The sequence below is a fragment of the Salmo salar genome, chromosome ssa03 (assembly GCF_905237065.1).
Source record: "Salmo salar chromosome ssa03, Ssal_v3.1, whole genome shotgun sequence".
Taxonomy (NCBI): Eukaryota; Metazoa; Chordata; class Actinopteri; order Salmoniformes; family Salmonidae; genus Salmo; species Salmo salar.
Genome location: NC_059444.1, coordinates 334,226 through 395,173, shown reverse-complemented (window position 1 = coordinate 395,173; position 60,948 = coordinate 334,226). Strand labels below are relative to the sequence as shown.

At 42.8% G+C, this 60,948-nt stretch overlaps 1 protein-coding gene across 1 annotated transcript; it reads right to left on the bottom strand.

Moving 5' to 3' along the window:
* Positions 1-508: 508 nt before the first annotated feature.
* Positions 509-25,480, bottom strand: LOC123741579 (V-set and immunoglobulin domain-containing protein 10-like 2). The gene is made up of 6 exons (XM_045714328.1): positions 25,338-25,480; positions 19,811-19,891; positions 19,556-19,729; positions 17,307-17,582; positions 1,351-1,495; positions 509-512 (listed from the first exon to the last, which is right to left on the bottom strand). Exons 1-6 carry the CDS (start codon positions 25,381-25,383, stop codon positions 509-511), a joined length of 726 nt encoding a protein of 241 aa, XP_045570284.1. The 5' UTR covers positions 25,384-25,480.
* Between the last annotated feature and the right edge of the window lie 35,468 nt (positions 25,481-60,948).

Here is a 60,948-nt window from a genome sequence, read left to right as displayed (position 1 = left end):
ATGAGGTAGGAAAATATGTGGATATATTGAAGCAACATCTCAAGACATCAGTCAGGAAGTTAAAGCTTGGTCGCAAATGGGTCTGCCAAATGAACAATGACCCCAAGCATACTTCCAAATTTGTGGCAAAATGGTTTAAGGACAACAAAGTCAAGGTATTGGAGTGCCATCACAAAGCCCTGACCTCACCCCTATAGAAAATGTGTGGGCAGAACTGAAAAAGCGTGTGCGAACAAGGAGGCCTACAAACCTGACTCAGTTACACCAGCTCTGTCAGGAGGAATGGGCCAAAATTCATTCAACTTATTGTGGGAAGCTTGTGGAAGGCTACCCAAAACGTTTGACCCAAGTTAAACAATTTAAAGGCTATGCTACCAAATACTAATTGAGTGTATGTAAACTTCTGACCCACTGGGAATGTGATGAAAGAAATAAAAGCTGAAATAAATCATTCTCTCTACTATTATTATGACATTTCAAATTTTTTAAATGAAGTGCTGATCCTAACTTACCTAAAACAGGGAATTTTTACTAGGATTAAATGTCAGGAATTGTGAAAAACTGAGTTTAAATGTATTTGGCTAAGGTGTATGTAAACTTCCGACTTCAACTGTACTTAAAGTCCCCAGGACATTTACAGTATTAGGCAAGACTGCCTTCTCGTCTTCTGCACCAGAGGCATGGAATAGTCTACAATCTAGATATATTAGTGCCAGTGAATTAATTTAAAATGTTGAATGCTTGTTTTATGCTGGATCATGTTGTTGTATTGTATTGTTGTATGTTTTAATTCTGTAATGTATTGATTGTTGCTGCCTTCTTGGCCAGGTCTCCCTTGAAAAAGAGACTCCGGGTCTCAATGGGCTTTTCCTGGTTAAATAAAGGTTAAATAAAATACAAATAACCAAATATAAGTGATTTTGTCCAAATACTTTTGGTCCCCTAAAAAGGTGGGGGACTATAAACAGTTCAAACTATTGGCATGAAAATACATTATTAAAGCTGACAGTTAAAGCTGCACTTTAACCGCATAGTTGTTGTAACATTTGAAATACAAAACAACAAAAAGTGTGTCACTGTCCAAATACTTTTGAACCTCACTGTAAAACGCTGATGCTCCAGTGCAGTGACATCTCTGACATCAGGTGGCGGCTATTGTGGTGGAACTGAATTGACTCTAGCCAAAAATGTGCAAGTGAAACGTGCATTTTGAAAACCAAACAAACATATAATTATAAAATATAATGATTAAGGATGAGTGAGTGTGTGAGTGTGTGAGTGTGTGTGTGTGTGTGTGTGTGTGTGTGTGTGTGTGTGTGTGTGTGTGTGTGTGTATATGTTAAGGCATACCTGTTGTTGTAGAACCAGACATATTGACTGGGAGGGTTGGACTGGGCCTGGCAGAGCAGAGAGACCGCCTGTCTCTCCTGAGCAGAGTATCCTCTGTCTGTTACACTGTAGGGGGTCACGTCGATCTGGGGAATATCAGGACCGACTGGGGAGAGGACACACACACACTATATTAAACACACAAACACACAACATTACACACACACTATGTTACATAGAAACACAATATGTAACACAAGCACTACTTTATACACAAACACATTATGCACACACTACATGTTACACACACACTATGTTATGCACACACACTACGTTGCACACACACACTACGTTAATGTTAGGTTCATTGTTCATTGAGTAGGCCGTCATTGTAAATAAGAATTTGTTCATAACTGACTTGCCTAGCTAAATAAAGGCAAAAAAATGTATAATAATAATAAGAAGAAATATCTAATTGTTAAGGTATTTGGTATTTTGGTATTTTTTTAGGATCCTCATTAGATGTTGCAAAAGCAGCAGCTACTCTTCTTGGGGTCCACACAGAACATGAATCATAATACAGAATGACATAATACAGAACATCAACAGACAAGAACAGCTCAAGGACAGAACTACATACATTTTTTTTCAAAAGGCACACGTAGCCTACATATTAATGCATACACACAAACTTTTTAGGTCAAATAGGGGAGAGGCGTTGTGTAGTGTGAATGCTAACAGATGATGAAGAACTATGGGATTATAATGATGACACGCAAGTTTGTAATTTGAATTTAGTGGTCGTACATTGAGATTTGTGGTTGCAAGTACGGTTCTCAAATGTGTAATTTAATATGACAAGCTTGTATCATGATTGCGTGAAAGATTTAACAGTCGCAAAGTGGAACTTGAAGTGAAATTCTCACGCTCCAAAGAGAAAACAAGAACCTCACAGCCAAGGTAAAAATCCACGATTCCAACTTGGGTTGTCTACTCAGGGAAACCAGGGTGATGAAGGAGTCACTACCAGACATACAAAGTCGTAGCATGCGTGAAAATCCATTTTTTTTCTGGGATTCCTGAGGACGCATCCAATAATCCAGAGGGCGCGATCAGAGAATTCATGCAATCCGCCTTGAAACTTCCTATAGAGACTAAACAAGGTGGCTTTCCACCGAGTACACAGACTTGGAGCTCGGAGCGACAAGACCAAGGGTCCCCGACCGATCATCACAACATTTGAACACTACCAACAAAAGGAGCTGATCAAAAGCAGAGGAAGGAGCTTAAAGGGACCAAATACAGGCTCAATGACCAATTTCCAAGGGAGATAAACAAACGTCGTAAGAGACTGTATCCTGTACAGAGGCAACAGAGGGAGAGGGGTAAGCGTGCCTTTCTCATTGTGGACAAACTCTTTATAGATGGACAGCTATTCCGAGACAGCTCCATAACACTGTGGCTGTACTAAATTCTACAGGGACTTCAGGTTACGGAAAAAAAGAAGGTATGGGAACTGTAAAAATATCTGAACACTATGAAGTGGATATGAACACACACGTACTCAATTACATGCTTCCTTACACATACGGACTAATACATACACACCTGATCTCGCTCTCTTATCTCACTCTCTCTTTCTCTCATCTCTTCTCTCCCTCTCTCTCTATTGTCGAGAACTGTTTTATAATTTAATGTGTTTCTTGTTTGTCTATCTTTTTTATGTATTTGTCTACATGTTTATATATGTTTACAACAAGCAAGGGGAAGATATCAGAATAGGGGCATTGGGGAATAATAACATATTGTATGGAATACATTTGTACTGTAGTGAAGCCGTCTCTAGAGTAATGCAAGGTCTCTTTCATGATCATGTGAAACGTCGATTGCTATGGAAATGCTGGGATGTGTTGTTCAATGATGTTAAAGGTAATTATGATGCAACTACGATGGTGATACGATATAGATTACAATTATGAATATTAAGGCTATACGCACTACATGTTACACACAGAGACACTCAACCATGCAAATTGGCAGAGTTATTATTTATTTGGACATCACACATTATAGTCTTACTCTTATACAGACATCGTACACACTCTCACTATACCACATCCAATATCATACACATCAACCTACTCAGATTTGTTACACATAATATCTTGTCTCAATCTTCTAACATCTGTGGCATTGGCTCACAGGCAAACAGGCAAGGGAATAAAACAAATATTACTAGAACCTATTTCTTGAATTCTAAATATCAGACATTTGAAAGCTCTAGTTTTGACCTTCATAATACCTCTGATGGCAGTAACTTAACAAGCACTAACTATGGTCAATTTAGACTGAGAATAGTATCTAGTTATGGTCAATTTAGACTGAGAATAGTATCTAGTTATGGTAAGGGGTGAAATAAGTATAGCCAGTTATAATTGTAACGGTTTAGCAGGTTATAAAAAAAGATCAGTCTTTACATGGCTAAAAGAAAAGGAATATAACACATACTGTTTACAGGAAACTCACTCTACATCCTTAGATGAAGTTGCGTGGAAAAGGGAATGGTGTAGTGAAATAATTTTCTGTCATGGTGAAAGGAACTCAAAGGGTGTGATGATATTAATTAACAAAAATTTCGATCTGAATGTGCCAATAGTCAGGAATGATTCGCAAGGAAGGTGGATCCTTTTGAATATGAAAGTGGACGAAAAGAGATTTGACTCATTAATCTATATGGTCCAAATCAGGATGATCCACACTTCTTCAATGATCTAATCATTATGGTAGGAGACTATAACACAGTGTTAAGTACCTCAATGGACCGTAAAGGTAATCACTCTACAAACTATCATCACCATGCCCTTAAGGAAATCACAAATATTATGGACACATTAGAAATGGTGGATATTTGGAGACTAAAAAACCCCGACCTAGTGAGATATACATGGAGGAGACTTAATCAAGCTGGTCGTCTTGACTACTTTCTTGTCTCTTTCTCTCTTGCATCAAAGGTTAAACAAGTTTTAATAGGAGACAGAATGCGATCGGATCATCATCTAATTGGCATTCTCATAACACTTATAGATTTTCCACGTGGACGGGGATATTGGAAATTTAATCAAAGTTTACTGGAAGACAACTTATTTTTAACTAAGACAAAATAATTTATAACTGAATTTTTCCAGTATAATATAGGTTCAGCAAATCCCCTTATTGTTTGGGATACCTTTAAATGTACCTTCAGGGTTCATTCAATTCAATATTAATCAATAATAAAAAAGAAGTTTCTGGCTAAAGAGACAAGACTAACAAGGGAAATCCATGAACTAATAGTACAGGTAGACGGCAATAAAAACGATACTACAGCGATACAAAATAAGTTAGAGGAGAAACAAAAAAAACTTGAGGAACTTATTCTAGAACCATCTAATGTAATCTATTACAAAAATAAAGCAAACTGGATGGAATATGGAGAAAAATACAAAAAATTCTTCCTGAATCGCCAATACAGATGTCAAGGCTGTGGGTAACTGGTGAAAGGAGTCAGGCGCAGGAGAGCTGAGATGCGTGGACAAGGTATTTAATACAAGATAACACCAGTATACACACAATACTATGGTGCGGGAAAAATATCGGTACCACGAAATAAACAGGCATAATCACAAAACCCGGTAACAATATACCAGCCGTCAGATACAGCCTTCACAATAAAACAAACATGCACAAACATGGGGGAAACCAGAGGGTTAAATAATGAACATGTAATGATGGAATTGAAACCAGATGTGTAGAAAACAAAGACAAAACAAATGGAAAATTAAAAGTGGATCGGTGATGGCTAGAAGGGCGGTGACGTCGACCGCCGAACGCCGCTCGAACAAGGAGCGGGACCAACTCCAGCGGAAGTCGTGACAACAGGAACGCTAACAAAAATAATTTGCAGAAACTCGTTACTCAGTGGGTTTTGTCCAACATGTCTCCGGACCTACTCACTGCCACAGTAATACTCTGGACCTAGTTTTGTCCCGTGGAATAAATGTTGTGGATCTTAATGTTTTTCCTCATAATCCTGGACTATCGGACCACCATTTTATTACGTTTGCAATCGCAACAAATAATCTGCTCAGACCCCAACCAAGGAGCATTAAAAGTCGTGCTATAAATTCTCAGACAACCCAGAGATTCCTTGATGCCCTTCCAGACTCCCTCTGCCTACCCAAGGACGTCAGAGGACAAAAATCAGTTAACCACCTAACCGAGGAACTCAATTTAACCTTGCGCAATACCCTAGATGCAGTTGCACCCCTAAAAACTAAAAACATCTGTCATAAGAAACTAGCTCCCTGGTATACAGAAAATACACGAGCTCTGAAGCAAGCTTCCAGAAAATTGGAACGGAAATGGCGCCACACCAAACTGGAAGTCTTCCGACTAGCTTGGAAAGACAGTACCGTGCAGTATCGAAGAGCCCTCACTGCTGCTCGATCATCCTATTTTTCCAACTTAATTGAGGAAAATAAGAACAATCCGAAATTTATTTTTGATACTGTCGCAAATCTAACTAAAAAGCAGCCTTCGCAAATGGAGGATGGCTTTCACTTCAGCAGTAATACATTTATGAACTTCTTTGAGGAAAAGATCATGATCATTAGAAAGCAAATTACAGACTCCTCTTTAAATCTGGGTATTCCTCCAAAGCTCCATTGTCCTGAGTCTACACAACTCTGCCAGGACCTAGGATCAAGGGAGATACTAAAGTGTTTTAGGACTATATCTCTTGACACAATGATGAAAATAATCATGGCCTCCAAACCCTCAAGCTGCATACTGGACCCTATTCCAACTAAACTACTGAAAGAGCTGCTTCCTGTGCTTGGCCCTCCTATGTTGAACATAATAAACGGCTCTCTATCCACCGGATGTGTACCAAGCTCACTAAAAGTGGCAGTAATAAAGCCTCTCTTGAAAAAGCCGAATCTTGATCCAGAAATTATAAAAAACTATCGGCCTATATCGAATCTTACATTCCTCTCAAAAATTTTAGAAACAGCTGTTGCACAGCAACTCACTGCCTTCCTGAAGACAAACAATGTATACGAAACGCTTCAGTCTGGTTTTAGACCCCATCATAGCACTGAGACTGCACTTGTGAAGGTGGTAAATGACCTTTTAATGACGTCAGACCGAGGCTCTGCATCTGTCCTCGTGCTCCTAGATCTTAGTGCCGCTTTTGATACCATCGATCACCACATTCTTTTGGAGAAATTGGAAACCCAAATTGGTCTACATGGACAAGTTCTGGCCTGGTTTAGATCTTATCTGTCGGAAAGATATCAGTTTGTCTCTGTGAATGGTTTGTCCTCTGACAAATCAATTGTAAATTTCGGTGTTCCTCAAGGTTCCGTTTTAGGACCACTATTGTTTTCACTATATATTTTACCTCTTGGGGATGTCATTCGAAAACATAATGTTTAATTTCACTGCTATGCGGACGACACACAGCTGTACATTTCAAAGAAACATGGTGAAGCCCCAAAATTGCCCTCGCTAGAAGCCTGTGTTTCAGACATAAAGAAGTGGATGGCTGCAAACTTTCTACTTTTAAACTCGGACAAAACAGAGATGCTTGTTCTAGGTCCCAAGAAACAAAGAGATCTTCTGTTGAATCTGACAATTAATCTGGATGGTTGTACAGTCGTCTCAAATAAAACTGTGAAGGACCTCGGCGTTACTCTGGACCCTGATCTCTCTTTTTAAGAACATATCAAGACTGTTTCAAGGACAGCTTTTTTCCATCTACGTAACATAGCAAAAATCAGAAACTTTCTGTCCAAAAATGACGCAGAAAAATTAATCCATGCTTTTGTTACTTCTAGGCTGGACTACTGCAATGCTCTACTTTCCGGCTACCCGGATAAAGCACTAAACAAACTTCAGTTAGTGCTAAATACGGCTGCTAGAATCCTGACTAGAACCAAAAAATTTGATCATATTACTCCCGTGCTAGCCTCCCTACACTGGCTTCCTGTTAAGGCAAGGGCTGATTTCAAGGTTTTACTGCTAACCTACAAAGCATTACATGGGCTTGCTCCTACCTATCTTTCCGATTTGGTCCTGCCGTACATACCTACACGTACGCTACGGTCACAAGACGCAGGCCTCCTAATTGTCCCTAGAATTTCTAAGCAAACGGCTGGAGGTAGGGCTTTCTCCTATAGAGCTCCATTTTTATGGAATGGTCTGCCTACCAATGTGAGAGACGCAGACTCAGTCTCAACCTTTAAGTCTTTACTGAAGACTTATCTCTTCAGTAGGTCCTATGATTAAGTATAGTCTGGCCCAGGAGTGTGAAGGTGAATGGAAAGGCTGGAGCAACGAACCGCCCTTGCTGTCTCTGCCTTGCCGGTTCCCCTCTTTCCACTGGGATTCTCTGCCTCTAACCCTTTTACAGGGGCTGAGTCACTGGCTTACTGGTGTTCTTCCAGGCCGTCCATGGGAGGGGTGCGTCACTATAGTGGGTTGAGTCACTGACGTGGTCTTCCTGTCTGGGTTGGCGCCCCCCCCTTGGGTTGTGCCATGGCGGAGATCGTTGTGGGCTATACTCGGCCTTGTCTTAGGACGGTAAGTTGGTGGTTGGAGACATCCCTCTAGTGGTGTGGGGGCTGTGCTTTGGCAAAGTGGGTGGGGTTATATCCTGCCTGTTTGGCCCTGTCCGGGGGTATCATCGGATGGGGCCACAGTGTCTTCTGATCCCTCCTGTCTCAGCCTCCAGTATTTATGCTGCAGTAGTTTATGTGTTGGGGGGCTAGGGTCAGTCTGTTACATCTGGAGTATTTCTCTTGTCTTATCCGGTGTCCTGTGTGAATTTAAATATGCTCTCTCTAATTCTCTCTTTCTCTCTTTCTGTCTTTCTCTCGGAGGACCTGAGCCCTAGGACCATGCCTCAGGACTACCTGGTATGATGACTCCTTGCTGTCCCCAGTCCACCTGGCCGTGCTGCTGCTCCAGTTTCAGCTGTTCTGCCTGCGGCTATGGAACCCTGACCTGTTCACCGGACGTGCTTGTTGCACCCTCGACAACTACTATGATTATTATTATTTGACCATGCTGGTCATTTATGAACATTTTAACATCTTGACCATGTTCTGTTATGATATATACCCTGCACAGCCAGAAGAGGACTGGCCACCCCTCATAGCCTGGTTCCTCTCTAGGTTTCTTCCTAGGTTTTTGGCCTTTCTAGGGAGTTTTTCCTAGGGAGTTTTTCCTAGCCACCGTGCTTCTTTCACATGCATTGCTTGCTGTTTGGGGTTTTAGGCTGGGTTTCTGTACAGCACTTTGAGATATCAGCTGATGTACGAAGGGCTATATAAATAAATTTGATTTGATTTGATTTGAAGACGGAGTCATCTATGATTCTCCGGATGATATTTTAAAAGAAGAAGCTAATTATTTTAGGCAGATGTTCTCGTTTCCGTCTCATCCTCTCCCACTGAATGAAGATTATGGTAAGGAATTCTTTCCAAATTATACAAAAAAATAAAAATTAACAAATGTACAGAAAGATCAGCGCGAAGGCCAAATTACAGAGGAAGAACTTTTTGAGGCTATGAAATCCTTTCAGTCTGGAAAAACCCCAGGGCTTGATGGCATACCGGTAGAGGTATATCAAGTATTTTTTGATATACTATAAACTCCATTGTTAGATTGTTTTAACTACTCCGATAGAAATGGTAGACTGTCAGGTACTCAGCAGGAAGGTCTGATTTCTCTATTATTAAAACAAGACCCAGATGGCAAATATAAAGACCCAGTCTATCTAAAAAACTGGAGGCCCCTTACACTTCAATGTTGTGATGCAAAAATACTAGCAAAATGCATAGCACTCAGAATTAAAAGGGTTTTACCAGGTATTGTTCATCCTGATCAGACAGGTTTTTTACATGGACGATACATTGGAGATAATATACGACAACTACTAGAAATAATAGAACATCATGAAACATATAAGAAGTCAGGAATGGTATTTATAGCGGAGTTTGAAAAGGCATTTGATAAAGTAAGACTGGATTTTATTTATAAATGCCTGGATTTTTTCAATTTTGGTAATTCTCTAATAAAATGGGTAAAAATAATGGATAGCAACCCCAGGTGTAAAATAGTAAATAGCGGCTACTTCTCAGAGATTTGAATTGTTAAGAGGAGTTAAACAAGGGTGTTCGCTGTCACCATATCTATTCGTTATGGCCATCGAAATGTGAGCTATTAAAATCAGATCCAATAACAACATTAGAGGATTAGAAATCCAAGGCTGAAAAACAAAGGTGTCCATGTATGCCGATGACTCAAGTTTTATATTAGGTCCGCAAGCTAGATCCCTGCAATGTCTCATTAAAGATCTAGATAACTTTTCTGGACTCTCTGGACTAAAACCTAATTATGATAAGTGTACAATTTTACGTATTGGATCCTTAAAAAATAAATTACATTACCCTGCAGTTAACCTATAAAATGGGCTTATGGTGAAGTAGATATACTCGGTATTCATATCACAAAATCAGCGGAATCTGATTCTGGGTCGGTACCTAGATGAAACTTGACCCCCTGCGTTGTGTTTTCTCATGTTTTCTACGTGGAAAGTATTGGTGTGGATCACAGTAACGGACTTGTGACCTGTTGTGAAGATGTTCTATATGTTTTAGTGGGAAAGAAAGTGTAAATAAGCTCTCCACAATGAATTTCATTAGAAAACTTGTAACAATAGACAAGATCCTGCAACCATGGAGAGGTAAATACCTGTCTATCTATGGAAAAATTGCCCTGATTAACTCCTTAGTCATATCTCAGTTTACTCACTTACTTATGGTGCTGCCTACTCCTGATGATTCGTTTTTCAAATCATATGAGCAAAAAATATTTTGCTTTATTTGGGATGCTAAACCAGCCAAAATAAAACGTGCCTATATATACAATGAATATGAATTGGGTGGGTTGAGATTATTAAATATAAAAGCACTAAACCTCTCTCTAAAAGCTTCACTCATTCAAAAGTTGTATTTGAACCCTAAATGGTTCAAGTAGATTACTAAGAAAAGCTCATCCATTGTTTAAAAATGTCCGTTTTGCCTTTGTGCAGATTGCCATGTCTCATTTTTGATTAATTGAAAATAATACTTTTTTCAAAGTATCTCTCTTTTTCAAACAAGCATTGCATGGCTACAATTTCAATTTAATCCCCCTGAAAAGATAGAACAAATATTATGGCTGAACTCAAATGTGCTGGTTGATAACATACCTGTATTTATGGGAAAGATATTTGAAAAGGGTATTTTGCTTGTTGCACCCTCGACAACTACTATGATTATTATTATTTGACCATGCTGGTCATTTATGAACATTTTAACATTTTAACATCTTGACCATGTTCTGTTATAATATCCACCCTGCACAGCCAGAAGAGGACTGGCCACCCCTCATAGCCTGGTTCCTCTCTAGGTTTCTTCCTAGGTTTTTGGCCTTTCTAGGGAGTTTTTCCTAGCCACCGTGCTTCTTTCACATGCTTTGCTTGCTGTTTGGGGTTTTAGGCTGGGTTTCTGTACAGCACTTTGAGATATCAGCTGATGTACGAAGGGCTATATAAAAATAAATTTGATTTGATTATTTTGTTCTTAAATGATATTGTCAATTGAAATAGTAGAGATATGTCCTTCATGGACTTATCAGAATTGTACGGAAAGGTCTGCTCAATCCAAGAGTACAACCAATTGATTACAGCATTACCCCCAAAATGGAGGAGGCGGGTGGCAGCAGGAGGAGGTAGGGAACTGGTCTGTCTGCCCAATATAAAGGATCAAAACTGGCAGAGGAATAAAAATAGCATAAATAGGAAAGTATACCAGTTTCATTTGAGGACCAGGATGTTGACAACTGTGCCATACAGATTGCAAAATAGTTGGGAAGAGATTTTTAATGTACCGATTCTATGGTACAGGGTGTAGGAGTTGATATATAAAACAACGCAAGATTCAAGACTTCGTGCTTTCAGCTAAAATTATTATATAGAATTCTTGCCACCAACAAACTGAATATTTGGGGCATAAAATCATCGAAGCTCTGCAGATTTTGTTGTGAGGATGCAGAATCAATAGACCATTTATTTTGGTATAGCCCTCAGGTAGCCTGTTTCTGGTCTCAGGTTCAGGAATGGCTGAAAATGCATAGCATTGATCTAAAATTGACCCTAGAAATAGTACTGTTAGGAGATCTGGAGACACCGGGTCAGTCAATTACTAATATACTAATACTCGTAGTAAAAGTATTTATCTTCAACACGCAATCTGTGGATTCTATTCGATTAGATAGATTGAAATTGTACATTAAACATCACAGCATAGTTGAAAGATATGTGTTCCGTAGAAACACGAAGGGGTGGCCAGCAGAGTTAGATGGGATGGGCTGAGGGAAGCTGAGGGTTGGGATGGGTTGAAACAGGAAGTGGGTGGCCAGCAGAGATAGATGGGATGGGCTGATGGAAGCTGAGGGTTGGTATGTGGAATTGGAGACAAGTGGGAGTGGAGTTGCTGTGTGAGAGATAGAATGATGGTCAAATATAAAAGTAAAACTTTTTATTTTTTAAGTCAAAATAAATCATAATAAAAAGTACATTTGAATGACACTAAGTGACAGTGTTTTTACAACTAATGGCGGTTTGCCTGAGGCTATTGCCGTGCAGGTGTTTGTACACATGCATATACACACACTCTCATTCAAATAAACACATACAAGAACACACACATACATGGAACTTGTAATAGTGCCAGACATGCACACAAACATATACAGTTGGCATTGCTGTTATGATTTTAGTTGTTTTAAATGTATTATTATTTTGTTTTATTTTTTATGTGTTGTTGTTTGCTGTTTTCTTCTGTCTTTTCCTTTTTTCTCTTTAGTTCATTCTCTTGGTTTTTGGTGCGTTGGGGGGTTCGTGGAGGAATGGAATTTATTTTTTATTTGATTTTTTCTTCCTAGGAGGAATGTGGGAGGGGTCTCGAATGGTTGAGGGACAGCTATTGGGGAACTGTGGGGGGGGGGGTCTTGGAGGGTTCGGGTTCACGTTTTTTGTCCTGGTGGTAGATCGGTCAACATGCCCTTGAGCAGGGAATTGACCCTGTATGCTTCTGTGTGTTGCTCTGAATGGGAATCTGTTGGATGACTGGTATGATGTAGTTATTGAGCGGCTTCACTGCAAGTATATTGTATGTTGTGAATTATTACAAGTCAATTCATGAGTATGACTATTCTGCAGTGAATCAAAAAACACTTGCAGATTTTGAATCTGTGGGCGTACAGAGCTCTGTCACTGTTGTCACTTTACCAAGAGATTCGTAAACTTGTCTAAAGTTTTGTGAGTTTGTAGAAAGAGATTTGCAAGTAAAAAAAAATATTTGAACAGCTAAGGGCACAGGACAGTTTACTTCTGACTAAGCCTCAGCCGCCTAACCATTGGCTGGATTGTTCCGTCAATCAAATCTCAGGAAGTAGCTACCCACATGAGCAAGAGTGGATGAGGTAAATTAAAAGAAAAAATGATCTACTTGAAGGTAATCGTCTCATTTATCTATGTACATTTCAGATGAACTCCAGACCAGCTATTGCACTGACAACTCATGAGAGTTTCATCATAGCACTTGATGGTTTTTGCGACTGCACTTGAAGAAACTTTCAAAGTTCTTGAAATGTTCTGTATTGACTGACCTTAACTTCTCTAGGGCCAGTGGGACGATTTCGTCCCACCTACGTAACAGCCAGTGGAATCCCGTGGCGCGTTATTCAAATACCTTAGAAATGCTATTACTTCAATTTCTCAAACATATGACTATTTTACACCATTTTAAAGACAAGACTCTCGTTAATCTAACCACACTGTCCGATTTCAAAAAGGCTTTACAACGAAAGCAAAACATTAGATTATGTCAGTAGAGTACCCAGCCAGAAATAATCAGACACCCATTTTTCAAGCTAGCATAGAATGTGACATAAACCCAAATCACAGCTAAATGCAGCACTAACCTTTGATGATCTTCATCAGATGACAATCTTAGGACATTATGTTATACAATACATGCATGTTTTGTTCAATCAAGTTCATATTTATATCAAAAACCAGCTTTTTACATTAGCATGTGACGTTCATAACTAGCATACCCCCCGCAAACTTCCGGTGAATTTACTAAATTACTCACGATAAACGTTCACAAAAAACATAACAATTATTTTAAGAATTATAGATACAGAACTCCTCTATGCACTCGCTATGTCCGATTTTAAAATAGCTTTTCGGTGAAAGCACATTTTGCAATATTCTAAGTAGATAGCCCGGCATCACAGGGCTAGCTATTTAGACACCCAGCAAGTTTAGCCCTCACCAAAGTCAGATTTACTATAAGAAAAATGTTATTACCTTTGCTGTTCTTCGTCAGAATGCACTCCCAGGACTTCTACTTCAATAACAAATGTTGGTTTGGTTCAAAATAATCCATAGTTATATCCAAATAGCGGCGTTTTGTTTGTGCGTTCAAGACACTATCCGAAAGGGTAAATAAGGGTTACGCGCCCGACGCGTTTCGTGACAAAAAAATTCTAAATATTCCATTACCGTACTTCGAAGCATGTCAACCGCTGTTTAAAATCAATTTTTATGGCATTTTTCTCGTAAAAAAGCAATAATATTCCGACCAGGAATCTGTGTTTTAGTACAAAGAGAGAGAAAATAAAAACATGGTGTCGCCCCGTGCACGCGCCTCAGCTTATTGTCCTCTGATAGACCACTTAACCAAAGGCGCTAAAGTTTTTCAGCCAGCGGCTGGAATTACATCATTCAGCTTTTTCCCGGGTTCTGAGAGCCTATGGGAGCTGTAGGAAGTGTCACGTTACAGCAAAGATCCTACATTTTCAATAAACAGAGCCAAGAAGCCCAAGGAATGGTCAGAGAGGGTACTTCCTGTACAGAATCTTCTCAGGTTTTTGCCTGCCATATGAGTTCTGTTATACTCACAGACACCATTCAAACAGTTTTAGAAACTTTAGGGTGTTTTCTATCCAAAGCCAATAATTATATGCATATTCTAGTTTCTGGGCAGTAGTAATAACCAGATTAAATCGGGTACGTTTTTTAATCCGGCCGTGTAAATACTGCCCCCTAGCCCTAACAGGTTAATGTCTTAAAGTAATGATGGACTGTCACTTCTCTTTGCTTTTTTGAGCTGTTCTTGACAAAATATGAACTTGATCTTTTACCAAATAGGTCTATCTTCTGTATACCACCCCTACCTTGTCACAACACAACTGATTGGCTCAAACACATTAAGAAGGAAAGAAATTCCCAAAATTAACTTTTAAGAAGGCACGCCTGTTAATTGAAATACACTCCAGGTGACAACCTCATGAAGCTGGTTGAGAGAATGCCAAGAGTGTGCAAAGCTGTCATCAAGGCAAAGGGTGTCTATTTGAAGAATCTCAAATATATTTTGATTTGTTTAACACTTTTCTGGTTACTACATGATTCCATATGTGTTATTTCATCATTTGGATGTCTTCACTATTATTCTACAATGTAGAAAATAGTAAAAAATAAAGAAAAACCCTTGAATGAGTAGGTGTTCTAAAACTTTTGACCGGTAGTGTACATGTACATAAACGTCCCTTTTTCAGGACCCTGTCTTTGAAAAATAATTCATAAAAATCCAAATAACTTCACAGATCTTCATAGTAAAAGGTTTAAACACAGTTTCCCATGCTTGTTCAATGAACCATAAACAATTTGTGAACATGCACCTGTGGAACGGTCATTAAGACACTAACAGCTTACAGACGGTAGGCAATTAAGGTCACAGTTATGAAAACTTAGGACACTAAAGAGGCCTTTCTACTAACTCTGAAAAACAACAAAAGAAAGATGCCCTGGGTCCCTGCTCATCTGCGTGAACGTGCCTTAGGCATGCTGCAAGGAGGCATGAGGACTGCAGATGTGGCCAGGGCAATAAATTGCAATGTCCGTACTGTGAGACGCCTAAGACAGCCCTACAGGGAGACAGGACGGACAGCTGATCGTCCTCGCAGTGGCAGGCCACGTGTAACAACACCTGCACAGGGTCGGTACATCCGAACATCACACCTGTGGGACAGGAACAGGACAGAAACAACAACTGCCCGAGTTACACCAGGAACGCACAATCCCTCCATCAGTGCTCAGACTGTCCGCAATAGGCTGAGAGAGGCTGGAGTGAGGGCTTGTAGGCCTGTTGTAAGGCAGGTCCTCACCAGACATCACCGGCACATATGGGCACAAACCCACGGTCTCTGGACCAGACAGGACTGACAAAAAGTTATCTTCACTGATGAGTCAAAGTTTTGTCTCATCAGGGGTGATGGTCAAATTCGCGTTTATCGTCGAAGGAATGAGCATTATCCTGAGGCCTGTACTCTGGAGCGGGATCGATTTGGAGGTGGAGGGTCAGTCATGGTCTGGGGCGGTGTGTCACAGCATCATCGGACTGAGCTTGTTATTATTGCAGGTAATCTCAACGCTGTGTGTTACAGGGAAGACATCCTCCTCCCCCCTGTGGTACCCTTCCTGCAGGCTCATCCTGACATGACCCTCCATCATGACAATGCCACCAGCCATACTGCTCGTTCTGTGCGTGATTTCCTGCAAGACAGGAATGTCAGTGTTCTGCCATGGTCAGGGAAAAGCCCGGATCTCAATCCCATTAAGCCCGTCTGGGACCTGTTGGATCAGAGGGTGAGGGCTAGGGCCATTCCTCACAGAAATGTTTGGGAACTTGCAGGTGCCTTGGTGGAAGAGTGGGGTAAAATCTCACAGCAAGAACTGGCAAATCTGGTGCAGTCCATGAGGAGGAGATGCACTGCAGTAGTTAATGCAGCTGGTGGCCACACCAGATACTGACTGTTACTTTTGATTTGACCCCCCCTTTGTTCAAGGACACATTATTCCATTTTTGTTAGTCACATGTCTGTGGAACTTGTTCAGTTTATGTCTCAGTTGTTGAATCTTGTTATGTTCATACAAATATTTACACAAGTTAAGTTTGCTGAAAACAAACGCAGTTGACAGTGAGAGGGCGTTTATTTTTTTGCTGAGTTTATTACCTCGACTAACTGGTGCCCCCGCGCATTGACTCTGTACCGGTACCCCCTGTATATAGCCTCACTATTGTTATTTTACTGATGCTGTTTAATTACTTTTATTTTTTAAATCACACTTATTTTTTCTTAGAACTGCATTGTTGGTTAAGGGCTTGTAAGTAAGCATTTCACTTTAAGGTCTACACCTGCTGTATTCGGTGCATGTGACAAATTTAATTTGATTTGATATACATCAAACGCATGGTTTCAATATGTTGGCCATTCCATTTACTTCGTTATAATTATGAGCCATACTCCCCTCAGCAGCCTCCACTGGTGTAGAGTTAGGGTGTAGTGTTCAGTGTGTATACTAACAAATTATGTTCAGCCAGATGGGTAAGAAGTAAAGGTTCAGCGTTAGGGGTAGTGTGTAGGGTTTAGGGTGTAGTTTTTTGGTGTATACTAACAGATGATGTCCAGCCAGATGGGTTAGAAGTTAGGGTTCATCATTAGAGGTAGTGTGTAGGGTTTAGGGTGTGTGTATACTAACATATGATGTCCAGCCAGATGGGTTAGAAGTTAGGGTTCATCATTAGAGGTAGTGTGTAGGGTTTAGGGTGTTCAGTGTCAGTTTGTATACTAACATATGATGTCCCTCCAGATGGGTTAGAAGTTAGGGTTCATCATTAGAGGTAGTGTGTAGGGTTTAGGGTGTAGTGTGTATACTAACAGATGATGTCCAGCCAGATGGGTTAGAAGTTAGGGTTCATCATTAGAGGTAGTGTGTAGGGTTTAGGGTGTAGTGTTCAGTGTGTAGTGTGTATACTAACAGATGATGTCCAGCCAGATGCGGTCGGACCGTTCCTGGTTGACCTGGTTCCGGGCCACACAACGATACCAGCCTGTGTGGTTACGGTTGACTTCTGTCATGTTGAACACGCTGCTGTTGCCCTGGGAGACGGTGCTGACCAATCCACTGTATGTCTCATGCTCCCACAGGAAGTAAAGTGGCCCAGTACCATTCTCCAGGCCGCAGCGCAGCCACACCGAAGATCCCTCCGCAGGGGATGCATCACTCAGAAGAATATATGGCTTACTGACCGGGACTGCACACATGCAAATACACAAACACACACACAAACACACAAACACAAAACAACACACACACACACACACACACACACACACACACACACACACACACACACACACACACACACACACAGTAATAAGATTAAGAACTTTATTGGTCAATTGCAGGTCCAACCGAATTTTGACTTCTGCTTTTAACGCAGCCCTTCTGAAAGACACACATACAGACATATACAGCTCTTGGAGAGTTGCGGGTGAGCTGTTGTTGTGGGGGGTTAAGTGTCTTGCTCAAGGGTACAATGGCAGGCAATGGCATCTTGTAGTAGTAATAATATAGCTTACCCAGTATAAGGGCTTAAAAAAACATCTAATTGGTAGCACTTGTGCTCCCAACTAAATGTTAGGAGCACAACAAAACATTTAGGAGCACCAGAATATGTATTTTTTTTATTGACATAAGATATAGCCTATATTGTGCATATTCACCTTGATGCCTGGCAACAAGGCGGCATCCAATTTGTTTCGATTCTCTTCCTGCTTTCGGCCTATTCACATGTAAGCAAAACATTGGTTAATATGAATTACGCTTGTGAAAAGTATTAAATAATGTGCACATAACTTGAAAGATATGTTAGTTCTATGTTAAGAATAATTATTGAAAAAATGTAAACGTTTGTTTTCCCTTAGTAAAAGTACTCTGAAGGCGACACTAGTTAATGGTTAGCTTTCTCATGTTTTGAATAGGCCGGAAGGAGGAAAACAATCAAGTTCGATCAGGAACCGGGTGCAGTGGATTGGGCATCATAAGTTGAATATTAACTCTAGCTTCTTTTGAAGCAAGCTATGCCCTAGAAACTTCTAGAAATAAACACACACACACACAGGTAGTGAGAGAGACAATCTGTCTTCATATACAGACACAATGCAATGTTGTAGTTAAACCTGTTATGGGGTGGCAGGTAGCCTAGTGGTTAGAGCGTTAACGTAATAACCGAAAGGTTGCAAGATCGAATCCCGAGCTGACAAGATAAAAAATCTGTCATTCTGCCCCTGAACAAGGCAGTTAACCCACTGTTCCTAGGCTGTCATTGTAAATAAGAATTTGTTCTTAACTGACTTGTCTAGTTAAATAAAATTATAATGACATGTCTATTAGACTGTTAGTTAAACCCAGTACATGTCTATTAGACTGTTAGTTAAACCCAGTACATGTCTATTAATGTTAGTTAAACCCAGTACATGTCTATTAGACTGTTAGTTAAACCCAGTACATGTCTATTCATGCTAGTTAAACCCAGTACATGTCTATTAGACTGTTAGTTAAACCCAGTACATGTCTATTAGACTGTTAGTTAAACCCAGTACATGTCTATTCATGCTAGTTAAACCCAGTACATGTCTATTAGACTGTTAGTTAAATCCAGTACATGTCTATTATACTATTAGTTAAACCCAGTACATGTCTATTAGACTGTTAGTTAAACCCAGTACATGTCTATTAGACTGTTAGTTAAACCCAGTACATGTCTATTAGACTGTTAGTTAAACCCAGTACATGTCTATTAGACTGTTAGTTAAACACAGTACATGTCTATTACTGTTAGTTAAACCCAGTACATGACTATTATACTGTTAGTTAAACCCAGTACATGACTATTATACTGTTAGTTAAACCCAGTACATGACTATTAGACTGTTAGTTAAACCCAGTACATGTCTATTCATGTTAGTTAAACCCAGTACATGTCTATTATACTGTTAGTTAAACCCAGTACATGTCTATTAGACTGTTAGTTAAACCCAGTACATGTCTATTAGACTGTTAGTTAAACCCAGTACATGTCTACTAGACTGTTAGTTAAACCCAGTACATGTCTATTAGACTGTTAGTTAAACCCAGTACATGTCTATTATACTGTTAGTTAAACCCAGTACATGTCTATTATACTGTTAGTTAAACCCAGCGAAGTCCCACAGGGCTCTTTACCAAGGCTGCAGGTCCTGGTGCGTGTGTCCAGGGGGTGTTTGGCGTAGCAGGTGTAGGCCTGTCCATTCTGGGTGGAGTTAGAACGAAGTACCAGGATGTTGGAGGTCTCCACTTCTTGGCCCCTCCCCTCTTCTTTAGGCACCTCCCACCACACCACAGCCCTGGGAGACCCACCTACAAGAACAGTATTATTATAATTATATGTATTGTTGTTGTGGTGGTGGTTGTTGTGGCTGTTACTGTTGTTGTGGTTACCTTCCCAGGAGCAGGACAGCAGCAGGTATTGGTTCTTACCGGTGGCATAAGCGGAACACACTGGCTCACCATAAGGAGACCCTGAGAGAGAGAGAGAGAGAGAGAGAGAGAGAGAGTGGTTAGCTTAGTGGTAATTGAACTAAATTAAGATCGAAGTAGTGTTTTCAGTACTTTTTTATCAATGTAGTGGTTTAGTTTTCTACAGAAACTACACACTGCTTTTTTTGCATAAATAAAATAAAATATGGATGAAAAGAATTTAATTTGTTTGGCATTAGATCTGCCTAATTCTCCTTTGAAAGATTGTTTTGTGTTTAACACTAAAACCTCAATGGACCCCGATTCAGGCCAATGGCACGTCTTTATAATGTCAACATTCTAACAGTCTAATAAATACATTTCATAAATACTATCAGAAGTATAATGATTTGGATGTGTTTATGAAGCTCTTAGCTGACATTAGAGTATCAAATAATGATTTTTTCAGAGAACATATCATTACATTTCATTAGTTCATGTTCTGTAGACTATATGTACTTTAGACTATATGCACTGTAGACTATATGTACTGTAGGCTGCATGCACTGTAGACTATACGTACTTCAGACTATATGTACTGCATACTATATGTACCGCAGACTATATGTACTGTAGAATCTAAGTTCTGTAGACCATGAGTACTGTAGACTATATATATTGTAGACTGTATGTACTGTAGACTACATGTACTGTAGACTATATGTACTGTAGACTATATGTACTGCAGACTATATTTACTGTAGAATGTATGTACTGTAGACTATGTGTACTGTAGACTATATGTACTGTAGACTATATGTACTGCAGACTATATGTACTGCAGACTATATGTACTGCAGACTGTATGTACTTTAGGATATATGTACTGTAGACTGTATGTACTGTAGACTGTATGTACTGTAGACTGTATGTACTGTGGACTATAAGTACTGCAGACTCTATGTACTGTAGACTATATTTACTGCAGACTGTATGTGAAAAATGAAAAACCAGTAAAACCACCACAGTACAAGAGTTAAATCCATCACAAAGGTATCCATTACAATATTGTTTTGGTTTGTCTTAAGAAAATGTATTTAAAATGAATGGAATAGTATATTTTACATTTATTATGTCACTAGTCCTTGCTTGAGCAATGTTGCCGCTGAGTGCCCATGTGCTGAACCCATGCATGGACAGTGCGGTTATTGTTGGGAAAAGCAATATTTGGAAATATGATGCATCTCTTTTTGAGAGTTATTTGAAAAGGTAAGTGTCTTATAAACTGCTTAATCTGCTCTTTCTGATAACAAACAGAAATCAAAACATCTTAACTGGATGCAAATGAAGGAGGATTTGAAAAGTGGTTCTCCTTTCCTGCTTCTGTCAGTTCCAAGCTGCGCCACTCTCTTCATGTACAATTTGACAATTGATCAAATTGTCACCCATCAGACTATTGTCAATTTAATCTCATTATCATGACCTCTTATCATATCATCATTCTGAACAGTCGTAACCTCTCATCGTTGTCTGTGATCAGGCCTACCACTGTTATGTCATCTGCAAACTTAATGATGGTGTTGGAGTCATGCCTGGCCATGCAGTCGTGGGTGAACAGGGAGTACAGGAGGGGACTGAGCACGCACCCCTGTGGAGCTCCAGTGTTGAGGATCAGCGTGGCGGATGTGTTGTTGCCTACCCTTACCATTGAACAGCATTCTCACATAGGTGTTCCTTTTGTCGAGGTGGGAACAGGCAGTGTGGATTGCATCATCTGTGGATCTGTTGGGGCGGTATGCAAATTGGAGTGGGTCTAGAGTTTCTGGGATGATAGTATTGATGTGAGCCATGACCAGCCTTTCTAAGCACTTCATGGCTACTGACTTGAGGGGCGGTAGTCATTTAGGCAGGTTACCTTCGCTTTCTTGGGCACAGGAACTATGGTGGTCTGCTTGAAACATGTAGATATTACTGACTCAGTCAGGGAGAGGTTGAAAATGTCAGTGAAGACACCTGCCAGTTGGTCCGTGGAGTACACATCCTGGTAATCCGTCTGGCCCCGCGTCCTTGTGAATGTTCAGCTGTATAAAGGTCTTGCTCACATCGGCTATGGAGAGCGTGATCACACAGTCGTCCAGAACAGTTGGTGCTCTCATGCATGCTTCAGTGTTACTTGCCTCGAAGCGAGCATAAACGGCATTTAGCTCGTCTGGTAAACTCTCATCACTGGGCAGCTCACGGACGGGTTTCCCTTTGTAGTCCGTAATAGTTTGCAAGCCCTGACACATCAGACGAGTGTCAGAGCCGGTGTAGTAGGCTTCAATCTTAGTCCTGTATTGATGCTTTGCCTGTTTGATGGTTCGTCTGAGGGCATAGCAGGATTTCTTATAAGCGTCCTGATTAGTGTCCTGCTCCTTTAAAGCAGCAGCTCTAGTCTTTAGCTCGGTGCTGATGTTGCCTGTAATCCATTGCTTCTGGTTGGGATATGTAAATACAGTCACTGTGGGGATGACGTCATCGATTCACTTATTGATGAATCCTGTGACTGAGGTGGTATACTCCTCAATGCCATTGGATGATGTTTATGAAGCATGTGATAAATACAATTTGATTTGATGAATTAACAAATGACTGAGTAATAATATATTTTTAATTCGCATAATTTTGACACTCTCAGCCTTTCTACTGTTAATAGGATAAATTATACATTCTGTTAACATATGTGAATCATTTCAGGAAACTAGGCGTATGTTGCATGTCACTACTTCAGAGGAGAAGCATTTGAACGTAAATAAATAAATGTTATGTGAAATAAATGTTATGTGTTTTTTGGCAGAAATGCCTTCGGGAACATGTGAACAACATTCAGTAAATCAGTAAATATGAATACAATCGTTAAATTACAAGCCTAGTTGGTTTAGCCACGGAAAAAGTCAGGAACCTTCCTGCTAGCGATGATTGGCTGAGATAATGGATGGGCTGGACATGCTGAGAGATGAGTTTGGATTATTCTGCCATGTAGCATGCCTCTGTCTATAACATGAACTGTTCAGTATGTGTAGATAATGATTTCTTCTGCTGCTTTTTTGAAAGATATCATGAAGCACTGCAAAAGTTTTGCTACTGCTCTCCTCTTTCTGGAGGACGATCATGCCATGCTGACTCTCTCTGACTCTGAAAATGAATCAGACGATGAGGAAATCCCTCATTTTCATTGAACAAGACATTGTAGAGTTTCTGATGACAGTGATTGGGAAGAAACAGCGATCAACAGTGTTGTCACGGAAGAAATTGACCGAGTTTTGAAATCAGTGGAATGCCCTTTGGAAGCAGAGTATGATAGATAAGGAGATGGAGAAGATTCTGGCGTATGATTGGAATTATGTGGAGGGAGTCAAAAAGATAACACACTGAATATTTGTATAAAACACCGGTCTCAGGATTACACATTCAAACTAAGGGCAACTATGGAATACGTGACACAGAAGGAGAAGTGTTCATCCACGTATATGGGTAAGAAAGTCTAGCTAGCTACATTTTCAGATATTATATGTTTCTACTTTTGTCAGAAAGTTGTTTTCATTACAAGTTAAAGTACTGTTAGCTAGCTTGCTAACGTTAGTTGGCTGGCTCGCTAGCTAAAGTTATGTGTATGATCTGTGTAGTAATATTATTCGTATATCAGAAATACATTTGCATTGCTAGTTATAGCCTAATATTAGCTAGCTAGCTAACGTTGAACCTAATTAGTTAGCTTTAGCTGGTGGCTAGCTATGGTGGCTAGCTATGACAATCTGTTTGTATTGCTAGTAGTATGGGTTGGGATTATTGCAGAGTTCAAAACAATTGGGAACTCGGAAATGGGAATTCGGAAATCTCCGAATTCAGTGCATTCAAGACAACTGGGAACTCTGAAAAAAAACAATCTCCGACTGGGAAAAATCATTTTGGACATCATCCAAAATAGAATTCTAACTCGGGAACTATGGCCCCGTTCTAGAGCCCCGACTTTCCAACCTGAAGATCACTGACGTCATGATTTGACTTCAAATTTTTCCAAGTTCCCAGTTGTCTTGAAAGCACTATTATGTTCATTGTTTAGCTAGCTAGCAAGCTACAGTGGTTCCTCCTTTAAAAGTTGCGAGCTTGCACCGGACTTAGAGGTACCCAGCGTCACGGCTTCATTGCTCCAGACCACCACAAGGGGGAGTTAAAGCACTCATTATGCATTTGGTTCCCAAGGTTTTTATATGACCAATCATATCGAGTGGATCCAATGACGCATTTGACACGGGCCACCAATCCCTGGCGACTTCAACAAAGATGGCTGACAAAACATTACGAGGACGCTAATTTAAGTAATTATAACGTCCCCCCTATCTGAGATGTTTACTGCAGTCCTCATTCTCCACATATAACACCAGTTCGGCCAGTCACATTCTGTTAAAGGTCCCCAAAGCACACACATCCCTATGGTCGCTTGTCTTTTCAGTTCGCTGCAGCTAGCGACTGGAATGAGCTGCAACAAACACTCAAACTGGACAGTATTATCTCAATCTCTTCATTCAAAGGCTCAATCATGGACACTCTTACTGACAGTTGTGGCTGCTTTGCAAAATATATATTGTGTTGTCATGTGTTGCTGCCTTGCTATGTTGTTGTCTCTTTCTGTCGTCCTTCCCTGTAGCTCAGTTGGTAGAGCATGGTGTTTGCAACGCCAGGGTTGTGGGTTCGATTCCCACGGGGGGCCAGTACAAAAAAAAAATGCATGAAATGTATGCATTCACTACTGTAAGTCGCTCTGGATAAGAGCGTCTGCTAAATGACTAAAATGTAAATGTAAAATGTTATGTAGTGTGTTGCTGCCTTGCTATGTTGTTGTCTCTTTATGTAGTGTGTTGCTGCCTTGCTATGTTGTTGTCTCTTTATGTAGTGTGTTGCTGCCTTGCTATGTTGTTGTCTCTTTATGTAGTGTGTTGCTGCCTTGCTATGTTGTTGTCTCTTTATGTAGTGTGTTGCTGCCTTGCTATGTTGTTGTCCCTTTATGTAGTGTGTTGCTGCCTTGCTATGTTGTTGTCTCTTTATGTAGTGTGTTGCTGCCTTGCTATGTTGTTGTCTCTTTATGTAGTGTGTTGCTGCCTTGCTATGTTGTTGTCTCTTTATGTAGTGTGTTGCTGCCTTGCTATGTTGTTGTCTCTTTATGTAGTGTGTTGCTGCCTTGCTATGTTGTTGTCTCTTTATGTAGTGTGTTGTCTCTCTTGCCGTGATGTGTTTTTTTGTCCTATATTTTTTATGTATTTTTTTAATCCCAGACGCCGTCATTGTAAATAATTGTTCTTAACTAACTTGCCTAGTTAAATAAAGGTTAAAAAATCAAATAGCGTAGCTTAACTTCTTCCAGTGTGAAGTAATTGGTAGTTTGGTAAACTATATTTTCAGTGTAGCTTCCGCAACACTGGTGTGTGTGCGTGTATGTGGCATATAGGACCATGCTGTGTGTGAGACTCACAAGCCCGTGCAGTGCATTGTGTGGAGGTGTTGAGAGCAGGGTGCATCCCCAGGCAGGTGAACAGAGAGTTGTTGTTGGTCTGGGATCCAGACTGCAGTACGGAGACATTGTTGGCTGGCCACGCCCCTTCGCCCCCAAGCCACGCCCCTCCCTGTTACAATAACAACCAGAACAACAATCATTTAACTTGTTAGGACCCTTTCTTTGAGTGTGCGTGCGTGTGCATGTGTGTGTGTGTGTGTGTGTGTGTGTGTGTGTGTGTGTGTGTGTGTGTGTGTGTGTGTGTGTGTGTGTGTGTGTGTGTGTGTGTACCTGTGCCAGAAGGTTTGTGGTCCAGCGTAGTGAAGGGGGAGGCAGGCCCCCTGGCCATGAACAGGTCAGGTTGAGGGAGGAGTAGTTCATTGCTGGCAGAACAGAGCAGGAGGGGGAACCATCTGGAGGGTCTGGGGGACAGGGGGACAATATACAGCGCAACACTGTGTTGATTGTGTTGTTATTGTGTGTGTGTGTGTGTGTGTGTGTGTGTGTGTGTGTGTGTGTGTGTGTGTGTGTGTGTGTGTGTGTGTGTGTGTGTGTGTGTGTGTGTGTGCCTGCCTGCCTGCCTGCGTGCGTGCGTGTGTGTGTGTGTGTTTCTGTGGTTATATATGTGTGTGTGTGTGTGTGTCGTGTCGGTGTATGTGTTTGCCGGTGTGTATGTGTGTGTGTGTGCGGTCAGGTGTTAGAAGTCAGAGGTTACTCACAATAGACGGTGAGGTTGATGGTCTTGAGAGAGCGGGTGTTGAGGTACGTATTCTGAGCCTGACAGGCATAGGTACCAGTGTTCATCCGCAGAATCCTAGTGATGGTGAACTGGGGTCCCGTGTACACCTGGCTGGATTAGAAGCAATATATAAACACCTGGCTGGATTAGAAGCAATATATAAACACCTGGCTGGATTAGAACCAATATAAATAAAACCTGACTGGGATTAGAACCAATATAAAAAACACCAGGCTGGATTAGAACCAATTTATAAACACCTGGCCGGATTAGAACCAATTTATAAAACACCTGGCTGGATTAGAACCAATATATAAAACACCTGGCTGGATTAGAACCAATATATAAACACCTGGCTGGATTAGAACCAATATAAAAAACACCTGGCTGGATTAGAACCAATATATAAACACCTGGCTGGATTAGAACCAATATATAAAACACCTGGCTGGATTAGAACCAATATATAAACACCTGGCTGGATTAGAACCTTATAAACACCTGGCTGATTAGAAGCAATATATAAAACACCTGGTTGAGATTAGAAGCAATATATAAAACACCTGACTGGGATTAGAACCAATATATAAACACCTGGCTGGATTAGAAGCAATATATAAAACACCTGGTTGAGATTAGAAGCAATATATAAACACCTGGCTGGATTAGAACCAATATATAAAACACCTGGCTGGATTAGAACCAATATATAAACACCTGGCTGGATTAGAACCAATATATAAACACCTGGCTGGATTAGAACCAATATATAAACACCTGGCTGGATTAGAACCAATATATAAAACACCTGGCTGGATTAGAACCAATATATAAAACACCTGACTGGGATTAGAACCAATTTATAAAACACCTGGCTGGATTAGAACCAATATATAAAACACCTGACTGGGATTAGAACTAAATCAGAAATTTGTAGGGAAGATAGAAAACATTTTCATACAACAGACAAATAAAGGCCTAGATTCAATCAGTTCCAGCGCTAATCTGCGATAATGACGACTGCATTGCTTTTGTTTAGGCGCTGTCGGAGGTGTAACTGTGTTGGTGCTCATTGAGTGGTTGCTCTTCTTATTGTCATGAAACCTCACCTGTCCTTAAATCTGAAAAAAATCCAATAAAATTGTATTTGTAACATACGCTGAATAAAATGAAATGCTGACTAACGAGCCCTTAACCAACAATGCAGTTTTAAGAAAATAGAGTTAAGAAAATATTTTCTAAACAAACGAAAGTAAAAAAAGTAACAAAATAAAATAACAATACGGAGGCTCTATACAGGGGGTACCAGTACAGAGTCAATGTGGAGGCTATATACAGGGGGTACCGGTACAGAGTCAATGTGGAGGCTATATACAGGGGGTACTGGTACAGAGTCAATGTGGAGGCTCTATACAGGGGGTACTGGTACAGAGTTAATGTGGAGGCTATATACAGGGGGTACCAGTACAGAGTCAATGTGGAGGCTATATATAGGGGGTACCGGTACAGAGTCAATGTGGAGGCTATATACAGGGGGTACTGGTACAGAGTCAATGTGGAGGCTATATACAGGGGGTACTGGTACAGAGTCAATGTGGAGGCTCTATACAGGGGGTACCGTACAGAGTCAATGTGGAGGCTATATACAGGGGTTACGGTACAGAGTCAATGTGGAGGCTATATACAGGGGGTTACCGGTACAGAGTCAATGTGGAGGCTATATACAGGGTGTTACTGGTACAGAGTCAATGTGGAGGCTATATACAGGGTGTTACGGTACAGAGTCAATGTGGAGGCTATATACAGGGGGTACTGGTACAGAGTTAATGTGGAGGCTATATACAGGGTGTTACGGTACAGAGTCAATGTGGAGGCTATATACAGGGGGTACTGGTACAGAGTTAATGTGGAGGCTATATACAGGGGGTACTGGTACAGAGTCAATGTGGAGGCTATATACAGGGGGTACCGGTACAGAGTCAATGTGGAGGCTATATACAGGGGGTACCGGTACAGAGTCAATGTGGAGGCTATATACAGGGTGTTACGGTACAGAGTTAATGTGGAGGCTATATACAGGGGGTACTGGTACAGAGTTAATGTGGAGGCTATATACAGGGGGTACTGGTACAGAGTCAATGTGGAGGCTCTATACAGGGGGTACTGGTACAGAGTTAATGTGGAGGCTATATACAGGGGGTACTGGTACAGAGTTAATGTGGAGGCTATATACAGGGGGTACTGGTACAGAGTCAATGTGGAGGCTCTATACAGGGGGTACTGGTACAGAGTTAATGTGGAGGCTATATACAGGGTGTTACGGTACAGAGTTAATGTGGAGGCTATATACAGGGGGTACTGGTACAGAGTTAATGTGGAGGCTATATACAGGGTGTTACGGTACAGAGTCAATGTGGAGGCTATATACAGGGGGTACTGGTACAGAGTTAATGTGGAGGCTATATACAGGGGGTACTGGTACAGAGTTAATGTGGAGGCTATATACAGGGGGTACCGGTACAGAGTCAATGTGGAGGCTATATACAGGGGGTACCGGTACAGAGTTAATGTGGAGGCTATATACAGGGTGTTACGGTACAGAGTCAATGTGGAGGCTCTATACAGGGGGTACTGGTACAGAGTTAATGTGGAGGCTATATACAGGGTGTTACGGTACAGAGTTAATGTGGAGGCTATATACAGGGGGTACTGGTACAGAGTTAATGTGGAGGCTATATACAGGGTGTTACGGTACAGAGTCAATGTGGAGGCTATATACAGGGGGTACCATTACCGAATCAATACAGAGGCTATATACAGGGGGTACCGGTAGCGAATCAATGTGCGGGGGTACAGGTAAATTGAGGTAATATGTACATATAGACAGCGGTAAAGTGACTATGCATAGATAATTAACAGCGAGTAGGAGTAGTGTTAAAACAAAGGGTGGGTTGTCAATGTAAATAGTCTGGTAGCCATTTTATTAATTGTTCAGCAGTCTTTTGGCTTGGGGGTAGAAGCTGTAAAGGAGTCTTTTGGACTTAGACTTGGCGCTCCGGTATCGCTTGCCGTGCGGTCGCAGAGAGAACAGTCCCTGACTTGGGTGACTGGAGTCTTTGACAATTTTTTGGGCCTTCCTCTGACTCCACCTAGTATAGAGGTCCTGGATGGCAGGAAGCTTGGCCCCCCAGAGCCGTACGCACTACCCTCTGTAGTGCCTTAAGCTTGGATGCCGGGCAGTTGTCATACCAGTCTGTGATGCAACCAGTCAGGATGCTCTCAATGGTGCAGCTGTAGAACTTGTTGAGGATCTGAGGACCCATACCAAATCTTTTCAGTCTCCTGAGGGGGAATAGGCATTGGCGTGCCCTCTTCACGACTGTCTTGGTGTTTTTGGACCATGATAGTTTGTTGGTGATGTGGACACCAAGGAACTGGATTCGCTCCACTACAACCCCATCGATGTGAATGGGGGTGTGTTCGGCCCTACTTTTCCTGTAGTCCACGATCAGATTCTTTGTCTTGATCACATTGAGGGAGAGGTTGTTGTCCTGAAACCACACTGCCAGAACTCTGATCTCCTCCCTATAGACTGTCTCATCATTATCGTGATCAGGCCTACCACCGTTGTGTCGTCAGCAAACTTAATGACGGTGTTGGAGTTGTGCTTGGCCACGCAGCCGTGGGTGAACAAGGAGTACAGGAGGGGAATAAGCATACAACCCTGAGGGGCCCCAGTGTTGAGGATCAGCGTGGCAGATGTGTTGTTCCCTACTCTTACCACCTGGGGCGGCCCATCAGGACGTCCAGGATCCAGTTGCAGAAGGAGATGTTTAGTCCCAGGGTCCTTAGCTTAGTAATGAGCTTTGAGTGCACTATGGTGTTGAACACTGAGCTGTAATCAATGTACAGCATTCTCACATAGGTGTTCCTTTCGTCCAGGTGGGAAAGGTCAATGTGGAGTGCAATAGAAATTATGTAATCTGTGGATCTCTTGGGGTGGTATGTGAATTGGAGTGGGTCTAGGGTTTCCAGGATGATGGTGTTGATGTGAGCATTGGCCAGCCTTTCAAAGCACTTCATGGCTACCGACGTAAGGGCAACGGGCGGTAGTTACCTTCAAGTTCTTAGGCACAGGGACTATGGTGGTCCGCTTGAAACATGTAGGTGTTACAGACTCAATCAGGGAGAGGATGAAAATGTCAGTGAAGACACTTGTCAGTTGTTCTGCACATGCTCTGAGTACACGTCCTGGTGTTCCGTCTGGCCCCGCGGCCTTTTGAATGTTGACCTGTTTAAATGTCTTGCTCACATCGGCTATGGAGAGCCTGATCACACAGTCGTCCGGAGTAGTTTGCAAGCCCTGCCATATCCAATGAGCGTCAGAGCTGGTGTGGTAGGATTCAATTTTAGTCCTGTACTGACACATTGCCTGTTTGATGGTTAATCTGAGGGCATAGCGGGATTTGTTCTAAGCATCTGGATTATTGTCCTGCTCCTTGAAGCGGTAGCTCTAGCCTTTAGCTCAGTGTGGATGTTGCCTGTAATCCATGGCTTCTGGTTGGGATATGTACGTATGGTCACTGTGAGGAAAACATTGTTGATGCACTCATTGATGAAGCCAGTGACTGAGGTGGTATACTCCTCAATACCATTGGATGAATCCGGGAACATATTCCAGTCTGTGCTAGCAAAACAGTCCTGTAGCATCATATGACCTCTTCAGTATTGAATGAATCACTGGTACTTCCTGCTTTAGCATGAATCAGGAGGATATAGTTATGGTCAGATCTGCCAACTGGAAGACAAGGGAGAGCTTTGTACTCATCTCTGTGTTTGGAGTAAAGGTGGTCTAGAGTTTTTTTCCTCTGGTTGCACATGTGACGTGCTGGTAAAAAATTGGTAAAATGGATTTAAATTTGCCTGTATTAAAGTCCACGCCCACTAAAAGCGCCTCTTCTGGATGAGCATTTTCTTGTTTGCGTATGGCGTTATACAGCTCTGTCACATCCTGACCAGTATAAGGGGTTATTTGTTATTGTAGTTTGGTCAGGACGTGGCAGGGGTGTGTTTGTTTTGTGTTGTCGGGGTTTTTGGGTATTGTTCTGTTTTGTATTTCTATGTTTTTTCTATGTTGTGTATTTCTATGTGTTGGCCTGGTATGGCACTCAATCAGGGACAGCTGTACATCGTTGTTGCTGATTGGTGTTTGAACTTTTAGTTTTTTTTTTTTTTTTTTTTTTTTCAAATAAAGTTAAAGATGAGCATTCACATACCCGCTGCATTTTGGTCCAATCACTACGACAGCTATTACAAACTCATTGAGTGCGGTCTTAGTGCCAGCATCGGTTTGTGGTGGTAAATAGACAGCTACAAAAAATATACATGAAAACTCTCTTGGTAGGTAGTGTGGTCTACAGCTTATCATGATGTACTCTACCTCAGACGAGCAATACCTCAAGACTTCCTTAATATTAGACATCGCGCTCCAGCTGTTAAAATAGACACACAACACTACCCTCGTCAAACCGGAGGTAGCTGTTCATTCTTGCCGATGCACGGAAAACCCAGCCAACAGTATATTATCCGTGTCGTCGTTCAGCCACGACTCGATGAAATATACGATTTTACTGTTTTTAATATCCCTTTGGTAGGATAGTCTCGAACGGAGCTCATCTAGTTTATTATCCAGTGATAAGAAAAAAATGTTGGGTCACATATTTAAGCCCTTAGTTATGTTGGCACAAAACTACCTCCATACTTCCATTAATTTGTACCTTCAGATGAGTCCCGTGGGGCTTGTGAGGGTCATAGAGCAAAACAGAGAACACCATCGTTCGGACGTTATAGACGTTTTCACGAGGGGACCGATTTTTGGGGTGTCTCCTGGTCTGACTTACAGCTCTGTATCTCTGCAACTCTTTCCACCACAGATGCTGAAGTGCGACATAATGTGTATTGAGAATCAGCCCATCCCCCAAAAATCATATCTCTATCTTAAGCAGACGGATTTTGATGGGGATTTTTTATTATGTTCATTAGATTGACGCTTGGGTGCGTCAATAGATTCTTAAGGATACTAAACAAAATAATAAGGATTTCTATCAGCCTAATCGAGGTGTAGATTACATCATCCAATTTGTAACATGGCTGCATAGGATTATTACTAATGCGATATAGCACATCCAATGGTAATGTCTGTGTTAGGTATAATTTGATTTGATTTATTAGGATCCCCATTAGCCGACGCCAATGGCAACAGTTAGTCTTACTGGGGTCTGACACATAACGAAAAAGACATCACAGACAAAATACTTTACAATTGAAGTACATTTAAAAACATGAACATGTAGTGTGTATGAGTGTGTGTGCATCTATCAGTTCCACATACATGTCAGTACATACACACAACCAGTAGGTCACATGTCAGGACATACACACAACCAGTAGGTCACATGTCAGGACATACACACAACAAGTAGGTCACATGTCAGGACATACACACAACAAGTAGGTCACATGTCGGGACACACAACCAGTAGGTCACATGTCAGGACACACAACCAGTAGGTCACATGACAGGACACACAACCAGTAGGTCACATGACAGGACACACAACCAGTAGGTCACATGTCAGGACACACAACCAGTAGGTCACATGACAGGACACACAACCAGTAGGTCACATGACAGGACACACAACCAGTAGGTCACATGTCAGTACAGACAACCAGTAGGTCACATGTCAGTACAGACAACCAGTAGGTCACATGTCAGTACAGACAACCAGTAGGTCACATGACAGGACACACAACCAGTAGGTCACATGTCAGGACACACAACCAGTAGGTCACATGTCAGGACACACAACCAGTAGGTCACATGTCAGGACACACAACCAGTAGGTCACATGACAGGACACACAACCAGTAGGTCACATGTCAGGACATACAACCAGTAGGTCACATGACAGGACACACAACCAGTAGGTCACATGACAGGACACACAACCAGTAGGTCACATGTCAGGACACACAACCAGTAGGTCACATGACAGGACATACAACCAGTAGGTCACATGACAGGACATACAACCAGTAGGTCACATGACAGGACAGACAACCAGTAGGTCACATGACAGGACACACAACCAGTAGGTCACATGACAGTACACCCAACCAGTAGGTCACATGACAGGACACACAACCAGTAGGTCACATGACAGGACACACAACCAGTAGGTCACATGACAGGACACACAACCAGTAGGTCACATGGGGGAGATGCAACCAGTAGGTCACATGACAGGACACACAACCAGTAGGTCACATGACAGGACACACAACCAGTAGGTCACATGTCAGGACATACAACCAGTAGGTCACATGTGGGAGATACAACCAGTAGGTCACATGACAGGACATACAACCAGTAGGTCACATGGGGGAATACAACCAGTAGGTCACATGGGATACAACCAGTAGGTCACATGGGGAGATGCAACCAGTAGGTCACATGACAGGACACCCAACCAGTAGGTCACATGGGGGAGATGCAACCAGTAGGTCACATGGGGGAGATGCAACCAGTAGGTCACATGGGGGAGATGCAACCAGTAGGTCACATGGGGAGATGCAACCAGTAGGTCACATGGGGAATGCAACCAGTAGGTCACATGACAGGACACCCAACCAGTAGGTCACATGGGGAGATGCAACCAGTAGGTCACATGACAGCACCCACCAGTAGGTCACATGGGGGAGATGCAACCAGTAGGTCACATGGGGGAGATGCAACCAGTAGGTCACATGGGGGAGATGCAACCAGTAGGTCACATGGGGGAGATGCGTTGTTCCGTGAGTTGTTGCTTTAGTTGTTTGTTTGAAACCAGGTTTGCTGTTCGTTTGTGCTCTATAAGATAGAAGGGAGTCCCATGCACTCATGGCTCTGTATAATACCATATGTTTGCCTGAATTTGTTCTGGACCTGGGGACTGTGAAAATGATGGGAGCCACATGCTGATTTGAAAAGGTCCAACGCAATTACACCTCCAACATCGGCTAAATAGAACCAATAAAAACTGTATTCAGTGGTCGGTTATCATGAGTGGAACTGATTGAATCTAGCCAAATATGAACTGATTGGATCTAGCCAAAGATGAACTGATTGAGACTAGCCAAAGATGAACTGTAAAATGTAAAATGTAAAAATGTAAAATGTAAATGTAATTGAATCTAGCCAAAGATGAACTGATTGAATCTAGCCAAAGATGAACTGATTGAATCTAGCCAAAGATGAACTGATTGAGAGTAGCCAAAGATGAACTGTAAAATTTAAATGTAAAAATGTAAAATGTAAATGTAATTGAATCTAGCCAAAGATGAACTGATTGAATCTAGCCAAAGATGAACTGATTGAATCTAGGCAAAGATGAACTGATTGAATCTAGCCAAAGATGAACTGATTGGTTCTAGCCAAAGAGGAACTGTAAAATGTAAAATGTAAATGTAAATGTAATTGAATCTAGCCAAAGATGAACTGATTGGATCTAGCCAAAGATGAACTGATTGGATCTAGCCAAAGATGAACTGTAAAATGTAAAATGTAAAAATGTAAAATGTAAATGTAATTGAATCTAGCCAAAGATGAACTGATTGAATCTAGCCAAAGATGAACTGATTGAATCTAGCCAAAGATGAACTGATTGGATCTAGCCGAAGATGTGTATGTTAAAGACTAAACAAACAAGATAATCATAAAATATAATGATTCATGATTGTGTGTGTGTGTTTGTAAGTGTGTGTTAAAGCATACCTGTTGTTGTAGAACCAGACATATTGACTGGAAGGGTTGGACTGGGCCTGGCAGAGCAGAGAGACCGTCTGTCTCTCCTGAGCAGAGTATCCTCTGTCTGTTACACTGTAGGGGGTCACGTCGATCTGGGGAATATCAGGACCGACTGGGGAGAGGACACACACACACTATGTTAAACACACAAACACACAACATTACACACACACTATACCTTACACACCTTACGCACACACTCTATGTTACCTACACTAGTTTACATACACTACGTTACATACACTACGTTACATACACTACTCGTTACCTACACTACGTTACATACACTACGTTACCTACACTACGTTACCTACACTACGTTACATACACTACGTTACATACACTACGTTACCTACACTACGTTACCTACACTACCAAAACCTGCGGGCTCTCCTTCACCGCAGCCGACGTGAGTAAAACATTTAAACGTGTTAACCCTCGCAAGGCTGCCGGCCCAGACGGCATCCCTAGCCGTGTCCTCAGAGCATGCGCAGACCAGCTGGCTGGTGTGTTTACGGACATATTCAATAAATCCCTATCCCAGTCTGCTGTTCCCACATGCTTCAAGAGGGCCACTATTGTTCCTGTTCCCAAGAAAGCAAAGATAACTGAACTAAATGACTATCGCCCCATAGCACTCACTTCCGTCATCATGAAGTGCTTTGAAAGACTAGTCAAAGACCATATCACCTCCACCCTACCTGACACCCTAGACCCAGTCCAATTTGCTTACCACCCCAATAGGTCCACAGACGACACAATCACAATCACACTGCCCTAACCCATCTGGACAAGAGGAATACCTATGTAAGAATGCTGTTCATCGATTACAGCTCAGCATTTAACACCATAGTACCCTCCAAACTTGTCATTAAGCTCGAGATCCTGGGTCTCAACCCCGCCCTGTGCAACTGAGTCCTGGACTTCCTGACGGGCCACCCCCAGGTGGTGAGGGTAGGTAACAACATCTCCAACCCGCTGATCCTCAACACTGGGGCCCCACAAGGGTGCGTTCTCAGCCCTCTCCTGTACTCCCTGTTCACCCATGACTGCGTGGCCATACACGCCTCCAACTCAATCATCAAGTTTGCAGACGACACTACAGTGGTAGGCTTGATTACCAACAACGACGAGATGGCCTACAGGGAGGAGGTGAAGGCCCTCGGAGTGTGGTGTCAGGAAAATAAACTCACACTCAACGTCAACGTCAACAAACAAAGGAGATGATCGTGGACTTCAGGAAACAGCAGAGGGAGCACCCCTCTATCCACATCGACGGGATAGTAGTGGAGAAGGTGGAAAGTTTTAAGTTCCTCGGCGTACACATCACGGACAAACTGAAATGGTCCACCCACACAGACAGCGTGGTGAAGAAGGCGCAACAGCGCCTCTTCAACCTCAGGAGGCTAAAGAAATGTGTCTTGTCACTGAAAACACTGACAAACTTTTACAGATGCACAATCGAGAGCATCCTGTTGGGCTGTATCACCGCCTGGTACGGCAACTGCGCCGCCCATAACCGGAAGGCTCTCCAGAGGGTAGTGAGGTCTGCACAATGCATCACTGGGAACAAACTACCTGCCCTCCAGGACACCAGCACCCGATGTCACAGGAAGGCCAAAAGATCATCAAGGACAACAGCCACCCGAGCCACTGCCTGTTCACCCCGCTATCATCCAGAAGGTGAGGTCAGTACAGGTGCATCAAAGCGGGGATCTGAGAGACTGAAAAACAGCTTCTATCTCAAGGCCATCAGACTGTTAAATAGCCATCACTAGCACATTAGAGGCTGCTGCCAACATACTGACTCATCTCTAGCCACTTTAATAATAAAAATTGGATGTAATAAATGTATCGCTAGTCTCTTTAAACAATGCCACTTTATATAATGTTTACATACCCTACATTACTCATCTTATATGTATATACTGTACTCTATACCATCTACTGCATCTTGCCTATTCCGTTCGGCCGTCGCTCATCCATATATTTATATGTACATATTCTTATTCATTCCTTCACACTTGTGTATAAGGTAGTTGTGAAATTGTTAGGTTAGATTACTTGTTAGATATTACTACACAGTCGGACTAGAAGCAAAAGCATTTCGTTACACTCGCATTAACATCTGCTAACCATGTGTTTGTGACCAATAAAATTTGATTTGATTTGAAACACACACTACGTTACAAACGCACACTACATTACACACACTCACACACAACGTTACACACACACACACTACATTACACACACGAACACACAACGTTACACACACACACACTACATTACACACACTCACACACTACGTTACACACACACACACACTACATTACACACACTCACACACAACGTTACACACACACACACTACATTACACACACTCACACACAACGTTACACACACACACACTACATTACACACACTCACACACAACGTTACACACACACACACACTACATTACACACACTCACACACTACGTTACACACACACACACTACATTACACACACTCACACACTACGTACACACACACACACTACATTACCACCCCACGTTACACACACACACACATTACACACACTCACACACTACGTTACACACACACACTACACACTCACACACAACGTTACACACACACACACACTACATTACACACACTCACACAACGTTACACACACACACTACGTTACACACTCACAGACAATGTTACACACACACACACTACGTTACACACACACACACTACATTACACACACTCACACACAACGTTACACACACACACACTACATTACACACACTCACAGACAACGTTACACACACACACACTACATTACACACACTCACACACTACGTTACACACACACTACATTACACACACTCACAGACAACGTTACACACACACACACTACGTTACACACAGATAGATTGGAAGTTAGGGTACAGCGTTAGGGTTACTTGTAGGCTTTAGGGTGTAGTGTGTATACTAACAGATGATGTCCAGCCAGATGCGGTCGGACCGTTCCTGGTTGACCTGGTTCCGGGCCCCACAACGATACCAGCCTGTTTGGTTACGGTTGACTTCTGTCATATTAAACACGCGTCTGTTGCCCTGGGAGACGGTGCTGACCAATCCATTGTAAGTCTCATGCTCCCACACGAAGAAAAGCGGCTCAGTACCGTTCTCCAGGCCACAGCGCAGCCACACCGAAGATCCCTCCGCCGGGGACGCATCACTCAGCAGAATATAGGGCTTACTGACAGGGACTACACACACACACACACACACACACACACACACACACACACACACACACACACACACACACACACACACACAACCATGTAGTAGAAGAAGTAACAGTAGTAGTAGTAGTCGTAGTAGTAGTAGTCAGTGGTGGAAAAAGTACTAAATTCTCATACTTGAGTAAAAGTAAAGATACCTTAATAGAAAATGACTCAAGTAAAAGTGAAAGTCACCCAAGAAAATAATACTTCAGTAAAAGTCTAAAGCATTTGGTTTTAAATATATATATATATATATATATATTTAAAAATATATAAGTATCAAAAGTAAATGTAATTGTTACATTTAGTTACTACATTTAGCCAGGGTAACAATCCAACGGTCACAATTTAACCCTCAGGCATCATTTACAAACAAAGCATTTGTGTTTAGTGAGTCTGCCAGATCAGAGAGAGCAGGGATGACCAGGGATGTTCTCTTGATGTGTGTGTATGAATTGGAATATTTTCTGTCCTGCTAAGCATTCAAAATGTAACAAGTACTTTTGGGTGTGAGGGAAAACATATAGAGTAAAAGTACATACTTTTCTCTAGGAATGTAGTGAAGTAAAAGTAAAGGTTGTCAAAAATATAAATAGTAAAGTAAAGTACAGATACCAAAAAATGACTTAAGTAGTACTTCTTTTTTTACTTAAGTACTTTACACCACTGAAGTGGTGTAAAGTGGTAGTAGTAGTATTAGTAACAGTAGTAGTAGTAGTAGCAGCAGCATCAGTAGTAGTAGTATTGGTAGTAGTTGAAGTAGTTGTAGTACTAGTATTCATAGCAGAAGTAGCAGCAGCAGCAGTAGTTGGTGTAGCAGCAGTAGTACTAATAGAAGTAGTTCTAGTAGTGGTAGTTGCAGTAGTGGTAGTATCATTAGTTGAAGGAGTATTAGGATTAGTAGTAATAGTACTAATAGTACTAGTAGTAGCAGTACAAGTAGTAGTTGGAGTAGTAGTTGTAGTAGTAGCAGCAGTAGTAGTAGTAGCTGCAATAGTAACAGTAGTATTTGTAGTAGTAGCAGTAGTAGTAGAAGTAGTCAAAGCAGTAGTAGTAGTAGTAGTAGTAGTAGTAGCAGTAGTAGTAGTTGCCACAGTAGTCGCAGTTATAGTATTAGTATTCATAGCAGAAGTAGTAGTTGCGCTATCAGTAGTTGTGGTAGCAGCAGCAGTAGTACTAATAGTAGTAGTTCTAATAGTGGTAGTAGCACACCCACATACACACCATGTAGTAGTAGTAGTAGTAGTAGTAGTAGAAGCAGCAGCAATAGTAGTTGTGATTGTTGTAGTAACAGTAGTAGCAGTAGTCGTAGTAATAGTAGTTGTAGTACTAGTAGTAGTAGCAGTAGTAGTAGTAGAAGCAGCAGCAATAGTAGTTGTGATTGTTGTAGTAACAGTAGTAGTAGTAATACTAATAGTAGTTGTTGTAGTACTAGTAATAGTAGTAGTGGTTGTAGTAGTAGTAGTAGTAGTAGTAGTAGCAGCAGCAGCAACATTAGTTTCAGTAGTAGTTGCATTGGTGTAGTTGTAGTATTAGTAGCAAAAGTGGTAGTAGTAGTATTAGTAGCAGTCGTAGTAGTAGCAGCATCATCAGTAGTAGTAGTAGTATTAGTAGTAGTTGAAGTAGTTGTAGTAATAATATTCATAGCTGAAGTAGTAGTAGCTGTAACAGTGGTAACAGCAGCAACTGTAGTTGGTGTATCAGCAGTAGTACTAATATGAGTAGTTCTAGGAGTGGTTGTAGCAGTAGTAGTAGTTGTCACAGTAGTAGCAGTTATCAGTAGTAGCAGTAGTATTAGTATTCAAAACAGAAGTAGTAGCAGCGGTAGCAGTATTAGTAGTAGTAGCGGCAGCAGCAGTAGTACTAATATCATTTTTTCTAGTAGTGATAGTAGCAGTACTGCTGCTACCACTACTACTACGGCTACTACATCTACTACTACTGCTACAGCTGCTACTACTAATGCTACTACTAATTCTGCTATGAATAATAATACTACAACTGATAATACTGTGACAACTACTACTACTGCTACTACTATTACTGCTACTACAACTACTACTTTACCTCTGCTGCTACTCCTACAACTACTATTACTACTCTACTGCTATTACTACTACTACTAATACCACTTCTGCTACGAATACTAATACTACAACTACTTCAACTACTACAAATACTATGCTACCTCAACTACTAAAAGTACACAGAGAGCTAATATTAATGACATGCATGTCAATCTCTCATGGCTCAAAGTGAAAGAGAGATTGACTTTGTCACTATTAGTTTTTTAAGAGGTGTTGACAAGCTGAATGTACCGAGCTGTCTGTTTAAACTACTAGCACACAGCTCAGACACCCATGAATACCCTACAAGACATGCCACCAGAGGTCTCTTCGCATTCCCCAAGTCCAGAACAGACTGTGGGAGGCACACAGTACTACATAGAGCCATGACTACATGGAACTCTATTCCACATCAGGTAACTCATGCAAGAAGTAGAATCAGATTTATAAAACAGGTAAACATATATCTTATGGAACAACAGGAACTGTGAAGAGACACACACAAAGGTACATGTATACACACATATTGGGATATTGTTATAGTAGCTGTTGTAGAGAAGTAGTAGTAGTAGTAGTAGCAGAAACAATAGTAGCTATCGTTGTTGTCGTAGGAGCAGTAATAGTAGAAGTAGTAGTAGTAGTAGTGGCTGTAGTAGTACCAGTAATAGCAGCAGCATTACTAGCAGTAGTAGTATTAGTAGTAATAGTAGCAGTAGTAGTATAAGCAGTAGTAAAAGTAGTAGTAGTAGTAAAGTTGTAGTATTAGTAGTAGTCCTGGTAATAGTAACAGTTGTAGTAGAAGCAGTAGTAAAAGTAGTAGCAGTAGTAGAAGCAATGGAAGTAGCAGCAGCAGCAGTAGTAGTAGTGGTAGTAGTAGTAGTATTAGTATTAGTACCAGCAGAAGTAGAAGCAGCAGCATCAGTAGTAATAGTAGTAGTAGTAGTATAAATATCATTAGTAGCAGTAGTAGTGGTGGTAGTAGTAGTAGTAGCAGTAGTGTAGTAGTGGTAGTAGTTGTAGTTAGTTAAACCCAGTAAATGTCTATTATACTGTTAGTTAAACCCAGTACATGTCTATTAGACTGTTAGTTAAACCCAGTACATGTCTATTAGACTGTTAGTTAAACCCAGTACATGTCTATTATACTGTTAGTTAAACCCAGTACATGTCTATTAGCCTGTTAGTTAAACCCAGTACATGTCTATTACTGTTAGTTAAACCCAGTACATGTCTATTATACTGTTAGTTAAACTCAGTACATGTCTACTAGACTGTTAGTTAAACCCAGTACATGTCTATTAGACTGTTAGTTAAACCCAGTACATGTCTATTAGACTGTTAGTTAAACCCAGTACATGTCTATTAGACTGTTAGTTAAACCCAGTACATGTCTATTAGACTGTTAGTTAAACCCAGTACATGTCTATTAGACTGTTAGTTAAACCCAGTACATGTCTATTATACTGTTAGTTAAACCCAGTACATGTCTATTAGACTGTTAGTTAAACCCAGCGAAGTCCCACAGGGCTCTTTACCAAGGCTGCAGGTCCTGGTGCGTGTGTCCAGGGGTGTTTGGCGTAGCAGGTGTAGGCCTGTCCATTCTGGGTGGAGTTAGAACGAAGTACCAGGATGTTGGAGGTCTCCACTTCTTGGCCCCTCCCCTCTTCTTTAGGCACCTCCCACCACACCACAGCCCTGGGAGACCCACCTACAAGAACAGTATTATTATAATTATATGTATTGTTGTGGTTGTTGTTGTTGTGTTTGTGGGGGTGGTTGCATGAGTTTCTTGATGTGGAAAAGAGTTCTATGTAGTCATGGCTCTATGTAGCTCTATGCTCTATGTCGCTAAACCCACTGGCTCCAGGTCATCTATAAGTCTATGCTAGGTAAAGCCCCGCCTTATCTCAGCTCACTGGTCACCATTGCAGCACCCACCCGTAGCACGCGCTCCAGCAGGTACATTTCACTGCTTACCCCCAAAGCCAATTCCTCATTTGGCCGCCTCTCCTTCCAGTTCTCTGCTGCCAATGACTGGAACGAACTGCAAAAATCACTGAAGCTGGAGACTCATATCTCCCTCACTAGCTTTAAGCACCAGCTGTCAGAGCAGCTCGCAGATCAGTGCACCTGTACATAGCTCATCTGTAAATAGCACAGATCCACCATATAGCAGGGGGTGTAAAGCCATAACACCTACGTTTTTCCAGCAGCAGATTATGATCAATAATGTCAAAAGCTGCACTGAAGTCTAACAAAACAGCTCCGACAATCTGTTTCATTATCAATTTCTCTCAGCCAATCATTAGTCATTTGTATACATTCTGTGCTTGTTTTATGCCCTTCCCTATAAGTGTGCTGAAAATCTGTTCTTAATTTGTTTACTGCGAAATAGCATTGTCGGCATGTCATGCCATACACCCCCCCGTTTCCCCTGTACTGGTCCCCCATGGGAATCTAACCTACAACCCTGCCGGTGGAAGCTCCACACGGGACCAGTTGTTGTTGATGTTGTAGTGTTGTTGTTGTTGGTGATGGTGGTAAGGGTTTTAGTATTTGTAGTTACCTTCCCAGGAGCAGGACAGCAGCAGGTATTGGTTCTTACCGGGGGCATAAGCAGAACACACTGGCTCACCATAAGGAGACCGAGAGAGAGAGAGAGAGAGAGAGAGAGAGAGAGAGAGAGAGAGAGAGAGAGAGAGAGAGAGAGAGGCAATTTAGGGACAGTGGTGGTGTGTGTGATGTGCAGGCCTCTGCCATGCTGTATGTTTGTGCTTGTGTGTGACGTACAGTGGTTCTTCCGTTTAAAGTTGCATCGTACTGCATCACATCTTGCGGGCTGCCACAACATTCTATGGCACGGTATTAAGTGTCAGCCATTGCTGCCATTAATGGTAGTTAGTGATAGTTTGTCCACTAGAGGGCATCTTTGAGAAGCTAAATTATTGAAATGACTTGGAGCTTTAAGCCTAAGAGTCAAAGGGAGCCTTGAATAGAACAGACTATATGGGATAGATTTTTAGAAATGTAGCTTAATTAATTTGATGAATATTATGGTTTTTCTATTCCAAGAAAAACGAAAATGCATTTCTTACTGTAGCCGATGTACTGTGGGCCTAAGGGTTTCCGTTAGGAAAATATGGCACTGTACAACGTGTTTCTATTCCAAGAAAATGAAAATGCCTTTCTTACTGTAGCTGTTTTAGTGTAACTTACTTATTGGCATAAAGGTCTACTTAAATATACAGTACATCAATCAATCACTCATTAATTTGTGCATGTCAACACACAGCATACAAGTCATCCATGTCTTTAATAAATACAGTCAAGCATTTTAGTTATAAAACTAAATAACAAAGGGAGCCTTGATTAATTTTACAATCATGGCTAAAGAAATGTAATTAAGGGTTTCAGTTAGGAACATATGATGCTGCACAAAGGGACTGGTTGGGAGTAGGTCTAAACTACTGAGTGACTGCGAGTGAACAGCAAAATAATCCTTACATTTCCACATAAAAATCTGATTGTTTTATAAAGACCAGTCCCCATTTATTTAAAAAATAATAATACTTGTTTACCTTTATTTAACTAGGCAAGTCAATTACTAACACATGTTTATTTACAATGACGGCCTAGGAACAGTGGGTTAACTGCCGTGTTCAGGGGCAGAACGACAGATTTTTACCCATCCTCTGTCATTCAGTGATATTTATTCCCATAGTAATTAATTATGGATCCATCCAGATGTGATTAGAAAACAGTGCAATTGGTGGGCTATGCAAAAGAGATGGGAGAAGTGACATGCCTCGCAAACATCCATTAATACTGTACATTTAAAGTCCCTAAACTCGGCAAGAGTCTATCGTCCTGCTGATAGCCCATCAAGGGTCACAAATACTTGTGAAAAACAACTGTTTGAAAACATGTTTTCAAAATGCCTCCAGCTGTACATAACTGCTGTAAATAGAAACACAACATCTACAGTGGTGGAAATGTATTATTGAATTTGATTTAAACAAATTAAATGCAGCAAATTTTCTATTTTATACTAACAAGTGGTTGCGTGAATAATCCAAAAATAATTGTTATGACAAAGCTCTCGGAACTCATTAAGAGGTGGCTTCTGAATGAAAATACTTTCAAATCAATAAAATGTCCTTGTAGATCTAATTAAATTTAGAGGATTGGAGGATTCTAAATTAATATCTAAGGGGCATTTTCCATTAGGGCAAATCTGGTCTGTGATATTGATTTAGAAATGTAAAACCTTACAGAGAATATCTAAGGGGCTTTTATATAATTATAATGCAGGGTTAATAATAATAATAATAATCATTGGATAACAGATCGGCTCTCGGAACTCCTTAATTCATAAGGTTAAACCCATAGGTTTTAGGCCTGCAGTAGGTTATAGTTATGGGTGGAGTTAGAATTTTGGCTTTCAGAAGTATTAAAATCAACCAATGTCAGCCCTTTAAATGCTTTATTATACAAATGTTTAAAGTCTGTATGGGCGACGGAGAGAAACAAAATGGTGCAGTTTGAGGCCATGAAATGGAGAGTGATACAGGCGCTAGAGATGGGGGTGTGAGCAGGTGGGTCTGGGCAGGTGTGATGAAGATGTCGTCTGTATGCGTATGTTTTGTGTTGTCTAAAAATATAAATAAATTTGTTTAAAAAAAATAAGGAAAAATAAAGCTTGCAACACGCATCTGATTATTCATTATGATTTATTTTGTTTACGTTCTTCATTGTTACCACAATGTCACAAATAATTAAACACACACAACATGAGCAGGTTAACTTGGTCAAAACATTTCTTTATTAACCTCTTAGTGACCCCTTTGAGACAGGATCCCGTTAACGGGATAGCATGGCGCGAAATTCAAAACAACAAAAATCGAATAATTTCAATTTCTCAAACATACGACTATTTTACACCATTTTAAAGATACACTTATCCTTAATGTAACCACATTGTCCGATTTCAAAAAGGCTTTACAGCGAAAGCAAAACATTAGATTATGTTAGGAGAGTACATAGACAAAAATAACCACACAGCCATTTTCCAAGCAAGGAGATATGTCACAAAAACCCAAAACACAGCTAAATGAAGCACTAACCTTTGACGATCTTCATCAGATGACACTCATAGGACATCATGTTACACAATACATGTATGTTTTGTTCGATAAAGTTCATATTTATATCCAAAAACAGCATTTTACATTGGCGCATGATGTTCAGAAAATGTTTAGCCTCCAAAACTTCCGGTGAATGAGCACAATGAGAAATACAGAAATACTCATCATAAACGTTGACAAAATACATAAATTCAATATTCTGAGTACATAGCTCGCCATCAAAGTTCTGATGTCACCTAAACTCAGAATTAGTATTATAAATATTCTCTTACCTTTGCTGATCTTCATCAGAATGCACTCCCAGGACTGCTACTTCCACAAGAAATGTTGTTTTTGTTCGAAATAATCCATATTTATGTCCAAATACCTCCGTTTTGTTCGTGCATTCAGGTCACAATCCAAAGACATAATGCGCGAGTACAATTCGAGACACAAAAAGTCAAAATGTTCCATTACCATTCTTAGCCTGTTAGGGCTAGGGGGCAGTATTGACACGGCTGGATAAAAAACGTACCCGATTTAATCTGGTTACTACTCCTGCCCAGTAACTATAATATGCATATAATTATTGGCTTTGGATAGAAAACACTCCAAAGTTTCTAAAACTGTTTGAATGGTGTCTGTGAGTATAACAGAACTCAAATGGCAGGTCAAAACCTGAGAAGATTCTGTACAGGAAGTACCCTGTCTGACCATTTCTTGGCCTTCTTTGCCATCTCTATCCATTACAAAGGATCTCTGCTGTTACGTGACACTTCCCTACGGCTGCCATGGGCTCTCAGAAGGTGGCAAAAAGCTGAATCGTGGCTTTGCAGGCTCTGGCTGAAAAAAGTAGCGCTTTGGGTAGTGGCTGGTTACAGTACTGTGAGACTCAGGCTCGTGCCCGCGTCGACCGAATGCTTTCTTTTCCTTTGTCTGTTTACCTAAACGGAGATTCCCGGTCGGAATATTATCGCTTTTTACGAGAAAAATGGCATAAAAATGGATTTTAAACAGCGGTTGACATGCTTCGAAGTATGGTAATGGAATATTTAGAATTTTTTTGTCACGAATTGCGCCATGCTCGTAACCCTGATTTACCATTTCGGATAGTGTCTGGAACGCACGAACAAAACGCCGCTATTCGGATATAACGATGGATTATTTTGGACCAAACCAACATTTGTTATTGAAGTAGAAGTCCTGGGAGTGCATTCTGAAGAAGACAACAAAGGTAATCAAATTCGTCCCGCCTAGCCCAGAGAGGTTAGAAACATGTCAAACGTTGTTTACGATCAATCTTTATGGTATATTTAACGTAAAAATGCAATAATATTCCAACCGGACAATAGCGTATTCATTCCAGAAGAAAAATAAGGAAAGGCGAGCTCGCGGGATCGTGCATCACCAATCCCCTTTGTCCATAGGCAGTCCACTCATTGACTGAGCTACTATTCTCTGCCCGATTACAGGACAACGATGAAAAACCTTTCTGAAGGTGTTTGACAGCAAATGGAAGCCTTAGGAAGTGCAACGTGACCCCACAGACACTGTAGTTTCGATAGGGATTAGAAAGAAGAACTACAATTCTCAGATCTAATAATATACATATTCTAGTTTCTGGGCCAGAGTAGTAACCAGTTTAATTTGGGTACGTTTTTTCATCCGGCCGTGAAAATACTGCCCCCTATCCCTAAGAGGTTTTAAAGACTATCAGAAAGAATGTTGGTACTTGTTTATTTTGATCCAAAGCCATGAATGAGTGAGTCACTCAGCTTTATGCTGACAAATCCTCGCTGGACTCGTTCATTCCGTTTCTTCTTCACATCAGCAAAGAAGGACTCCGTGTTTCAGAAACTCACTTCATATAGAGGGGCTATCATTCTTTCCCACTGTGGTAAATAAAGCCAGTTTGTTATTTACAATTATTTATTTCAGTTTCTAGAGGAGAGAAACCAAAAGCACACCATGTCTTTTTTTGCGAAATCGTCAGTCCACATGTCAAGTGTAATTCCCCCATTGTATTTACCCAAGTTCTCTCTTAACTCCAGGACCACCGACAGTTTTTGTTGTTGTTGCATGATGCAGGACTCTAGTCCCAGAGAAGAGACTCTCAGACTGAAAACACCTCCATTAATTGCCACAGTTTAGACTACCGATAGATCAGCGTTCTAACTCCCCCTTGTGATAGTGTGGTGCAATGACAGAATGCCACCATCTACCACTAAAGCTCCAAACTTTTAAAGGAAGAACCACTGTACAGGCATATTCGGTGCTGTGTGTTTGTGTGTGTGTGTGTGAGAGACTTACAGGCCCGTGCAGTGCATTGTGTGGAGGTGTTGAGAGCAGGGTGTATCCCCAGGCAGGTGAACAGAGAGTTGTTAGAGGTCTGGGATCCAGACTGCAGTACGGAGACATTGTTGGCTGGCCACGCCCCTTCACCCCCAAGCCACGCCCCTCCCTGTTACAATAACAACCAGAACAACAATCATTTAACTTGTTAGGACCCTTTCTGCGTGTATGCGTGCGTGTGCATGTCTGTGTGTGTGTGTGTACCTGTGCCAGAAGGTTTGTGGTCCAGCGTAGTGAAGGGGGGGGCAGGCCCCCTGGCCATGAACAGGTCAGGTTGAGGGAGGAGTAGTTCATTGCTGGCAGAACAGAGCAGGAGGGGGAACCATCTGGAGGGTCTGGGGGACAGGGGGACAATATACAGCGCAACACTGTGTTGATTGTGTTGTTATTGTGTGTGTGTTTGTGTGTGTGTGTGTGTTGTCACAGGACAGCAGGATGACAAGCACCAGCCTTTCAGTCAACCAGAGGTTGCCATGGCAGTAACATCACAGTGACATCAACGTGTTAGGTACCTTAGAACCTCCTGAGAGTTCTGTCTCCTCCCCCGATGCTCCAACAGCTCAAATCAAATCAAATTGCATTTGTCACATACACATGGTTAGCAGATGTTGTTCTGAGTGTAGTGAAATGCTTGTACTTCTAGTTCAGACAGTGCAGCAATATCTAACACGTAATCTAACAATTCCACAACAACTACCTAATACACACACATCTAAGTAAAGGATTTTTTTTATTTTTTTTATTTCACCTTTATTTAACAAGGTAAGCTAGTTGAGAACAAGTTCTCATTTACAACTGCGACCTGGCCAAGATAAAGCAAAGCAGTGCGACACAAACAACAACACAGAGTTACACATGGAATAAACAAGTGTACAGTAAATAACACAACAGAAAAAAAGAGTCTATATACAATGTGTGCAAGTGGCGTGAGGAGGTAAGGCAATAAATAGGCCACAGTAGCGAAGTAAATACAATTTAGCAAATTAACACTGGAGTGATAGATGAGCAGATGGTGATGTGCAAGTAGAAATACTGGTGTGCAAAAGAGCAGAAAAGTAAATAAAAACAATATGGGGATGAGGTAGGTAGATTAGGTGGGCTATTTACAGATGGGCTATGTACAGCTGCAGCGATCGGTTAGCTGCTCAGATAGCTGATGTATAAAGTTAGTGAGGGAAATATAAGTCTCCAGCTTCAGTGATTTTTGCAATTCGTTCCAGTCATTGGCAGCAGAGAACTGGAAGGAAAGGCAGCCAAAGGAGGTGTTGGCTTTGGGGATGACCAGTGAGATATACCTGCTGGAGCGCGTGCTATGGGTGGGTGTTGTTATCGTGGCCAGTGAGCTGAGATACGACGGAGCATTACCTAGCATAGACTTATAGATGACCTGGAGCCAGTGGGTCTGGCGACGAATATGTAGCGAGGGCCAGCCGACTAGAGCATACAGGTCGCAGTGGTGGGTGGTAAAAGGGGCTTTGGTGACAAAACGGATGGAACTGTGATAGACTGCATCCAGTTTCTTCAGTAGAGTATTGGAAGCTATTTTGTAAATGACATCGCTGAAGTCGAAGATCGGTAGAATAGTCAGTTTTACGAGGGTATGTTTGAGTGAAGGAGGCTTTGTTGCAAAATAGGAACCAATTCAGACGGGAACTGCACACCCTGCTGACAGTACACAGACTTCAGATTCGACTTTTGCTATTTTATTACGTTTTCCTGTTTCCGGTCACAACCTGCAGACTTGTTTACGCTGCTGTGCGTTTTGTTGCCGATCTTACTTTGCTACCTGACGGTTTTTTACTTTTTCATTACCGTATATTTTTACTTTTCCTTCACTTAACTTTTTTCGTTCAACTTTTTCACCCCGGAGGTTTTATCTGGACATGGTTCGTCAGGACTTCAAACAGCCGAAGCTAAGTAACATTAACATGATGCCTTCTAATTGCAGTCGTTGTACTTATAATATACAGGAGAACGATCGCCTTACGGCAAGGATAGCTGTGCTGCATCCCAGCTTCAGACGCAATCGTTAGGCAAGGGTAATTTCAGTGTAGGAAAGGATGAAACAGCGTCTGTGCCACCAGTAAGTACAGATAGTAACGTTAGTATAAACCCCCTCGCACGGTCCCCGCAGCCGGACAACTTTCTCATGGCTTCTGGAGGGAAACGCTGTAGGAATGCTCAACCGGTGTCGCTTATTCAGCCGACAGAAACTTTCAACCGGTTCTCCCCATTAAGCGAGTCGGAGTCGGAGGCCGAGACTTCTCTGGTCTCTACTCCTCCCGTTGTGGGGTCTGAGACGCCGACGGCTCCCACCATTAGCTCTGACAAATTGAAAACCCTAGTCATTGGCGACTCCATTACCCGCGGTGTTAGACTTAAAACGAATCATCCAGCGATCATACACTGTTTACCAGGGGGCAGGGCTACCGACGTTAAGGCTTATCTAAAGACGGTGCTGGCTAAGGCTAAAACTGGTGAGTGTTGAGAGTATAGAGATATTGTTATCCACGTCGGCACCAACGATGTTAGGATGAAACAGTCAGAGGTCACCAAGCGCAACATAGCTTCAGCGTGTAAATCAGCTAGAAAGATGTGTCGGCATCGATTAATTGTCTCTGGCCCCCTCCCAGTTAGGGGAGTGATGAGCTCTACAGCAGAGTCTCACAACTCAATCGCTGGTTGAAAACTGTTTTCTGCCCCTCCCAAAAGATAGAATTTGTAGATAATTGGCCCTCTTTCTGGGACTCACCCACAAACAGGACCAAGCCTGGCCTGTTGAGGAGTGACGGACTCCATCCTAGCTGGAGGGGTGCTCTCATCTTATCTACGAACATAGACAGGGCTCTAACTCCTCTAGCTCCACAATGAAATAGGGTGCAGGCCAGGCAGCAGGCTGATAGCCAGCCTGCCAGCTTAGTGGAGTCTGCCACTAGCACAGTCAGCGTAGTCAGCTCAGCTTTCCCCATTGAGACCGTGTCTGTGCCTCGATCTAGGTTGGGCAAAATTAAAAATGGCGGTGTTCGCTTTAGCAATCTCACTAGTATAAAGACCTCCTCCATTCCTGCCATTATTGAAAGAGAGTTGTGATACCTCACATCTCAAAATTGGGTTACTTAATGTTAGATCCCTCACTTCCAAGGCAGTTATAGTCAATGAACTAATCACTGATCATAATCTTGATGTGATTGGCATGACTGAAACATGGCTTAAGCCTGATGAATTTACTGTGTTAAATGAGGCCTCACCCCCTGGTTACACTAGTGACCATACCCCTCGTGCATCCGGCAAAGGCGGAGGTGTTGCTAACATTTACGATAGCAAATTTCAATTAACAAAAAAAAAACAATGACGTTTTCGTCTTTTGAGCTTCTAGTCATGAAATCTATGCAGCCTACTCACTCACTTTTTATAGCTACTGTTTACAGGCCTCCTGGGCCATATGCAGTGTTCCTCACTGAGTTCCCTGAATTCCTATCGGATCTTGTAGTCATAGCAGATAATACTCTAATTTTGGTGACTTTAACATTCACATGGAAAAGTCCACAGACCCACTCCAAAAGGCTTTCGGAGCCATCATCGACTCAGTGGGTTTTGTCCAACATGTCTCTGGACCTACTCACTGCCACAGTCATACTCTGGACCTAGTTTTCTCCCATGGAATAAATGTTGTGGATCTTAATGTTTTTCCTCATAATCCTGGACTATCGGACCACCATTTTATTATGTTTGCAATCGCAACAAATAATCTGCTCAGACCCCAACCAAGGAGCATTAAAAGTCGTGCTATAAATTCTCAGACAACCCAAAGATTCCTTGATGCCCTTCCAGACTCCCTCTGCCTACCCAAGGACGTCAGAGGACAAAAATCAGTTAACCACCTAACCGAGGAACTCAACTTAACCTTGCGCAATACCCTAGATGCAGTTGCACCCCTAAAAACTAAAAACATCTGTCATAAGAAACTAGCTCCCTGGTATACAGAAAATACACGAGCTCTGAAGCAAGCTTCCAGAAAATTGGAACGGAAATGGCGCCACACCAAACTGGAAGTCTTCCGACTATCTTGGAAAGACAGTACTGTCGCAAAGCTAACTAAAAAGCAGCCTTCGCAAATGGAGGATGGCTTTCACTTCAGCAGTAATAAATTTATGAACTTCTTTGAGGAAAAGATCATGATCATTAGAAAGCAAATTACAGACTCCTCTTTAAATCTGGGTATTCCTCCAACGCTCCATTGTCCTGAGTCTACACAACTCTGCCAGGACCTAGGATCAAGGGAGATACTAAAGTGTTTTAGTACTATATCTCTTGACACAAAGATGAAAATAATCATGGCCTCCAAACCCTCAAGCTGCATACTGGACCCTATTCCAACTAAACTACTGAAAGAGCTGCTTCCTGTGCTTGGCCCTCCTATGTTGAACATAATAAACGGCTCTCTATCCACCGGATGTGTACCAAGCTCACTAAAAGTGGCAGTAATAAAGCCTCTCTTGAAAAAAGCCGAATCTTGATCCAGAAATTATAAAAAAACTATCGGCCTATATCGAATCTTCCATTCCTCTCAAAAATGTTAGAAAAAGCTGTTGCACAGCAACTCACTGCCTTCCTGAAGACAAACAATGTATACGAAACGCTTCAGTCTGGTTTTAGACCCCATCATAGCACTGAGACTGCACTTGTGAAGGTGGTAAATGACCTTTTAATGACGTCAGACCGAGGCTCTGCATCTGTCCTCGTGCTCCTAGATCTTAGTGCCGCTTTTGATACCATCGATCACCACATTCTTTTGGAGAGATTGGAAACCCAAATTGGTCTACATGGACAAGTTCTGGCCTGGTTTAGATCTTATCTGTCGGAAAGATATCAGTTTGTCTCTGTGAATGGTTTGTCCTCTGACAAATCAATTGTACATTTCGGTGTTCCTCAAGGTTCCGTTTTAGGACCACTATTGTTTTCACTATATATTTTACCTCTTGGGGATGCATTCGAAAACATAATGTTAAATTTCACTGCTATGCGGACTACACACAGCTGTACATTTCAATGAAACATGGTGAAGCCCCAAAATTGCCCTCGCTAGAAGCCTGTGTTTCAGACATAAAGAAGTGGATGGCTGCAAACTTTCTACTTTTAAACTCAGACAAAACAGAGATGCTTGTTCTAGGTCCCAAGAAACAAAGAGATCTTCTGTTGAATCTGACAATTAATCTGGTAGGTTGTACAGTCGTCTCAAATAAAATTCTGAAGGACCTTGGTGTTACTCTGGACCCTGATCTCTCTTTTGAAGAACATATCAAGACTGTTTCAAGGACAGCTTTTTTCCATCTACGTAACATTGCAAAAATCAGAAACTTTCTGTCCAAAAATGACGCAGAAAAATTAATCCATGCTTTTGTTACTTCTAGGCTGGACTACTGCAATGCTCTACTTTCCGGCTACCCGGATAAAGCACTAAACAAACTTCAGTTAGTGCTAAATACGGCTGCTAGAATCCTGACTAAAACCAAAAAATGTGATCATATTACTCCAGTGCTAGCCTCCCTACACTGGCTTCCTGTTAAGGCAAGGGCTGATTTCAAGGTTTTACTGCTAACCTACAAAGCATTACATGGGCTTGCTCCTACCTATCTTTCCGATTTGGTCTTGCCGTACATACCTACACGTACGCTACGGTCGCAAGACGCAGGCCTCCTAATTGTCCCTAGAATTTCTAAGCAAACAGCTGGAGGTAGGGCTTTCTCCTATAGAGCTCCATTTTTATGGAATGGTCTGCCTACCAATGTGAGAGACGCAGACTCAGTCTCAACCTTTAAGTCTTTACTGAAGACTTATCTCTTCAGTAGGTCCTATGATTAAGTATAGTCTGGCCCAGGAGTGTGAAGGTGAACGGAAAGGCTGGAGCAACGAACCGCCCTTGCTGTCTCTGCCTTGCCTGTTCCCCTCTTTCCACTGGCATTCTCTGCCTCTAACCCTTTTACAGGGGCTGAGTCACTGGCTTACTAGTGTTCTTCCATGCCGTCCATGGGAGGGGTGCGTCACTTGAGTGGGTTGAGTCACTGACGTGGTCTTCCTGTCTGGGCTGGCGCCCCCCTTGGGTTGTGCCATGGCGGAGATCGTTGTGGGCTATACTCAGCCTTGTCTTAGGACAGTAAGTTGGTGGTTGGAGACATCCCTCTAGTGGTGTGGGGGCTGTGCTTTGGCAAAGTGGGTGGGGTTATATCCTGCCTGTTTGGCCCTGTCCGGGGGTATCATCGGATGGGGCCACAGTGTCTTCTGATCCCTCCTGTCTCAGCCTCCAGTATTTATGCTGCAGTAGTTTATGTGTCGGGGGGCTAGGGTCAGTCTGTTACATCTGGAGTATTTCTCTTGTCTTATCCGGTGTCCTGTGTGAATTTAAATACGCTCTCTCTAATTCTCTCTTTCTCTCTTTCTGTCTTTCTCTCTGAGGACCTGAGCCCTAGGACCATGCCTCAGGACTACCTGGTACGATGACTCCTTGCTGTCCCCAGTCCACCTGGCCGTGCTGCTGCTCCAGTTTCAACTGTTCTGCCTGCGGCTATGGAACCCTGACCTGTTCACCGGACGTGCTTGTTGCACCCTCGACAACTACTATGATTATTATTATTATTTGACCATGCTGGTCATTTATGAACATTTTAACATCTTGACCATGTTCTGTTATAATATCCACCCTGCACAGCCAGAAGAGGACTGGCCACCCCTCATAGCCTGGTTCTTCTCTAGGTTTCTTCCTAGGTTTTTGGCCTTTCTAGGGAGTTTTTCCTAGGGAGTTTTTCCTAGCCACCGTGCTTCTTTCACATGCTTTGCTTGCTGTTTGGGGTTTTAGGCTGGGTTTCTGTACAGCAATTTGAGATATCAGCTGATGTACGAAGGGCTATATAAATACATTTGATTTGATTTGATTTGAATTCTAGAATTAATTTTGGATGTGAGATGTTTAATATTAGTCTCCAAGGAGAGTTTACAGTGTAGCCAGACACCTAGGTATTTGTAGTTGTCCACATATTCTAAGTCAGAACCGTCCAGAGTAGTGATGCTAGTAAGTTGGGCAGGTGCGGGCAGCGATCGGTTGAAGAGCATGCTTTTGGTTTTACTAGCATTTAAAAGCAGTTGGAGGCCACGGAAGGAGTGTTGTATGGCATTGAAGCTCGTCTGGAGGTTTGTTAGCACAGTGTCCAAAGAAGGGCCAGATGTATACAGAATGGTGTCGTTTACGTAGAGGGGGATCAGGGAATCACCAGCAGAAAGAGCGACATCGTTGATATATACAGAGAAAAGAGTCGGCCCGAGATTTGAACCCTGTGGTACCCCCATAGAGACTGCCAGAGGTCCGGACAACAGGCCCTCCGATTTGACACACTGAACTCTGTCTGAGTAGTAGTTGGTGAACCAGACGAGGCAGTCATTTGAGAAACCAAGGCTGTTGAGTCTGCCGATAAGAATTCGGTTATTGACAGAGTCGAAAGCCTTGGCCAGGTCGATGAAGAAGGCAGCACAGTACTGTCTTTTATCGATGGAATGGAATAAGAATATATAGACATAAATATATGGATGAGCAATGACAGAATGGCAAGAAGCAATAGATTATATAAAATACAGTATATGTAAGGGTTGTGGAACTGGTGGCAGTGAAGTCAGATGCAGGAGAGCAGAAATAGGTAATAGCGGAGCAGTATAATTTCAAAACCAACGGCAAATAAAAAAGAACCTACATGGGTACAAAACCCGACGCACACCAGTAACATAGTGCACAAGCACTTACAAGCAAACAATTCCACAAAGGACATGGGGTGAACAGAGGGTTAAATACACAACACTTAATGGGGGAAATGGAAACCAGGTGTGTAAGAAAACAAGACAAAACAAATGGAAAATGAAAAGTGGATCAACGATGGCTAGAAGACCGGTGACGCCGACCGCCGAACACCGCCCGAACAAGGAGAGGAAATGACTTTGGCAGAAGTCGTGACAGTACCCCCCCCTTGATGCGCAGCTCCAGCGGTGCGCCGACACCGGCCTTGGGGACGACTCGGAGGGCGAGGTGCAGGGCAATCCGGACGAAGATGGTGGAACTCCCACAGCATTGAAGGGTCCAACATGTCCTCCACCGGAACCCAGCATCTCTCCTCCGGACCATACCCCTCCCAGTCCACGAGGTACTGAAGGCCCCTCGCCCGACGTCTCGAATCCAGTATGGATCGAACGGAGTACGCCGGGACCCCTTCGATGTCCAGAGGGGGCGGAGGAACCTCCCGCACCTCAGACTCCTGGAGCGGGCCAGCCACCACCGGCCTGAGGAGAGACACATGGAACGAGGGGTTAATACGGTAATCGGGGGGAAGTTGTAACCTGTAACTCACCTTGTTCAGTCTCCTCAGGACTTTAAATGGCCCCACAAGCCGCGGACCCAGCTTCCGGCAGGGCAGGCGGAGGGGCAGGTTTCGGGTTCGAGAGCCAGACCCGGTCCCCCGGTGTGAACACCGGGGCCTCACTGTGGTGACGGTCTGCGCCGGCTTTCTGGCGCAGCAAGGCACGCTGAAGGAGAACATGGGCGGCGTCCCATGTTTCCTCCGTGCGCCGGAACCAGTCGTCCACCGCAGGAGCCTTGGTCTGACTCTGATGCCAAGGAGCCAGAACCGGTTGATTACCCAGAACGCACTGGAAGGTTAGTGGAGGAGTGGCAGAGCGAGTTCTGGGCCATCTCTGCCCAGGGCACGAACGCTGCCCACTCACCCGGCTAGTCTTGGCAATAAGACCTCAGAAACCTACCCACATCCTGGTTAACTCTCTCCACCTGCCCGTTACTCTCAGGTAAGGCTGATCGAGACCCTCAGACGTTCCATGAACGCCTTCCAGACGTGAATTGGGGACCTCGATCAGACACTATATCCTCAGGCACCCCGTAGTGTCGGAAGACGTGTGTAAGCAAGGCCTCCGCAGTCTGTAGGGCTGTAGGGAGACCGGGCAGCAGGAGGACTTAGAGAAACTATCCACAACGACCAGGATCGTGGTGTTTCCCTGTGATGGGGGGAGATCGGTCAGGAAATCGATCGACAGGTGTGACTATGGCCGCTATGGAATGGGTAAGGGGTGTAACTTACCTCTGGGCAGGTGCCCAGGAGCCATACACTGGGCGCACACCGAGCAGGAGGAAACATAAACCCTCACGTCCTTAGCCAAAGTAGGCCACCAGTACTTCTCACTCAGAGAGCGCACCGTCCGACCGATGACTGGATGACCAGAGGAGGGTGACGTGTGGGCCCAATAGATCAGCTGGTCACGGACAGCAAACGGAACATACAGACGCCCAGCGGGACAATGGAGGGGAAGCGGGCTCTGCACGTTACGCCTGCTCAATGTCCTCGTCCAGCTCCCACACTACCGGCGCCGCCAGACAGGAGGCTGGGAGTATGGGGGTGGGATCCACGGGCCGCTCCTCTGTGTCAGCCGGGACAGTGCGTCTGCCTTCGTGTTCTGGGAACCTGGTCTGTAAGAAAGGGTGAAAACAAAACGGGTGAAAAACATGGCCCACCTTGCTTGGCGAGAGTTCAGTCTCCTCGCCGCCCAGATGTACTCCATTGCAGTGGTCATTCCAGATGAGAAAAGCGTGTGTATAGCCCCCTCAAGCCAATGTCTCCACGCCTTCAAAGCCTTGACGACAGCCAACAGCTCCCGGTCCCCCACGTCATAGTTTCGCTCGGTGGCGTACCCGAGCGCTGAGAGAGCACCGCTCCTATCCCAGCCTCAGACGCATCCACCTCCACTATGAATGCCAAAGAGGGATCCGGATGGGCCAGCACGGGAGCCGAGGTAAACAGAGCCCTCAGGTGACCAAAGGCCCTGTCCGCCTCAGCCGACCACTGCAAACGTACTAGTAATTGGCAAACCCTAGAAACCGCTACACCTCCTTTACCGTGGTAGGAGTCGGACAATTACGCACGGCTGAGATGCGGTCACTCTCCATCAGAATGTCACTCTCCATCAGAATGTCATCAATATACACCACTACACCCTGCCATTGCAGGTCCCTGAAAATCTTGTCTACAAAGACTTGGAAGACTGATGGAGCATTCATCAACCCGTACGGCATGACGAAGTACTCATAGTGCCCTGAGGCAGTACTGAACGCCGTCTTCCACTCGTCTCCCTCCCGGATACGCACCAGGTTGTAAGCACTCCTGAGATCAAGTTTGGTGAAGAAGCGCGCCCCGTGCATTGACTCAATCGTGGTAGTGATAAGAGGTAGCGGGTAACTGTACCTCACAGTGATCTGATTAAGGCCTCAATAGTCAATACACGGGCGCAGACCTCCCTCCTTCTTCTTCACAAAAAAGAAAATCAAGGAGGCGGGGAAGTGGAGGACCGAATGTACCCCTGACGCAGGGATTTGGAGACATATGTTTCCATAGCCACTGTCTCCACCTGTGACAGAGGATACACGTGACTCCTGAAGTGCAGCGTCTACCAGGAGATTTATCGCACAATCCCCCCGTCGATGCGGTGGTAATTGAGTCGCCTTCTCTATTTGGAGAAGGCGAGAGCCAAATCGACATATTCGGGGGGAATGTGCACGGTGGAGACCTGGTCTGGACTTTCCACCATAGTAGCACCTACGGAAACCCCCTAAACACCACCCCGTGAGAGCCCTCCGTTGCCATGAAACAGTGGGGTCATGACAAGCTAACCACGGTAGGCCTAGCACCACGGGAAACGCAGGAAAGTCAATGAGAAAGAGACTGATTCTCTCCATGTGACCCCCCCTGCGTCACCATGCCCAGAGGAGCGGTGACCTCCCTAATCAACCCTGACCCTAATGGTTGACTATCTAAGGCGTGAACTGGGAAGGGCATAGCCACAGGAACGATGGGGATCCCTAAACTATGGGCAAATGATCTGTCAATAAAATTCCCAGCCGCGCCTGAATCGACGAGCGCCTTATGCTGGGAATGCGGGGAAAACTCAGGAAAAGTTACGAACAAAAACATGTGTGCAACAGAGGGCTCTGGATGAGAATGGTGCCGGCTCACCTGGGGTGACGCCAGAGTGCCCTGCCTGCTGCCTCGACCCCCAGAGGAACCAACCCGACACCGACCGGCAGTGTGACCTCTGCGGCCACAGATGCATAAGACAGAACCTCCTCCGGTCTCCCTGAGCGCAGCACCTCCCAACTCCATGGGCATCGGAGCGGTGGTGCTGAGGGATGGTACCAACAGACCCCGATCTGGACGTCCGCGGATAGCCAGCAGGTTATCCAGCCGAATGGACAGGTCCACCAGCTGGTCGAAGGTGAGGGTGGTGTCCCTGCAGGCCAACTCTCAACGGACGTCCTCGCGCAAACTGCAGCGATAGTGGTCGATCAGGGCCCTGTCGTTCCATCCTGCTCTGGAGGCAGGGTCCGAAAGTCCAAAGCGAACTCCTGTGCGCTCCTCGTCCCCTGCCGTAGGTGGAAAAGACGTTCACCCGCCGCTCTACCCTCGGGTGGGTGGTCGAAGACTGCCCGGAAACGACGGGTGAACTCCTCAAAGTGGTCCAGCACCGCATCTCCTTCCACCCACACAGCGTTGGCCCACTCCAGGGCTTTCCCCGAGAGACAGGAGACGAAGGCGGACACCCTCTCACGGCCCGAAGGAGCCGGGTGGACAGTTGCGAGGTATAACTCCAACTGCAGCAGGAAACCCTGGCAGCGGGCAGCCATCCCATCGTACTCCCCGGGGAGGGTGAAGCAAATCCCACTGGAACCGGGTGCAGGGGTAGTGAGTAGTGGAGGCCCCTGTTGTGCTGGGGGAGGCGCTGGAGGAACTCTCTGTCTCTCCCAGCGGTCCATCGTCTGGACAACGTGGTCCATGGCGGCGCCGAGATGGTGGATCATCGCCTCTTGCTCAAGGACGCGCTCCTCGACCCCTATACCAGGGCACCTGCTCCTGCTGACTCCATATATGTGGAATTCTGTAAGGGTTGCGGAACTGGTGGCAGTGAAGTCAGACGCAGGAGAGCAGAAATAGGTAATAGCCGGAGCAGTTTAATTTCAAAACTAACGGCAAATAAAAAAGTGGATCGACGATGGCTAGAAGACCGGTGACGCCGACCGCCGAACCTCGCCCGAACAAGGAGAAGAAATGACTTTGGTGGATGTTGTGACACTATATACGTATGAGATGAGTAATGCAAGATATTTAAACATTATTTAAGTGGCATTATTAAAGCGACTAGTGATCCATTTATTTAAGTGGCCAATTATTTGAAGTCTGTAGGTAGGCAGCAGCCTGTCTTTGTTAGTGATGGCTGTTTAACAATCTGATGGCCTTGAGATAGAAGCTGTTTTTCAATCTCTCCGTCCCAGCTTTGATGCACTGACCTCGCCCTCTGGACGGTAGTGGGGTGAGCAGGCAGTGGCTCGATGGGTTGTTGTCCTTGATGATCTTTTTGTCCTTTCTGTGACATCGGGTGCTGTAGGTGTCCTGGAGGGCAAGTAGTTTGCCCCCAGTGATGTGTTGTGCAGACCTCAACACCCTCTGGAGAGCCTTACGGTTGTGGGTGGTGCTGTTGCTGTACCAAGCGGTGATACAGCCCAACAGGATGCTCTCAATTGTGCATCTGCAAAAGGTGATGTGATCCTTGACTAGTTTCTAAAAGCACTTCATGATGACAGAAGTGAGTGATACGGGGCGATAGTCATTCAGTTCAGTTAACTTTTTTATTTTTATTTCATTTAACCTTTATTTAACCAGCATGGGCTCATTGAGTTTTGAAATTAAAAACTACAGGTAATCTAGTAAAAAAAGGTAGAATTCACAAGCGTCATGAAGAAAAATCATAAACAAAATCATAAAACAACTAATTAAAAACATTGACAGGTCAGGAAATCAGCCTCAAATCCTTCATCAATGATTTAAAAACACCAATCGGGACAAGTTATTTCAGTTTAAATTTATTTTGTAAGGCATTCCAAACTGATGGCTCAGAGTACATAAAATCCCTTTTACCAAATTCAGTTCGGACATTTGGAACAGTTAGCAGGATAAAGTCCTGAGATCGAAGAGAGTACCCACCACATTTCTGAACAGTAAAAATGCCCAAATAAAATGGTTGTGAACCCAAAATGGCTTTGTAAATAAAAGTATACCAGTGACTGGGCCTACGATTGACTA

Coding starts and splice junctions, on each gene's coding strand:
- LOC123741579 (XM_045714328.1), bottom strand. CDS start 25,383: ATGCACCCTGCTCTCAACACCTCCACACAATGCACTGCACGGGCTT. Junction 19,730..19,810: donor GCTGTCCTGCTCCTGGGAAG/GTAACCACAACA, acceptor CTGTTCTTGTAG/GTGGGTCTCCCAGGGCTGTG. Junction 17,583..19,555: donor CACCAGGACCTGCAGCCTTG/GTAAAGAGCCCT, acceptor GCATGTGTGCAG/TCCCGGTCAGTAAGCCATAT.